The 72,089-nt window shown below is 46.5% G+C and overlaps 1 protein-coding gene across 1 annotated transcript; it reads left to right on the top strand.

Annotated features, from left to right (window-relative positions):
* The first annotated feature begins 27,419 nt into the window (after positions 1 to 27,419).
* On the top strand, positions 27,420 to 69,037 carry LOC118793194 (kelch-like protein 5). The gene is made up of 11 exons (XM_036551250.1): positions 27,420 to 27,962; positions 38,811 to 38,993; positions 46,694 to 46,830; positions 50,361 to 50,557; positions 54,848 to 55,060; positions 59,234 to 59,420; positions 61,378 to 61,602; positions 62,944 to 63,106; positions 65,077 to 65,289; positions 65,941 to 66,112; positions 67,842 to 69,037. Exons 1-11 carry the CDS (start codon positions 27,445 to 27,447, stop codon positions 67,896 to 67,898), a joined length of 2,265 nt encoding a protein of 754 aa, XP_036407143.1. The 5' UTR covers positions 27,420 to 27,444; the 3' UTR covers positions 67,899 to 69,037.
* Positions 69,038 to 72,089: the final 3,052 nt, after the last annotated feature.

The following is a 72,089-nucleotide window of genomic DNA, read 5'->3' as shown; positions in this document are numbered from 1 at the left end:
AAATGAGTTGCATGTAAAGTGTGAGCTATGTACACCACTCCAGATGAGAGCATCTGCTAAGCGAATCATGTAATAATGACTATGCTGATGGTGATTAGGGTTCTGACGGTCACAATCATTATTAGTATTTTTATTGTTGCTATTTTTGATGATGGGTGACAATGAGAATAATGGTGATGGTGGTGGTTATGGTTATGGTTGTTGTTATGATGATGATGATGATGATGATTATTGTTACTGGTGTCGTTGTTATGAATATGAGTTTCTGCAAAGCCTCATCTCTCATTACTCCCTCTCATCTCTTATTATGAACACTAGAGAAGGCTCTGCCTCACCTGAGAGACCCAGAGGAGCTCATTATTGTTTCCTGCCTGGCCTAGTTGAAGGATTTTTTGTCTGTGCACATGCATCATTCAAACTGCCCTATTCTGCAAAATCAGGCTTTACTCACATTGCCCACATGCCCTCTAACCATCACAATAACAGGAGGTCGCGCAGTGTAAATACGAGTCCTTACAGCCACAAAATGGAGATCAGAATATAAGCACGCCTTATAGACCTTTGTTGTACGGTGGTTAAATGAACCACAGCTCCGTTATGTTCAGGTCTTCTGCCTTTCTGCTTTGCCAGTGTGTCCGCGGAGGGGGTGCAGATTTTTTGGGGTTCTGAGATGGGCGCCGTGTTTGTGCGTCTCCTCCTCCGAGGGCCCTCGCCAGGTCTCCCCTGCAGATCGACGCTGGACCCTCCAGGTGGCATGTCGCCCCGTACACGCCCCCTAGCGCACTCTGATCTCTCACGCCGCGTCCGGGGAGGGCCGGGATATCGCTCCTGCGAGGCGCCCATCTGTGAGGCGTGAGAGAGATAGAGAGAGAGAGAGGGAGATGGGAAGGGTTACAGCAAGAGAACAAGAGGGAACAAGGGAGGGAGGGGGGAAAGGGAGAGGAGAGGAGAGAGAGGGGGATATCTATTTGTTTGTTTGTTTGGCGCACACTCTCATCTGGGGTGACTTACAGAGCATCAGAAGACACTGCACAGAATGCGAATAGCAAACAGGCAAGTGCAGTACACACAGCTGCTGAAAGCTACGAGAAAGGAAACACGGAGGCACCCTATTCAGTCAAAACAGGAAATCCCTCAGCGTAACAGCTCCATTGTTAATGCTAACCACAGCAGCTACCTATTGGCTGTTACAGTTTAGATGTGCCCCGGGTCACAGCCAAAATGAATTTCAGTTGGGCAAGCTCTGGTCTGACGGGTGTTCAGAAATTGACTGCAGGTGGGAACGACCCTGGCCTTCTGATTGGGGTGGGGGGGCTCATTGTACCATTGAGGGGGTCAAGGCGTAGAATAAGCCAGCTCTCGCTTCCGAAACCAGGTCACTAATGGTGCAACATAGCGTGGTATGAACAGGGCCCACAGATGAGAGACTACGACGATAGTGTGGTGGAGGACCCGGTATGTCAGAATTTGGGTGCGTATGAATGACAACCGTATGCTATAGATAGCTATAAAACTAGCTCACTTAAATACACAGATAGATAGAAAGATGGGTAGATAACCCATAGTGGCCTTGTTCAGCCTTTTTGATGAACAAAACTCTACGCTCTTATGCTTTGGTATAAAGGTGAACTCTGCTTCCTCTTTTTCAGACTCTCTTATCGAGCTACTTAAAAAGCTATCATGACAAAATACATAAAGTGGTTGTCACAGGAACAAAAAGAGGAAGGGAACGGGTGCAGAATAATAAAGCGCAGGAGCACTCCAGTGATAAAGCATCAAGCCAAAGAGGTGTGCAGGGATGCAAGCATACATTACTCAGATATACTGTAAGCATGCGATGATAGCCATGTTTAGCATACATATATAGAGCTTCAAAATGATCAACAAAATGATCAACAAAAGCAACATTATCATGTATCATGTATAGACGGTGCCTTTACAGTGATTTACTGGAGCTGGGGCGATCAAATGTGGAAACATTCAAAATTATAATACCCAGTTCATTCATTATGTCGAGCGCCGTCGTTTTTTCACGTTCATCATCCACGTTCTCTTTTGTATTTGAAATCTATTACTTGTCATGTGACAGAGGTGATAGACCACCTGGAAAGGCCCGTGCTCGACTTGTTGCAGCGTGTACGACTTGCTACAACATGCTCCATGTGTTGGCTGACTCTGTGCAGCCCTGTCAAACTACAGGTTGCATTGTGGGATGTACCAGGGGTGAACTGAAGTGTATCACACAATCAAGGTGAAGTCTGGCCAGGTGGGTTTTGAGCTACCACTGGAAGAGGACGAGAGACTCTGCAGTTGTGACAGCTGCAGGTAGCTCATTCCATAGCTGGCCAGCTTGCAGGCCAAAGGGGAAAAGGGGCAGATTGGAATGTGCACACACCTAGAGAGGAGGGACTCCACATGACGGGGGGGGCAGGGCAGGACTTGATAATGGACCAAAGGTAGACAGGAGCCATGTCTTTGAGTGTGCATAAAGCCAGCAACAGGGCCTTGAGTTTGAATTAAACGGTGACAAAATAGTCAGTAGAGGACAAGGAGAAGGGAGACTTGAGCATATTTAGTGATACGGAACACCAGCAAGGCCATCAAGTTCTTAATGAAACCCGATACCGCTGGCAGGAGAGTCATCCTGCAGGTGTGGGCCCCAGTATCCACCGGACCGTTTCAGCAGGTAGGATTTCAGCTGGGGCACTTTTACCTGTGTCTCTTATTGAGGAATACGCTGCACTGGGAGAGGACAGCAAGGTCCCACCTGCCGTATCCCAGCATCCTCTGGGGGGTGTTATTGTTTTGCACGCTCACCTTGCCTTACCATTTTGGGAGCGCAAGTTTTGGGAACACAAAAGAACACCGGTTTTAATTTGATTTGCACAGTTGTCTGAGGGCAGATTAAATAACAAATCGATAAGGCCTAAAAATATTACCTTGTGGCGTTTGCCTCCCGCTCAGCTTTGGAAATGGCGGGACATATGGCTCGGTGACACATAATTATTCACAACACCTTGTACAGCACAGCTTGCGGAATGGATGGTAAATGGATTTGTTGTTTGGGCCGCATAATGAGAACAAATCCAACGCAGGGGGAAAAAAAAAAAATCGCCATTAAAATTCACATCTGCTGTGATGAATAGATGCTGTAATGCACTGAAAGATTGGACAGATATTATTATCATGCATTATTTAATTCATAGCATTTTTTTATCCGCTGAATGGCTTCTGATAAACAACAAATTTATTTGTGGGGGAAATGGGACAAGTTCAAAGGATGTGCTCGGTTCTTTGAAAACTTGTCATTGGTTCATCTTCTAGCTACCATTTATCATGCACACTCGCAGTTAATGGTAACTTGGGAAAAAAACAACAACAATGCATGTACTGTATATATGCAGTTGTTCTCCCCTAAATGGTGGTTCAAATTAAATAAAGGCTTTGGCTGCTCAGCAGATATGACAGGCATGTCTCAGACAATGCTTGCTCTAATCCGTCTCCTCCCTTTAAATGAATGTGACCAGTTAAGTGGATTTCTTTTTTAGCTGTCCCCCCTCTCCCTGGCAGCACTAATGACAGGATACCTATGCAGATGGTTTTCCTGGGCAGTGTAGCAACAGGCCAGTGCGTATGTACTTTAATCCCCTCCCTTCCACCCTCCCTCCCATTTCTCTGCATTAAGAAGTTTTAGGATTAAATCGGCCATAAATAAGTGATGTGGTGTGGGGCCTAAATATTGAATGAGAGCACAATTACTCTTGGATGGCAGATCCCGAGGATGAAACGACCTTGTTTGGGCTTGGAGGGGACTCAAGCAGCTGCTCTGTGGTGTGAGGCAATGTTATGGGCGCCCAGAGCCGTGAACTGGAGGCCTGTCACAGCGACAATGTGGTCGGTCTGCCTCGTCTAATCGACTGTCCAGACAGTATTTGGCACCGACCAATGTTCCAATCAGCGTTTGTGTTGTATGCAGTTTTGGCACTGAGACAAAACTATTTGTTTGTGGTTTTTTAGTGTTTGTTTGAGTGCAGATGTTATTGTTGGATGAATTTAATACGCTTAGCAAAAACAGTAAGAAAACGCGGGTTTGCTTTCTGGGTCTGGGACCAGTTTTGATTTCCTTTGGACGTTGGATAAGGCATTGTTTTCTGGCTGTGCTGTCTAAAAGCACATTCGCTCGTTACCGTTCACATGGAAATGCTAACACAAGCAGATCGCTTCATTAGAACAGCGTGCGCCGAGACATTAATCTCCTTCTTTCTTACTTTCTCTCTCATTCTGTCACTCTTTGTTCCTCTCTGTTTTGCACCCCCTTTTCCTCTGTTTTGATCCCTCTCTCTCTCTCTCTCTCTCTCTCTCCCTCTCTCTCCCTCTCTCTCTCTCTCTCTGTCTCTCTCTCGTTTGCTCTCTGTCTGCACATTCTGGGCAGCAGTACATGTTCAACAGCCATCAACTGACCCACTTAAGACGACACAATGGAGCAGGAAGGAGTAGGAAGGGTGGTAGCCAGGCTCTTGTGTGGCTGTCAATACAATAGCCGACACAGGCACTGTTTGATTGGTACTGTCCACTGTGCCCGTGGTTTCCTTTCTAGTATTCTGCTGCATGACTTAAAACATGTTTAAAAAAAAAAACGTCTATCCCTGATCAGCAGGGTGGCCCGCATTTTAATCGCATGTCAAAACCTTGACCAAATGAAACTCAATTCCCCTTTGAAATAAAAATTTGCACCGCCAAATAGTACTTTTTTCTTTGTTCTTAATTATCCAATGGCTTGATTGGTAGAGGCTTGTTTTTGACCAGGAGACACATAAGGGTTCAGCAGAGGTTGTAACACGATTGCATTGTCACGACCATACAGTTTGTCTCCCTAAGTGTTGCCACCCACCAGGAAATAAAGGTCTCAACTTTCTTCCTGACGGGAAGAAACAGCAGCATATTGACGCATTATATCTGTACTGTAATGTGCGGTATGAGGAGTATTACCCTGGAGATAGCAGCAGGGCCCACTCCTCCCGAACGCCAGCTGGAACCGTTGCCGAGGAGGTCGAGCGCGGCCGGAGAGTGCGGGGCAGGAATTACACCCTGGCCTGTGTGATTTACGAACCTCCCCCCACCGGTCGCGGTGCCTCTCGCGGCAGACGCCCCGGCAGGGACTCCCGATTCCTGACAGCCCACTCATTCAGGCCAAAGAGGGGCCGCATGGGGCTGCGTAAATCAGGGATCCAGCTATCTGAGGCCCTGCTGGTGCAGAGAGCCCCTCCCTCTCCCTGACTGCTGCTGCTGCTACTGAGCTGAGCTGATAGCGCAGCGTGGCATTATCAGTGCAGGTACACGCCATTAGCACACTCGTGCAGAAATCTGCACTGTTGACGCCCAGAGCCCTTTTGGCAAGTGTTAGGGTTTTTTTTTTTTTTGTTTGTTTGTTTAGCAGAGAGGAAAAAATGGGCTGTAAGCTGAAATGCTCATTTCCGGCATGTTCTCCATGTGCCTGCCTGTGTAGTATATTAAAACGGACACCCTCTCTGAATGAACCTGCTGCAGCTGCCCTGCTCTGCGGTGCCCCCTGTAGATCGTACTGGGGAGCGCGAGGGGGTCGAGTGCGGTCACGCAGGTGGTGAGCTGTGTGGAAGGTCAAAGGTGAGAGGTCTGTGAGAGCACCTGATGCGTGCAGCCACTGCAGTGTGGAGCTAGCTGTGTGTCCAGGGAGCTGCAGGTTCGAGCCCAGGCTCACCCCGCAGAGCCGCTGCGTTGTAAGAACTCAAGAACTCAAGGCCGTTTGTGTGAAATCCTGAGTATCTCCATGGAAACTGTTAATCTTCTTTCAGCTACATCGGGTAAACACACAGAGATGGATTGCATTTAAACACATCCCCACCCTCTGATTGAAAGCTGCGGACCGCTTCTTGATGCCGGTTGTGACTTATTTGGAAAGCCATTCTTGATTCTTCGGTCCGCAGAAGCAGTTAGTGCAACGACACATTTCATTTTCGGACAACCGCACACCAGCACAAAGAGGGAATCAGACTGTAGAAAGTTCACCTCTTTCGAAATTGCTCTCCAGCATTCATTAGGTCCCCCTCATTACAGTGATGATCCTTCCCCAGTCTGTCATAGCATGCTATTTATCCTTGCTGTGCTGGTGCACATTGTGGCTGTGTGTGTGGCTGTGTGTGTGTCTCTGTATGTGTCTCGTGTGTGTCTAGTGTGTGTGTGTGTGTGTGTGTGTGTCTGTGTGTGTGTGTGTGTGTGTGTGTGTATGGCATTCACCTCATAGCACTGGCATGCAGACCTGAACAGAGCTCACCCACGTCAAGCACGGCTTAAAGAGGAGGAGGAACAGCAGAGAGGATCCATGGGAAGGATACTCATCACAGGAGGCGTGGCCTGTGCTCCGTCAGCATTGACACATCGACAGACAGCGGATACAATCAGCGCTGCACTGACCCATTGACTCATTGATTGTGCTTAACGGGACAGAGCGGGGAAAAATCTGCCTAATAATCCATTAACGACTTGGATCAGCTCTGCCATCTCCCCATCATCAATCAGGGGTTGGAGGTTGGAGTCATTGCACCTGTCCCACTCTGTCCTCTGTTCCCCTCGAATGGGCCCCGTGTGACGTTGGTGAGGGGGGGGCTGGCCGAAACATAGACCGAGTCAGCATCTGGGCAAACCATGGCCGAGAAAGCAAGGAGCAGGCGCCGGGAGGCCCAGCAATTGAACACCGTTGTCCCCCTCACCCGGACGAGCAGTATGATGGATACAGAGAAGGACAAACACCAGAAAACGGAGACTTCAGAGGCTTCACCCGTCTGCATCCAAAGCAGATTTCGCAGAGAGGGCCATTTCTCCAGACCAATGTAAACGAGCCCCACTGGTGTGTGATCCGCAGGGACTTTGTTATTTTTGTTTAATGCAGCAGTTATGCACTGTAACAAGACCACCTCTCTGCCTGTGTGCTTACACTACACCGAAAGTAAGTATTAAGCCACAGAGAAAGGACAACTGAAACCGGGATGAGCAAAGGCTAAACAGTTTAGGACATCTCACACTGAAATGAGAGAAATTCATAACATCAGATGTTAAGTGGAACTGATTGGTGTCACCCATTATGTAGTTCAAAGTAAAGTAATACTCCCCACCCAATAATAACAATGCAAACTCTCTATTTTTTTTTTGTCTATGTTCTAAGACAGTGTTTCTCAAACCTCTCCTGGAGTACCCCTTGTCCTGCATGTTTTAGATTTCTCCCTGCTCCAACACAGCTGATTCAAATGATCAGTTTGTTATTAAGCAGCTTCAGGAGTTCATAACGAGTTGATCATTTGAATCAGCTGTGTTGGAGCAGGGAGAGATCTAAAACATGCAGGACAAGGGGTACTCCAGGAGAGGTTTGAGAAACACTGTTCTAAGACATGAACTCGTTTGATTCAAACCGCTACCAGCGATGTAATGCTTGGACATTAATCTTGCTGAATTTTCTGTATCATATATATTCCAGTTGCAGAATAGCTTCGCAGTGTATCAGCCATATTTTCATCATTGCTGTGGCTTTAAAAGTTGTGCTCCCGAGCTCTGCCCGAGGCCCAGGTGAACAGTTTGTATTAATTGTTGAAGTCCTGGTTCAGGGCACAGACACCATTAGGGCTGTTAAAATTTCTGGCCGCACAGCCTGATGAATAATGGATGCCTCCGCAGTTTGGCAGCAAACACACACCAAGGTGTGGGGTCTTTCGTGCGCCCCTGTCGAAAGGAGGAGGGGGTCAGCCACTGAGGTGCTTCCTGAAACAATGGGAAGGGGCAGAACTCTGTTCTGGGGCAGAGAGGTTTCCTGAGTCAGAGATTAGATCGGAGTGACCACACCCAGTAAGAGCCAAAACAGTTCAGTGGCAGATTCTGTCAACAATACAGCCAAAAGGCTGGAAGGTGAAAAACCAGCTGCCAGGAAAATGTCTGACATTTGTGGCTTGTACGAGGATGGAGTATGTAGGTATATATATACTGTGTGTCTGTGTGTGTACGTGTGTGTACTGACTACACTGTCTTTATTATGCTGTCAGTTTATGTAAATTGCTACAGGAACCCTGTAGTTCTCTGTAATGATTAGTACCACAGATGTGGTCACAGCATGTGTTCACCTGCCACAGAGCTCTCAGAGAGCATGGCTGAACCTTTTCATTCATGCCTGCGTCTCCACTCCCACGAGCTTGGAGGCAAAGCGGTCGCTTAGCCGCAGCGAAGGCCGTGTGCCACGTGACTTCCCCTCCTGCCGAACGCCCGCGGATGTGAAGGACGCGGGGGGAATGTGGCGGCTGTTTGTCACGGTGCCTGTTGGGGGAAGCCGCAGTGCGCCCCTCCGGTGGGAGGGACAGCTGTGGGCTCCACGCTCCATTTGCCCATCCCACGGATACTGTCTGTTCTGCCGCTGTGAGGCACCTGCGCCGCTAGCTCAGGTGAGCGGCCTTCCCACAATCCCCTGCTCCGCTCTCCCTTCTCAGAACTCCCGGCGGATAGATGAATCCCTCACAGGAGGCTCCGCAGCCTTCCCAGAGTTCCTTGCTCTGTGCTCATGTACTTTCCCTCGCGAATAAGTATATTTTCTGATAGATTTCTGCCTTGGATCAGGCATCTTTAATCTCTCGTAGGACACTGGACAGCTTCCAAACCCCAGGCTCTTTTTCACTGCATCGGTGTCTTTGCTGTGAATGTGTTCAGCAGCGACGCCACCATGTCTGTTTGTTACAGCTTAGTCTCTATGAACTGTGTCAGCCAAAAAGGGCCGTTTCCTCCCAGTAGTGTTGCTCACGCAGAGTGACAGTCTTTTTGAAAAGGCATGGAGTGATGCTGACGTCTGCATTTCTGTTGTGGGTGCCGCTCATAGGTAAGATGGCATGTTTTTTTTTTAATTTAGAGTGATGCTTTTTCCCCCTTTCTTTCCCAATTTGGAATACCTAATTATGTCCTGAGCTGCTACTTTTATTGCTGCAACCCCTACTGTCAATATGGGAGGGCAAAGACAAACATGCTCCCGTCCAAAACACACATGCTTGCTCAGGCTTGAATAGGGAGGACACTTCATACATGGCATAATGGAGGGAGAACTTCCCAATTGACCAGCAGGGATCGCTGATGTGCAATATCGCAGATCCATGACTGACTTGTGCTTTCCTATGCCCCTTGGTGGGCCAGTTTGTTCCGCTGCTACGGGTTCCTGGTCATTGTCATTTACTGGTTGAGCCACTCGAGAGCCCCAGTATGGTGTGTTTAACACAGACAGATGGACAGGGGTGCGGGCACTAGAGGTCTACCTCTCTGTTTCTACAAGAGCCTTGTGGTCATGTTACGTTTGCCTAGCATGTAACATCGTAGCCAGAAAAACTTATGTAGATTACAATTTTTACATTATCCATCTCTATGGCCGGGTGTTGTACTGAGGCAAATGAGGATAAGCACCTTTCCTGGTGGTGCACCAGCAGTGCCTTGGCTGGGAATCAAACCGATGACCTTTGGTTTGTGAGGCCTACTCCTAATCGCCACCCCACCCATGTCCAGCTGGAAGTCATGACTGGTTTGCTGTGGAACTGTGAGCGTTTGTTCTTTGCAGCGCTCCTTGTTAGAGCTAGCGGCAGCGGCTCTGCTGTAGCTATGCTGCTTTCTGAAGCTGCTGCCTTCGACTTGTCTGCTGCTGCCTCCGACTTGTCTGCCTACCCGTCTACCTAACAGTCTCAGAGCAGTTCATCAAATTCAGGTCAGTGGAGCCATTTTTTCCCTCATCTCTGCCTTGTGGACAATGAGTCCAGCTGACAGCCTGAGCGCAGCATGACAATCCATCCAGGCTTCCTGGGGTTACACGTCCTGTTCTATGCATATATCCGAGTGCCTGGCATTTCTGCATTGGTGCAGTCAGAGGTGAGTGCAGCCATGGTGTTTGTGATGCTGCTAATAAGACTGACAGTGGCACATGGGTTCTGCTGAGCTTGACACTCCCCTGAGCAGGAAACTCTCCCTTCTTTGATGGGAAGGTGAGGAATGAGTTGTGTGAGAGGGAGTACGCTTGGAAGTCAGTTAGTGAATTCCTGTGTGAATCAGTGAGCGTCTTAGTGGATATATGAGTGAGTTAGTGGGTGTATAACTGAATGCAGTATGTATGTGAGTGATTGTGAGTGAGTGGGTGTATGAGTGAATGAGTTTGTGAGTGTATGAGTGAATGAGTGTGTGAATTAATGGGTGTGTGATTGAAAATGTACTTGAGTTGGTGTGTAGGTTTGTGAGTGTATGAATGAATTAATGTGTGAGTGAATATGTGCATTAGAGAGTAAATGGGCTTGTGAATGAGTGAATGAGTTTGTGGAGGTATGAGTGAATGAATGTATGAGTGAATATGTGCATGAGTGAATGATTGTGTTTGTGAATGTATGGGTGAATATGTGTATGATTGAATGAGTTTGTGAGTGCATGGGTGAATATGTGTATGAGTGAGTGAGTTTGTGAGTTTATGAGTGAATATGCGTATGAGTGAATGAGTTTGTGAGTGTATGGGTGAATACGTGTGAGAGTGAGTGTATGGATGGGAGTGAGAGAGGTGCTAGCTCCTGGGACCACTTTGCCGCAGGGCTATGCTGTCTGTCTGGCATACTCAACGAGACTTAGTCCAGTCCATTTAATTGGCCTGAGAAACGGGAGCACAGTCTCTCCTCCTGACCTTTCGGTTTGAATCTTTTGGAAGAACTTTGTCAAAACCCATCGGATGACTTCTTGCAGACTCTGTGAATCTTGCAGTGGGTCACTTTTTTTACTCTGAGGTCAAACTGTTGGAGCTGGATTCATACTGCACTTTGTTAACTAAAGCACAATTGTCATGCATATGTCTATGCATTATGGGTGCATATTAGAAGACAGTGGCTTCATGCAATTTTATGTACTATGCATTATAAACCTTGAGTAACAGTGGAATTGGAATCAAAGAATAACATCCTAGTGTCTCTTGGCTCTGCATAGTCATTTGTCATTCTGTGCCTGTAGGTCTATGTGTAGTCCTGTGTGTGTGTGTGTGTATGTGTGTGTGGGTGTGTGGGTGTGTGTGTGTGTATGTGTGTGTGTGGGTGTGTGCGCGCGCACAAGTGTATTGCACTGCGTGAGCCAGGACTCTTTCTCAACACAGAACCTTCAGTTCTGTATTGCTGCTGGAGCCTGGTCATGTGACGGGGGACTCTGGGGAACTGGTGGACAGGCTTCAGCAGAGTGGGCTAATTCAGCAGAATCTGTCTGATATCGTAGGCAAGCCTTCACAGAGCCATAATGAGAAACCCACCCTGTCACTTAGCACTCAGACAGAGGGAGAGGAGGGAACAAAACCCTCAGCAAGCTCTTACCGCACATCATGGTGCTGTCATCCCATCCGAGCTCCGAAAAGTAATCCCTAGAGCCGTGTTTCCCAACCCTGCTCCTGGAGGCACACTGTCCTGCATATCTTCTATGTATCCTTCCTGCTTGACTAAATCAGGTGTGCTCAGCTAATCAAAAGTGCCACTGATGAGTTCAGTCAGGTAGGTAGAGCAGGGATAGATAGAAGATATGCAGGACGGTGTGCCTTCAGGAGCAGGGTTGGGAAACGCTGCCCTAGAGACACTGCAGTCATGTTCGTATTCGTAAGTGCTATTTTGTTACGCGTGATATTTTGGACTTATACACAGCTCATAATCTCATATGTGAGCTTGCCAGGGTGAAGTGCGTTTTTGAGTGTAAAATGATATCGGTATTCATAATTCAGCATCTTGCATGCAGTCATTGCAAGTTTATTATTCAGCTGGTTGTCAGACTGGAAATCCCACTGACAGGCTAAAGTATACATTACAGAGAATGCAATATTAGCATACATGCTTGTTTGGGATATTGAGAGAATAGCTGTTACACTCACAGTCTCCCTTGTTGCTGTTAATATTGAAATATTGCAGCGCTTGTTGGGAGGCTAGAGCTAAGAAGGGAACCAACATTAGCACAGTCTATTGTTTAAAAGTGTAATCTCGCCGAAAGCAGGTCAACAATGGAATTTGATTTGCAGTGTTCTTAAAATTAATCCATTTTGAGCTCTGAAAACAGCACGATTGACAAAATAAATAAATCGACTGAGGCAAATGGAGCTCCATTTCATTCATTTCTTAATGTATTCTCTCACCGTTGGGAGCTCTCATACTCTAGAGACGGTTAAAAGACAAAAGCTTTAAAATGAACAAGCTTGGCAGGTTGGGTGGGGAGGGGGGAGGTGGGGTGCTATTTTTAGGAAGAGAAGAAAGCCTGCACTTTAAATATTAGATTTCTTAATTTGTCTGCTGCTGACGTTTCGGCACCGTTCCTCCCCGCGACGAGGCGGGGATGGGTCTTTCGGGCATTATGAGGGTCCGGAATGGGTGGCCACGGAGAGCCGAATTAATGAACCTCGCCTCCGAAGCACTCCCACATTCTGAGCATGTTCAAGAAAACAACAAAAAGGAAAAGAGCTGCCACCATGGTTACCTCAGGTGATAAGAGAGTTTAAAGTGTGATGTGTTGGGGGGGGGGGGGGAGTTGGGGGGGTTGGTTATTATTGTTGAGTGGTGGCCCTGTTGGGATGTCATGCTCTGTGGTGACCTCAGTGGGGGCTGGGAGAGGTATTAATGAAACGCCACCATTTTTATTTCCCACCGTGGCTGAAGGTGCTCTGTCTGCGTCGGTGCCGTGTGCCACGGGCCTGCCTTTGATCCTGAGTGCTCCTCCACATGAGCCCGGCAGCAGCGACGTGGACATTGTGTACCCTGTAAACCCACAGGAGAGGGCTCTGCATCATCAAATAAAACGCGCTCTGACAGTCACTGAATGATCTCTAACAACACAATAGGAAGCTGCTGTCCTACCGTGGAAACAAACTGTGAGTCATAACGCCTGAACTGATACTAATATGACCACTGCAATGAACAGTGCCATATGAATTCTCAACTTGAATGTAAAATTCCTTTGCCTCTAAAGTGTGTGCTCTTATCATATTAATACATGTAGGAAATATGGCTCATTGTTGAAACTGTCATAAGCCTAGTGCGTGTGTGTGTGCACAGCAAGAGGGCCTGGCCAAGGGACACAATGGAGGAGGTAGCGCTGCAGACTGGAGACCCGGAGTGCAGACCTCCACTGTTGCAGGAAGAGGAAGGACACAATATTACAGGGTGCTGTGCTCAGGGCCCGGAGAAGCGCATGTGTGTACTAGTGTTTGCTTCCTACATAAGCCTGAGTTGTTAGCGGACATTTCAGTCTCACAAATGCTAAATCACAGATGAAGACTGCATGTAAGCCATACTTGTGAATTGTAGTGAATATTAAACCACGGTGCATATCAGGAAATGAAAAGGTGCCAGCGTATATGCCTGATTAACAGATTAGACCAATTAAGTCAGGCGATCTGGCTTGAGCGAAAATAAAAACAATACAAATAGACCACAGGTGATTGGGTTTGCTTCTGCAAATGCCTTCACAAACACACAAATGAACACCAATCCACAAACACAGTCGTGGTGTCCCTCTCCCTCTCTCCTTCCCTCTTTCACAGAGCTCTCAGAAAAGATGAAACGCACACTCAGCAGCTTTCGGTCTTTTTTTCCCAGCTCCTCTTGACCTCTTAAACCCTGCAACGTGAGCTCAGGCACGCGCTTAACACCAGCGAAGAGGAAGGGACGAGGCCGTTTTTGGTTTTTGCTTTTCATTTAGCGTTCTCTCTTTTTTTTTCCTCCCCGCCTCTCCATAAGCAATTACGAGTTAGCGCATCCGCGGTGAGCGTCGAGCATCTGCACACACCACTTCAGAGGAACGTTGACCTTTTATTTATAATTAACAGGGAGCCAGGGGATGCGCGCCTCGCTGTGAAACGGCCCCCCTGAGCGCCGAAATGCCGGCACATATCGACGCCACACTCGTCCACCTGTCAAGGCCCAATATGCAATGAAGGGGAGGTCGAAGGAGGCATTGTGTGGCACCAAAGAGCAGGAGGTCTAACATGCTGCAATATTCAAACAAAAAAAAAAATTCTTAATGCACAAAAGCTCTCCTCTGACAAACCTGACAGGTGGGTGGTTCTGCTGAGGTCTCTTGTTGTGCAATTACTAAACTCGTTTTGCGCGAGCTGGAACAGAAGTGAGAGCACAATGTACTTGGGGAGGTATGGAGGGAGACCGGTCGGGTTATAGGGTTAGGACTCTGGTGTGGTGCTGTTTACACCTCTCTACTTCCAAGCAGAGCGCTTTGACCCTCGCTGGTAGTAATCAAAAGGGCTCTAACGGAGCATACAGATAGCTCCACTGATATCAAGTGTGCTCAGTTACCTTTCTGTAGCCTTGCAGATCACCCTGCTAGACTCTCGCGCACACGCTATCTCACATGACTTTTCTTTCATTCACTGCGCAGCAGACTAATGCACCTCACAGCTATCGCAGCCGTTGGTTTGCAGGGGAGCCACTGTAGAGTGGGCTCTGTGTGAAGTGGCTTCTGGACCAGGCCTGAGTATTTCATCTCCACAGTGAGCAGGGAAAAAAAAAACAATGAGAAAGTTTCTCAGGAGTAGGCAGAAAGGGGAATGTTTTGTGAGGCTATCAGGACAGCGCCTCTGGCTTCTCGCTCCTTGTTGGCGCGTTCCCGCAGTGCAGGCCGGAGGTGTTCCACAGAGGCCTCTTTGGCAGGGCTCATAGCCATGGTGCCGCCACAAGGTGTTTTATTGCACTTCCACGTTGGGAGGCGCCACACCGGTTCCACTGCCCGGTGTGACGGATCGGTCCCGTCGTGTTATTCATCTGGGCCCCGAGTTCGCACTAGGACACCTCAGTGACGCCGGCTCCAGCTTTACCTCCAAAGGTCACGGGGTAAGACTGGAGCGAGAGGGAGAGAGGGGCGTCTCCAGAGGCTCATGCATTTCCTTCTCTTTAAAGGCACTCGGAAAAAAAAGCCATATATTACCTAAAAGAGAGGAAGTGCTTCTCTCCTTTTCAGCAGTGGAGGAATGCATCACAGAGGCTTGGCAGAATGGCTCACAGCTGGTTAGTCATAACAGCGTGTGCATGCGTGATTGTGTGTATTTCAGACAGGCGGGAAGAGGTCTCCATCACCGTTGCCGCGTCGACGTCCCGCTCCCCTCTGCTGGCTGCCATGGTGATGGATATGATGGGATGGGAAATCGATGTAGAGGTGTTGCAGAACTCACCAGGGCAGGGAGGTTAATACAGGCCGGGGATGAGGGACCGGCAGTGGTGTGAGCGTTTGCAGGGGATACGAGGGGGGGCGTAATGGGAGGCCACCCTGGGGGTGTTGGGGAGGGGGGGTTGGAGGTGGCATAAGCATCAGAGAAGGGCGATTGCGGGGATTGATCAGAGGGCATTGAATATTCTGGGAAAGCATATGAGCCCACCTCTCAAACACGATTTCTCCAGATGGAAGCTAATGGAAGGCAAAAATAATTACTTTCGATCATCAGGAAGCATCATGCCTGGAAGTGTGTCATTCAATAAATCTCTTGGGTGGTGATGATGGGGGGCACAGGGGTGGGGGGGATTTACATTTACATTATTGTACATTATTGACTTACATAGGTTACAATTTTTACATGTTATCCTTTTATACAGCTGGATATCTACTGAGGCAATTGTGGGTTAAGTACCTTGCCCAAGGGTACAGTAGCAGTGCCCCAGGGGGGAATTGAACCAGCAACCTTTCGGTTACAAGCCTTACTCCTTACCACTATGCTGCACTGCTGCCCAATCAAAGGTTAAACTGTCTGTCTTATGCCGTAAAAACCAAAAATTACAAGTGATCCGGTAAATATATGACTGCGCTGCTCTCTGCGGCCCTGTGCTCTTAATCTTCCATCATAACGCCGTGAGAAGCTGGAGAAGTCACTTGGAGAGGAGCCTGAGAAGTAGCGGACAGATGACAGCAGGGACTGGGGACAAATTTACCGGCCGCTGCTGTACAGGGGGGTAATCTGGCCGGGCCCCGTTTATCACCGGGGCCGACAGCGCCTGCACCCCTGAGAACACTCAGGCCCCTAAATCTGCAGGAGAGCCGCCCAAGAAGAAGCCTGTAACTTTTACACCCCTCCCCGGCTGCTGTGTGTCTCCGAGCCTGCTGTGAGTAATGCTCTCATTTTAAGACTGCATGCCTAAAAAGGGCTGGGTGGGTTGTATTCTTGTGGTGTTTCACTCAAAACACACTTAATGTTTGGTTAGAAAAACATGACCCTTGACCCCCCACCCCCCTTATTTATGCTTTTTGACTGCTGGAATGAATGGAGGTCTACTGAGGGAATGGAGTGAAAGGTAGATATGGACAGATATGAACTGCAGGGTTAAAAGGGGGCCAGACTGCCCCTTCATAGGGCTAGGGAGGGGAATGGGATTCTGGGGATTCTTTGTGCTTGTTTATATTTGTTTATATATTTGTACACGGTCAGAAGTGTGCTCGTACGAGTGTCTCTGTTGCGTGTTTGTGTGTCATTTGTGTGCACGCATGAGTCTGTGTGCATGTATCTGCACGCATAGTGTCTATGTGTCTGTGTCTTGATTGTGTGTTTCCATGTGTCAGAATGGCATAAGAATAAGAATAAGGAATACTTTATTAATCTCGTGGGAAATTTGAGTGTCACAACTGCACCGTCCAGCACACATCAAAAACAATAGAATAAAATAGAATAAAATAAATCGAGAGGTATAAAATACAACAAATAGAAAGGTGTTTGTGCAATTATGCATTGTGCAGTAATTATATAACATATAATAAATAAAATGAGAATAGTGAGATAGAGAAGTTATTGTCCATTGTGCTATGATTATATATATATATATAGTATAAATGAAATATGCAACAAGAATAAACAAAAGTAAAGTTATTACTATTTTACAGTGTGAAATGTGCAATAGAAAAACAGTTACTGTTGTACATCGTGCATAACAATGGTAACTGTCTAGTGCAATTCTTGACCCGATAGCTAGAAAACAGTCATTGTCCAATGTGCAAAGATTATGTGTAGGGGGGGGGGGACAGCACAGGGCATCAGGTGTCAGTCAATCCCATGTTGCAGCAGAGAGGGAAAGAGTTGTATAGTTTGATGGTTGCAGGCAGAAACGACCTTCTGTGTCTCTCGATGGAGCATTTGGGGGAGATCAGCCTGCCACTGAATGTGCTCTTCAGTTTCACAAGCCCGTCATGGAGGGTATGGGAGGCGTTGTTCAGAATGCTCACGAGCTTGTTAAGCATCCTCTTCTCCGTCATCGGCCCTAGTAGATCCAGCTCAATTCCACCTCCTATGGCAGAGCTGGCTTTCCTGACGAGCTTGTTCAGCCTTGTGTGTACATGTCCTGTGTGCGTGTATGTGTGTGTGTGTATGTGTGTGTGTGCATAAACCTGTATGTGTGTGATTCCGTGCGATTCTGCCAATGTTGTGTGACTAATTGTGATTTTTTATCACTGCACCGCATCTCCCAGGCTTACACCCCTCCCCCCCCCATCGCCGCCCCCTGCCGTCACACACACCAGCCTCCGCGTCTGAGCTCTTACATAAGAGCCACCGTCTGGGCGGTGTGACACGGTGCACCGCCGCACGCCAAGCCCCCCTGACGTCACCCTGCTCAGACTGGGGCGGTGTGACTTAATCTCCACACGGGGACTGATCTTTTTATATCTTTTTATAACTCGTTTTCTCTCTTTTGGAACACCCCGAGGGTGGATTTACCCAGGGAACCCTTGGTCTGAGGGCACTGTAGGCCGTCGAGTACACCCTCTTCACAACATTACATCTCCATCTCAGCTCACAGGTAGAAAATGGTGTCTGTCACGTACATTCAAGAGCACAAATTTTTATGTCAGCGTTTGCTTTCTGTTGTTTGAACCCAGGATGACGTAAGGGCTGAATTCTCTGTTTTCTTGTTTGTTTTTAATCCTTTTTCTCTTTTTGCATGCGGTATAATTTTCCGGTTGCTCTAAGGCCCATGCATTTTTTACCCATACTTCATTCTGCATATCCTTTTTCTTTCACTGCGAGAGCTCCTGCCCACGTAAATACCGTTCTGCCAATTAAAAATAGAAACAACGAAAATGCTTGTCCCAGGCATTTTATTTTGGCTTCGCATCTAACGCGATTAATGCTCGGCTTCAAACCCTCGTCTGAGCAGACGCTTCAGAAAGCGGGAGGCTGGGATCTCTGCTGCGGCGTGGTGCAGCGCACGCGCTCGGCCCGGGGGCCCCCGCGCCGGCCGCTGCGGGGGCGGAGCGTCGGTCATTATTTCTAATGCGCTGGCCTCTCTCTATGAGGTCACACCTGCGGCGCGGTGTTCTCTGGCTTCTGCAGGTTTTTTCCCTTCCCCAGTCCTCGGCCTTGAGAGAGTGCTGCTTAGGCCGATGTTTATTTGGCCGTGACCACGCTCGACTCGATCAGCAAGCTTCATAGACACTTGAGAGAAAACACCTGTGTGTTTGCAAAAATGTGCTCCTCAAACGGAAAGCAGGTTAAAAGTATAACATTAACAATTTTAGAACAATTTTAGAAATAGTTGAGGCAAAACACATTCCAAGTCGCTCTGGATGAGGGGGTCTGCTAAATAACAAAATATAAATGTGAGTGTAAATGTGTATTTTAGAACATTCCATATTTAGAACACTCCACGTTTTAGGAAACACTTGAGTGGGTATCACTCAGCTTAACTTGGAGTGCAGCAAGGTGGTGTTGAAGGTTACGTTGACCTGTAGGCTAATGTCACTGAGTTGGGTTGATTAACAGTGGGGTGTAAGCGTGTGCTCTCAGGGTTGCCTGAAAAGGTCAGTGCTGTGCAGACAGCACAGGGGTAGTCGGCCTCTTAATATTCCGCATTGGTCGCGGTGTGGTCCAAATATGTGCTCTAAGCTACAGCCCTTCCATGTTGTTGTACATTCAAACCTGTCTTGCTTGGCTGATGGATGGAATGGCAGTCACCTCATGTTGTTTGGAATAATGAATGCACATGAACCCAAATGCCATTATTATAACAATGCATGCAAAGCGCTCTGATATTAGGCCGAGATTATGCCTGCGTCGCGTGCAGTGTTAATTAGCAGCATACGAGCCAATTCTGTCCCCCTCACAAGTGCTTTGAGATCCTTGAAACAGGATGAATGGGTGCTATATAAATTAAACTCATTATTGTTATCATCAATCAAGACTCGCAAAGTCTTCAAGAAAGCCTGGTTTGGCGCAAAATGGCGAAAGAAAACTACTTCAGTTAATTCGACTTTAATTAAGAACTTAATTAAGGTACAAATGGGGAATGGCCCCACGATTACCTCAACAGCAGAAATGTAGAAATGTATGTGCCAAGGATCAGATGAATGGAGGAATCTGTGAGTTCCACGCGTAGGTCGCATTTCAGATGGAGCAGCCCTTAAAATGGCTCTTGCAGGGGACAGATCTACCTTGTCATTTGAACAGCGCGCCCTCATTTGTACCTGTTCTTCCTGAGCAAAGCACTCCCATCGTCCTCTGCAGAGCCTCCCAGCGTGAGACTGCAGTGCTATGAAGGATTTGTCCATACTTCCATCTCTGACAGCCGCGAGGGAAAACGGTTTGCGACGCATTAATATTTGTACTTTGCATAAAACAATTTGGAACGCTCTTTCCTGCATGTTCCCTTTCTCCCTCTCACCCCCCCCCCCCCCCCCCCCCACCGCCCGCCTCCCTCTCCCTGCAGTAACAATGGTAGTGTTTATAGTATAACGGTAATGTGATTTGGTGATAGAGAGTGCCAGCGACAATCACGAAATGTAGTCAAAAAGCTGAAGTATGAACAGTGGCGTCGATTTCACACACAATTACATATTCTCGTGCACAGCCAAGAGCGACTGTTTCCGCGGGGAGTTACACAGTAAGAAGCTGAATTATGGATGTGCTGTATTATTTTTTCTGTAGTTTGTTGAATATAAAATGGGTCTTTGCTACAGCGGTAATCAGAGCAGCATTTCCTATGGGTTGTGCATGCTTGTGTCCTGCTCTGAGTTAATATTTTTAAAACATAATCAAAGATTACTTCACTGGTATTTATGAGTTTATTAGGAATATCCATATAAGTGTAGTTTATAATTAATATCTTCAATGAGTATGATGAATAAGCATGATTTCTTTTTTACAGTAAAGACTTGAAAACTGTTCTCACTAGAGAACAACAGATTGAACCACAGATCAGTACACTTTCAAGTATTTTATTATCAGAAGGAGCAAGTTGATACATCTACCTGGACATCTACTGTAGAAAAATATAGTGAAAATATTAATGGAAAATCTACCAATACACACACTGACTGCACAAATACTGTTCTGCACACTGCAAAAAAATAGCCCTTCAAAAATAAGAAATAAAATAATGAATACAAGGTGTTTTTTGCTAGTAATAAGTGAAAAAATCTGCCAATGGAACTAGTGGAAATACACAGATATTCAAGATGCACCGTCTAAAAACAATTCCTTGTAGCTCAAGGAAATTTTGCTTGTTTGGTGACTGTGTCTTATATTAAGTGTAAAGAGATATTTTGACTTGAAAAGAGACAAATATGCTTGGTGAGATTTGGATTTTTTGCAGTGCAGCCATAGACTCCCAACTCCATGAGCCACTCCATGAGCAAAACCAGGGACATGTTATACCGTTTTTTTTATTATCACTGTTGCAAGGAATTATTTTCTACATTTAATTGTCTGCTTTATATGGGAGACGCTTAGCTTTTCTTTCTTCATCTAGGAGTGTACAGAATCCTCCTGTAGCTGGGACTCGGTCTGATCTGTCTGAATTTCAAAGCGCCACGGAACATTAAAAAAAGATGTGAAATCGGTGACAGTCCTAACTGTCATGTTTGGTGTCATCCAGATTGGGAGACTGTCTCCGGCTCTGTGATCAAAAGGCTGGAGCGGCTTTCTTCTTCTTCCCTTTTTTTCTTTTCATTTGGGGATTATTTGTGCTGCTAAGACTGGGTATTAATTAGAAATGGAAGAAAGCAAAAAAAAACAAAAAACAAAAAAAACAAAAGTGTGCGTCCTTGTGACTGTACGTACAGGGACGCGTGCACGTCCAAGCGAACAAAGTCAGCTGAATGCAGCCTGGCGTGTCATTTTCCCCGTATCCCTGTTCAGAGCCGTTGTTCACTTTCATTGGTCTGTGGAACATTGAGGTCAAAATGTCGAGCAATGGGGAGAAAACGCACAGAATCTGAGGGCCATTTTGTGGACGTGCTTCTCCAAGCCGCAGCGCATCCCTTGATGTTGGCTTTTCCGTCTGGTTTCCTGTCTTGCCGTCATTGCTCTGCACTTCACAGTTACTGCGCGCTGAAGCCTTTTTTCAGTCCAGCGCTCAGAAATTAATTCCATAGCCCAAATATTGTACTGCCAGATCGTTCAATTATCGCTGCCCTTTACATGTTTCTCGGGGATAATAATAAAAAAAAAGAACAGGAAGGGGGTGGGAAAAAAAAAAGAAATCAGAGAAGCAATTATTTGGTTGGCTAGTCAAATCCTATGACTGCCCGTCAAGGCAGAGTTGGCTTTCGCCAGGCGGAGTTAATGGTGGTGTGAATATCAGGAGAGGGACTTGGCAGGAGACAAAGACATGCGTTTGGGTGTGGCGGGTGTGACTGACACATTTGCGTTTTGATTTGATTAACTGAGCTTCCATTTCCTAGTGGTGATTTTACTCCTTTCTTCACAAATAATGGCAGCGATAAAGAGATAGAAAGAGGTAGCTCTTGTTTTTGTGCCATTCTCTGACTGTCAGTCCTTGCGAGTGGCTCATGGTCCGTGACAGTTGTCGTGGCTGGAATTCTGAAGGGCTTTCTGTATGCATATAGGCACATTAACCCATTCTTGTGCTTCCCACGAACCTTGTCTGTGTGAATGTTGCATCTGTTCTAATCTCTTTCTACTGTTGCTTTTTGGAGCGCAGTTCTTCTCTGCTCATAAGGTATTTCTGCTCTTGATTCTGCTCCTCTCTGTCCTCCTATCTCTCCACTCCTCCCTGTGCTCCCCCTGCTTCTCTTTCTGCTTGTGTTTCCGCTTCTCACTCTCTGCTGTTTCTGCTCCTCTAGTGCTACTCTCTGCTGCTATTTCTTTGCACCTTTTTCCGTTCCTCTCTGCTGTTTCTGCTCCTGTTTCTGTTCCTCTGTCTGCTCCTGTCTGCGCTCCTCTCTGCTCCCGTTTCTGCTCCTCTTGTGCCCCTCCCCGCTAATTTCTGCTCCTCTCCGCTCCTTTGAGCTCCCCTCTGCGGTCCCGCTTGCCTCGCGTCCCCTCCGCATGAGCCGGGAAAACTGGAGCAGAGGGCGCTGAGAATGAGTGATCACAGGAGCTGCGCGCCTCTCACTCGGCCCTCACGGCTCTCTGGAGCGCCGGCTCATTGAAATGCAGAGCCAGCCCCGGGGCCTCTCCCATCTCATTACCGGACCTCGGTGATGGGGTCCATCAGAACCCCGCTGGGCGGGGCGCTGCGGCACCAAGAGACCGAATCCCGCGCCGCCTGCCGCCGCCCCTCCCGGTTCGTCCGGCCACAGCAAGGCAACTGATCCCAAGTCAGCCATGGGGCAGACGCAATTTAGAACTTTTGCATACAAAGCGGAGACGAGATAAAGCCGAGAAAGTGCCTCATTTTTGATGGATGACCTCTTGTATATCAGGGTTCTCCGATCTCATCGTCTCCGTGCAGCAGCTCTTATTTGTGACCGATATAAGGCTGCCAGATGCCTGTCATTCAGAGAGAAGGGGTATTCTCTCTGTAATGATGATTTATCGAACTTGTAATGGGAAGGCTAAGAGACTGCAGTCTTCCAATTTAGCAACAGATCTCGGAGGCCCACAGTCCCAATAATGCACGCCTCCTCAAAAACTGTCCGGAGGACGAGAGCGATTAGTCTCAGTTCAGGCCTGAATAGTTTGCGAATGAAGTGGTGCATTCCACCACTGTGTGAAATATAGCTCCCTATCATTCACAGGGCCCATTGTTGATAAGATGGACACTGTGGGACTTTGGGTAGGACGTCTGTTTTTGGGCAGGGCAGACTGAACAAGAATCATGCTTAAGGGAGGGGGGCGCAGGCAGCGAGTGCAGCCAATTTCCAGTTCACAGGTAGGCGTAGCTGTTGTGCTCCCATTAGCCATTTTGTGATCTTTCTGCTGTATACACACGCAGTTCAACGATTAGCGGAACCATCCACTAATGTGTATCTGTGAATTGACTCCAGCTGGAATAACAAGAGGAAGGACTGGTGCTGTCACAACAACACGCCGAATTAAAACCAACGCGCAAAATGTGTCTCCTCCCCCCCCCCTCAAGTGACATCCTGGATCAGCACTCGTTTCTTCAGGAAATGAAAGACAAGTGCAGGCTTGAGTCCCGCCAGCCTCTGAGAGCGTGTAAATCGCCCCAGAGCCGCCGGGGTTACGTGACCGTGCCGCGCTCCCAGGAGTCCCAATGGAGGCAGGGAGTGTGGGAAACATTTGGGGGGGTTGCCTGGAAAAATATGAACCCGCTCATAAAAATAAGTAAATAAATAAAAACCTACTCCATCATCTTTGCTGAAAAGTTAATGTTTTTTAGAGCCCTGCTCATAAAGCCTTTATGACAGCTCTACAAATATTAAAACACTGCTTTTTTTATTTGTGTCTGGGGTGCCTCTAAGCACTTCTGCTTTATGACGACCTGTTTAAAATGATGCTTTACAAGACATCCAGGGATGGTCAATGAGAGCATAAAACACAGGGAAAGTTTGTTTGGACTCACCGAATGTTTGTGAATCGACCTAAGTTTATTTTACCTGGTGTGAGTTTTGTATGTCCAACTAGACCCCTTTCCCGGGATTCATTTTCAAATACCTTTTGACATTTTGCATAAAAACCTAATAACATTTTCTTTCTACAATTAGATTTCCTTTCTTAAATTAGATATATTAGATATATTAGATATACCTATTCAATTTTTATTCATTTAAAACGGCATATTATTTTTCAGAGAGGAGTCCAAGGTGCCCTTCAAGAGACTCTTTAAACCCATTTTATTTTGTGATTCACATTGTAAAGAGCCACGAAGGTCTTCTCTTTACTCTCTCAACCTAGAGCTTCCCCCTGTCAGTCCACTTTTGGGAGGGGCAAACTCATTCACCAATCAGATTGAAGCACAGACATTCTAGGCGTGGCTGTCTGAGAGAAGGCATCGTATGCTTGTACAGCACCTGAAATGTTTATGTTGTCATGTTGTGGGGGTGTGAATGTTTGGGTAACAGGGGAGAGGGGGAGCGTTGTCACCCAGAGAGCACAGCGACCCCTGTCTAGTCCTTCCAGTGGGGCTCCATGTCCCCTGTAGCAAAGATTCGCCATGCTGCTGGTGTGATGGCTCTGTGCCTTCAGGCAGACACGCTCAGCATGAATGACAACTGCGCATTGAAGCTTTGACAGTTATTAACACACAAGCCAATTACCACAGGGTCTGTTAATGACTACCTTTTCCTTTTCTCTCTCTCTCTCTCTCTCTCTCTCTCTCTCTCTCTCTCTCTCCCTCTCTCTCTCCATCCCTGCTTCCCCCTTTCTCTCTCTGTCTCGGTCACAGTCTCTGCTTCTCAGTGGTTTCCCCTCTCAATTGTTATCTATGTGAACTATTGATTGTCGAGCACTGAGAATGCCAGCATCTGTGTGTGACCATGGCTCTCTCTGGAATTGTTAGTCTGTGTGTGTGTGTGTGTGGTCAGTGTTACAGTGTTGTTAATTATGGCCCTTTTAACGTGATGTGCCCCCCACCCCACCCCACCCTGAATGAGAAGAGACGAAACCCTTGCAGACTGTGGCCTACCAGTGCAGTATATCTCTCATCACTGAAGTGTGCCTTACTTGTATATGGTAGGTCTGTTTTGTTTGTTCCCTATTGTGAAAATTAAGCAAAACAACACCACAATTTTTAACTATGCTGACCATGAGGTGCACTCACTCCCAGCTCTGCTTACAGGATCTGCTTACTCTACCAGCGCTGATGATTAATTTCAAAGACCTGCTTCTCTATATCTCTGACAAGAAACAGCTGATAGATTACTAATTAGTCCTGCTTACTAAAAAAGTGCATATGTAGTCTCATTAAATTAGCTTCCCTACCCATCTCAGCTCTCATGCTGTCGCTGGTTAGGACCCCAGGCTTCGCATGGGTGAGACTTGATCCTGTACTGTCATGGAGCAGCTGGTTGGAGCACGGAAGTGCTTCCTCGGGGGAGGCATTGCACAACATGTGATGATCATCACTGTAATGGGATTGGTGAAACAGGGTGGTGGGAGAGAAGAGACCATGTGTTCACGATCAGGAGATCATAATTTAAAATTCACTACTGTTTTCCAGAGCAATTCGGCAAGATATATCACATGCATATTACAGGATCAAAAAGAACAGTAGGTTTTCACCGTTATTTATCAGAGTAATTAGGCTTTGAGGTGAAAAATAGTGCTAAAATCTAAGAATACAATTGCAATTGTATTATTTAGTGCACACAATGCATAACAGCTGTCCCTGAGAGCAACATGCGTACATCATACTAATGTGCACATGGACTAATAACAACCTATAGGAGCAACACCATTTTCTATCACAGTGTCTGCCTGTTTCCAAATAATGCTCCATAACAGCAATACTGTCCTGTGAAATATTGAAATAGTCTGTAATAGCAGCACAGCACTACAGTCAGATATCCTCAAAGGTTTGAAGTGATAAGATACTCTGTGCGGGGGGTGGGGCATGTCCAGGTTATCAAGGTGAAGTCTGAACAGGTAGGGCTTCGGCCGGTGCCAGAAGGTGATGAGCGATGAAACAGCAGTCAGACAGAGGCCTCCAGCGGTTGCAGCGCAGAGAACTCACGCAGAGATGTGAGGTCTGATGATGGATCGGAAATCGGAAAGAGTCGTGCCCTTGACTTGACTGGTTGGCTCTTACCCAATTCCTGAATTTGACAAGACAGGGGTAAGGCATGAGCATATTTAGGGAGGGCGAAGAACAGCTGAGCAGCTTTCTGAATGAGTCTGAAGTGGTTTGGTGGCATGGGCAGGGTGGCTTGCCAAAAGTGAATTGCAGTAATGCAGATGGGCTAATACACTTACATTTACGTTTATTCATTTGGCAGACGCTTTTATCCAAAGCGACTTACAAGTGAGACAGAGTACAACACAAGCAAGTAGCCATATAAGGAGTCAACAATATTTGAAGCGCTGCAGGACCAAGCGTCAATAGTTGGCCAGATGAAGTACATACTAGCTAGTAGAAATAATACAAGTAGAGGCTTGGATGAGCAAAGTGTTGATGGCTGAGAAATGGATTTCTTGTGTGCGACAGCTCAAAATCATCGGACAGGGTCACCAGAAGAAATGCACTGTACTCTGTAAAGGAGAGCTTGTCGTAAATAGCAGCACAGATGGATGCTGTCTGGACGTGGTACCGTGTAGAAGCGTGGTGGAACTCAAACAGTTAAGTATCCTTACCCACTGCTGCTTTGTCCTTTCACTGAACTTTTCAGATAAATTTTGCTGATGCTCTCTTTCCCTTCCTACTGTCTTCTGTATTATTATTTATACCAAGCATTCAGTAATGGTGAGTCAGTGTCCTGAATGTATATATATATATATATATATAGTGAAAGAGAGAGAGAGAGAGAGAGCGAGAGAGAGAGATGGTTTGTGGTGTGTTCTTTAAATTGTTTTAAATGATTACTTTAAGAACATAAACGCCATAAAAATGTTAGTTTCTCAGCAAACCTAGATGTCAATAGCGTGTTTTGTGAGGTGAGCTCAACTGAATTCAAGGGGTTAAACTGCGACGGGAAAGATCGCGTGCGGATGCCGCACACATCAGGCATGCCTCACAGCCAGTATCACTTTCCGTACACTGTTTTTCGATAAGGTGCGCGCTAATGCGTGGCTAACCGTGTGGACGATGCGGTCACTGGGATTGTGGGCGAGGTGGGATATTATGAGGGAGCGACAGGAAAGCATTTACATACAATAGCCAAATTCCATTTCCAAATGTTCCTCCCAGCACAGCGTTTACGCTGCCCTTGTAGAATGTCATTTTAGCACGCGCGTTGGGGTGGCTGTTTGGTTTCCAGAATTAATTATTTATTTGAAGTTGTTACTATTTCTAGAGGTCTTCTGCTTGTGCGGGGCGCCGTGAGAGTGTGTGCGAGTGTCGATGCGTGGGGATTGAGGCGTACTTCCAGAGAGCGAGTTGGAGGAGAAGCGGGCAGGGGAGTGCGTGCCGTGTTCACGAGGCTGTAGAAAGGAGCCCCTCTCTCCTGTTTTCCTCTCATTCTCTCCCTCTGCGTGCGCGGCGCCGGGCGCAGTTGGTGTGTCGTTGCCAAGGCGATCGCGGGCCTCTCGGCTGTTCGTTGCTGGAGCGGAGAAAGGGAATGTCTGGTTCCAGGAAGGAGTTTGACGTGAAGCAGATTTTGCGGATCCGATGGAGGTGGTTCGGTCACCCGACGTCCCCGCCGCCGCACAGCCAGCCGCTGGGGGACTTCTTTAGCGGCAGGAGCACGGGGAGTTCATCGGAAAACCCCTCCGTGAGCGGAGGTGCCACTGGCGCCAGCAACATCAGTAGCAGCAGCAGCAGCACCAGCAGCAGTAACAGTAACGGTTCCTGTAGTAACACCAACAATAACAGAAAGTTTTTGGACTCACCTGGCAATTCCGTGGCCTTATCTGCGAGTGCTTCTGTTTGTCCGCGCTCGTTTAGCCAACAGGACTGTCGGAACCCACCGCCCCTGCCCTGGGTCGCCTCTCCACCCCCAGAGATTCCCGTCCTGGAGTTGGCAAAGGAAGGTTGCGCGGGGTCCCAACAACATCACCCAGAGGGCGCAGAGACGGAGGAAATCGGTGCAAGCGAAGAGGAGAACATCAATGTCGATTCCGATTCCAGCTCCTGCAGGTATTCACGCCACACGGGGAAAAAAGAGCGTGCGAAGAAACAAAAGTGGTCGTTTAAAATGTTAGCGTTTATACTGTACCTTTATGTTTCTGGAGCGGGGGAAAGGGTGGGGGCGGAGAAAAAGCCGGAGCGTCGAGGTGTTCAAACTTTTTGGTGTGAATGAAGGTAGCGAAAATATTAATTAATATTTTAGGCGAAATGAAACATGAACTAATGTGTTCTCTCGTTGCGATGTAATCAGTTAAAGTTACAAACATTGCATTGTTTGGTCATTTGTAGTTGCAACGTTGTTTAGTTAATTACAGCTGAGTCAGCGGAACTGGCGTTTCGTTTTTTGCCATTTGTATTAGTTCAGAGCTGCTATTTGGGTCGCACTGTACGACGTGCATGGTGTACAAGAGCGCTAACGATGGTCCAATGTACAACGCGGAACAGTGGAGTCGTCCCCTGTGTACAAGCCAACCTGAGACGCAAGTGTCACGTTTTAGGGAGATTCTCTGTAATTTAGGTACACCTGCTTGGAAACACCTCAGCATGGTCTGACAGTTTCCTTTAAATAGGTTGCGTTATTTTGGCGTGTGATTCTGAAACGCTTTACACACAGAACAATTAGTAACAGCGGCATTTTGAATGAGGTTCGCAGTTGTCTAAACCACATTCAATTTCGTTTATTCGTATATAGGGCGTTTCAATTAAAACATTGTCTTTGTTGTCATGGTTGTAAAAAATTAATGACATCTAAAACCTGTACGTACCCTGGACCCTACATCTTAATCAAAACTATTGCATACAAAATTTGGCTCAGCGGGTGCGTCCTCCTACTCTGGACTTTGTTGGCGAGGTATTTGAGTCAACGCGTGTCTTTTCCTTAGAGCTTTTGCGAAGCCTGCATACGTAATGAGTTTTTTATTATTGCCGACCCAGAATCACCCGAGATGGTTGTGTACTGTACAGCGTCCGTGTCCCATTAGGGGCGTTAGTAGAAACGCTTTGCATACGGAATTCAGAATACGGAATAGCTGTTTTTAGGCAGCTGGCGAGGCTTGCATCATTATTTACTGAGGTAGCGAGTTGGAGATTGCTTCTGTGAAAATATTCCCCTCGATGTGTGGGCTGTGATGTTGGTGTAACGAGGACCTGTATTTTCAAAGCATTGATAAGAGCATAAAGAACATAAAATTTATGTTACATGCAGTCTAACTGTGTGCACGTGGGCGTGCGAGCGAACTCTGTTTCGCTCATTCACATGTTTCGATGTAAGTATCGCATTTTCATAATCAGTACGATGAAGCGCTAAGATTAGAGTGTGCGACGAACAGGAGTGTAATATGGAGACAGTATAGAACCTTGGTGAGTTAAGATTGTGCCGTCGCCGTTGTGCTGTTGATAGATTCGAATCTGATGAAGGTTTGCGGTTTGAATGAAGAAACCAAGTGCCAGTTATATGGTTATAACCTTTCATCAGTAGTTCGTGCAGACGTTCGGCTGTGTGAGTGAATTTAATATAGTGTGCCGCCAGATTCGTCAGAGGAGTGGGAGGGTGGACTGGTGGAGCTAGCCGCGGCGCTCCAGACTTCTCCCCTCCGAGCGTGCTCCGCTGGTAACCGTCCTGTGTTTTCCACTCCATTAATATTTCTGTTTGTAGCGAAGCAACTTCGTGCTAACAAGAGCATCACAGTGCATTCAAAGTATTGCTTCCTGTCCAGAAGCAAGTTTCATAGCAAAGCCTACGCCTGGACAAATATACAGGGCCTGTTTTTACATTATTCTAATGACTCTTGCAAAACAAGAAATCCTGACCAATAGGAAGGGAATGAAGTATCTACTATTCTATGATCTATGGGGAGGTTGTAAAGTTTTATATTTGATGACTACCCTTAAGGAATCGTAACCACTTCATTGTGGTAAACCAGCTCTTGATTAACAAAGATCTTCAATGGGCCCCTGAGCCTGTTCAGAGGGTCTTTTATTTTTCGCTGCATTGTGCAAGACTGGAGCTGCCTCATTCTACCTCAAGTGTAGGCTAGTCAAGATTCCAATGTAATTTTAATTATATTTCTGTTATGATTAATTTGTTTAGTAGATGGTTGTAACAGGCACAATGCACTGTATCTAGAGATTACCTATTACTCATTTTCACTCTGCACAACTAAATATTTACAGAAGAAATTTAGACTGAAGTAGCAACCCCCAGGCAGCAGAGTTCCTGCCAAGATTTGAACTGGCAATGCTCTGGTTTCTTCTGTAGTGGAGAAGCCCCTCACCCAATCCTGCTACTGTGAGCCACACTCTGTGATGGCATGGCCCACCCTGGTCTCTATCACCTCTTGTCCTTAGTCCCAGCATCATGATTTCTAGGCCTTTCCAAGGCAGAGGCACATGGTCATACTGTTGTGTTTGCCTTGTGGCATGATTTGGTGATTTTAAATGGACAATATCTTTGGGCAACCTCATGTCTGCTTGGGAATTTGTTCTCAGAGAAGGGTTTTTTTCTGGGACTGCATCATTTTGTTTTCCTAAACAGCGTCAATCGTTTCTTGTCCACAGACTTTGCAACCAGGTAGCTGTACAGTACTTCCACCGATCCTTGACATGGACCAGACAGTCAGCCGCCTTTGCTTCTCATTGGAAATACTCTCACTTGAAACTATTTGTGTTCTGACTTGCTGGCTCATTATGAACATCCTTGAAGGGTCGTGGTCTCAAACAGAACATCAGTAGTCAGCACTGGCACACAGACATATTGGACACCACACTCATTGACTCTGGCAGTGAGTGTGTCACTGTATTATTTAATAAGTAAATAATGTGCAATTGTATATTTATTTACTTATTATTTAGTCTATATGTAGTTATATACAATTTTTCAGAATAATTTTTCTGTTTTGTTAAATTTATTTCTTTTCATGTCATCAACCTGTCCTCTCTCCCATGCAGTTGCTCTGCCAGTCCAGCTGTGAGGTCATAACAGGGGTCAAAGTCACGCCCCTGCTCCTAACAGGAGACGCGATTGGTTTGCTGAGCTACAGATTCCACAGCGAGCCAATCACACTCATGCCCTGACCATAGGGGGTGGAGTCACCCTCTGTAGGAGACTCGCTTTACACTTTACCCTGCCCCTAAAATGCCTGCAGTAGCCTCTGCTATCAGATGGGATGCAGGATTTGAGTCAAAGCGCTGACGCAACGTGAGTAATCTGGTCAGGGGTCAGCCCCATGGCCCTGGCAACCGCACACACTGTGCGGTCCAGATGAGAGAGGCAACTGGCTCGCTTAGATGTACGTGGAATCACAGCAGTGTCAGTCTCGCCATAACCTCAGACACTCTGAGCACCCCTCGGTGTGGAGCCGCACACCTGGTAGCATGCGCACGCAATCTCTGCAGCCGCTCTGCTCATAAGCACAATCAATATATATCTGATCATCTGCAGTCGGGAGGTTTTGAGTATAACTGCAGAGAATTATAAAGACTTGCAGTGTTCCGCAGTGCAAGCAGCAATCGACTGCGCCTGCTGCTGTCAGCACGGGTGGCAACAGGGTGAAACCGGCCAGAGAGCTTTGTGACGTGGGGTTGTGGAGGGATGTACCTGCAATCATTAAAATGCACCACAATGATCACGCGAGGCTTCATATGCAAAGGTCGGTCTGTTATGTAGTCTAACACAAAGCACCAGTCAACAGTTTGGATACACCTGATTAAGATAATCTGAAACATGCATTCAAAGATATTTTGATCTAAAGACTTACGCTTAAATGCTTGAATTTTGTTTCTTATACAAATATAAATTGTGAAGTTGTTACCTATATGTGATTTTTTTTTTTCAAAAAAAAAAGGCAACTTTGAAGAATCTAAAATAGAAGAAGAGGTTATTTAACCATTTTTGTTTACTGCATAATTCCATTTGTGTTATTTCATAGTTCTGATGTCTAAGATGTGGAAAATAGTAAATATAAAGAAAAACCCTTCTATGAGTACGTGTGTCGAAACTTTTGACTGGTACTGTAGTCTCGGACCCACACCAAAGCAGCTGGTGGTCAGCGTTGGGCTTGGTGAGTTGGTGGTGGGAGAAGCAGGGCTGACAAGCTAGTCCCAGCCTCGCGCTCATAAACGTGGGCCGGGTGTAGGAAAGCCGCAGCACCGAGGCACCGAAGCACAGTCTCACAGAGCGGGAGGTCATTACCATTCACACGCGGGATGTGACTGAAATCCGTCCTCCGCGCAATGCCCTCTCTCTCTTCGCCGGCTGGAAGAGAAGGCGCTGATGAGTTCTCACACGCAGGCAGATGCATGCACCCCCCCCCCCCCCCCCGGCCATCTGCATCACCGCTGTAATTCCGGCGGAGACGCTGTAGCAGGACACCGTTCCAATAGAGCATCTGTCACCCCGCTGTGCTCCTCCCCGGCCCAGATGCCGAGTCCTGGACGCTGTGGCCAAATGTGCTAAACCTGACGAGCCCCATTGATGGAACTTTCAGTTTAGAGGGACAGAAGCGAAGCTTCAGGGACAGACGTTTCAGTGTGAGATGTAGGGAGCTTACCGTTTTGGTTACTACTGGTCCAGTATCTTTGCATGTAGCAGCTGTGATGTCGATTTCTTATGTAGATTTTTTAATGGAAACATGTAGTACTGTAGCAACTGTCTGTCCAGTAAAAAAATCTGTAAATATTGCCATTACCTCATAGAAGCTACAGCTTCATTATATTAAACCCATCTCTTTTTTTCAATATTGTTTCAGTATTGTCCACTAAATAATTTGATGCAAGGATGCTGGCAGAGTGTGATTAAAGCTTGATTTCTGCTGACTAGCTATAGGTCAGCTATACTTGAGGTGAGCCAGAGTATGTTGGCCAAGCCTAGATGCAATAGTAGGGCTGGCACAAAGCTCAGGCGAGACAAGTTTAAGTAGGCGTGTTTGTCCTTTGTAAAACAACGCGACCAGAAAGACTCACTCAAAGCTTTCTCATAGCTAAGGCTGCGGAGTTGTTTACATATCACAGAGAAAGATAAACAGACCTTTTTACCTCCCAGGCATTACACCAGATCTGTGTATAATCCGCATCATTCACTGCAGTCTTTTTTTTGCAGTCTTCAAAGCATAAATGACAGAAATGGTGGCTGTTAGGATTTCTTCCTCCTTCATAAACGTCTGAGCAGCTGCACCAATGTAATGAGGGACCTCTCTTGTTTGTTTACAGGCAAATGTTGATTCTGCTCGGGGTGGTCAGTATCGCCACACATTAAACTGTAAAGATGTTCGGTTTCAGTTGAATGCAAACTGCTGCACCGAGGTACAGTACATTTGAGTGGCACACATACAGATGAGATGGTTTCTGTGTTAAATCTCTGAAAAATGCATTTCAAAAACACCAGTGCGGTGAATGTTCATGTGGGGCATGTAGCAAAAGAACATTTGCACACATCCATACGTATAAATCAAAAGAGTGTGTATTGTAATGTTATGTGGAGAGAGCCCGTAGTCCTGAGCTCTCATTGAGAGACTAATGGATGTTATTACATCCTCACGAAAGATTTCATTTTCACATGGAGCAGGGAGGAAATGGACTGTCGCGAAGGTGGCCTTCAGACAGAACGCGTCAAATGGAGATGATTTTCCATGAAGAGGAGAGTGTAGAAATGAAAGGCAGCACAGCCGTGTGCCTCACATCACACAGGCCACAGGGACGAGTTCAAATTGTGCTTATCCCTTCAGTCAATCACCGCTTTAATGAGAGGCATGCATTTGTGTGGAAAAAAGGTGGACTGCCAACTAGTACAATAATTAGAAAGAGAAGAAGATTTGGTTTTGGAGAAGCATCTCTTCTAATTATGAAGCACAGTATTGATCAGTATGGTCTTCATAACACAGTGAAAATGCAAAGAAATGTCAATGTAAAGTGGTATATGCAATGTTTGTCAGTTCAATTCACTGTTCCATCCCTGAGAAAGAAAAGTGAGGTCATTGCTCAAGTTTCTAAAATGCAAAAGACTACTTATTGTTACTCACTATTGTACTTGCATCCCCTACGGGCAGATAAGAGTATGACTTTCAGAATGGTGTCTTTGCTTGGTGACTGAGGTATGCAGATGCCCAATTTACCTACAATAACCCCATTCTGTTTCTGTGATCATGCATCACATGTTTGCTTTCTGCTTTATTTTTTCCTGAGATAGTGGCTTGCTTGTTTTTGTATCATGGCATTTAATGGTGTGAACATGGATGCTAACTGCTATAACTCCCAAGTGAACCATGAATTTGTGAAGTTTACCTGGTTTTGGAAAGTCAGTGACAGTATTTAGATATATTACATCTCCTAGCAACGCCCCATGCAAACATATTTAGAATGGTCTCCCGTATGTAAACAACCACACTTAGCCTCATAAAAAGTGCATTATCATTGTTTTGAGTGTTGTCATATTTCAAAAATTTTGCATGTCTTGCATGCCTGAGTCTTTTCATGCAATTTGAAGTTGTATATCACTAAATGTTATTGTGAATCATACTTGTTTGCCATTTTTATGTTTTGCACCTGTGCCAATCACACCAGGATGTTAGTTCTGTTTTTGGACTGCAGTAGGTTCAGCTGTCAATCAAAAAACACATGGACACTTTTGTAGAGATCTCTGGTCCCTTATGTCATGGAAATCTGACAGTTACAAGAGGGTGTTTTTTTCTTGCATTCCTCCATCTTGCTGGCATTTTTTATCCTGATTGAAGGACACATGCTGGATGTAATATCTGATATACTTCTCAGAGTGGCTAGGTCAAATCACTGGAGTTTATACAAGCTTTAGCCCCTAGAAAACACAATTTTTATAGCTTTGAGCCCTTACAGGCCTTGAACTGAAGGACCTACAGTATTTGAAATTGAAATTCAGCATGCTTGTGTGCAATGTGGCAATATCAAAACTACTAAAAACAAAATTTGTGAAATACCTTTTTCTCAAGGGGTGTCAGTGTGACGCTTTTTATGGTCCTGCTGAGTGTGGAAAGTATCGTTGATTCAAAAATGCCACATGAAATGTCATTACAGTGGTCCAAAAAGAGGTGTCCAAAATGTTGACCTTTGAACCCATTGTGGTGATTCTGGGACAGCAGGGGGCCTGAGATTTAGCTTGTGGTTCTGTATTTGGGCCTCCAACAGTACACCATTAAGAACTGACTAAAAATCAATGACGAACGAGGACTGCATGAGGATGTGCCGTAACATATTCTTGTCCACTTGCCCCATTATTTTCCCTGTCTGAAAAAGGCATGTGATCATTTTCGGCAAAATTATGTTCTGAAAGCCCTGTTTGTGAACCCAAAATCTGTAACAATTGGACAGTCTAAGCCATTTTTCCCTGTTTTTTTTCCCCTTCACTTAAAAAGCAGCCTGGGGAAATTGAACTGACAAAAGTGTTAAACGGAGCAGGTTTTGAGAGAATTTATCCTGAGATCAATTCAAACACGCTCAGAGCTTTTCTGAATGATAAAACGGATCCGCTAATGCTTCAGCTATCTCTGCGGCTTCCTGTAACGGAAGGAGCGGAAGGCTGGCCACTGTCAGGTGGCCCCCCTTATGAGTGGCATCTTACTCTGCGCTTTTCCCAGGGGCGCTTTTTGCCATCCCCTTATGGAGTGTGCCTGCACGCGGGCTGGCACCCGTTTGAAACCAGTTTATGCGGCCACGATGAATTGATTCCCTAGCACGGGGGGGGGGGGGGGGGCGTGTGTGTGCGTGTGCGTGTGTTCACGTGTGGGTGTGTTACGAGCGCGCTGTTACCAGATCGCCCTCCCTCCTCCCGTCGTGGCGATACGTCTGCTCCCCATTCACACGGCACCCTGTCTTTCTGCACAGGCGCCGAGCAAGACCGTCACATTTTACCCAAGATACATAAATAAACCAGCCCTACGAAATGTGAGGAATTAATTTTTTCTGTCTGGGATGGCTGCTCGGCGGTGATGTTTTGGCGCCCACACAGAGATAATGAGAGCGCGCGATGCCCGCAGGCGGCCGGGACCCCGCGGCTCGCTGCTCCCCCTGGAGACGCTGGCAGCCCCAATTAGCCGGGACGGGCGCACGGGCCCCCACTTCAAAGAGAGGCTCCTCCTGCAGCATTTAGCAGCTCCACGTGCTCTCCCCCGGCCCCACTCTCAGCGCATCAGAGGGAGGTGGTGGTGGGGGCGAGAGAACAAATACATCCACATGGTCTACATCGAGAGGATCCCTCTGCGTCGCTCACGAGAACCCGAAAATACCCGAAGCGTCCCGTCGAGTGTCGGTATCAGTGCGGTGGAGGCAGGAGTAGTCCAGTCACTAGGCAATCATCGCCCAATTAAGATGTGAACGAAACAGATGGGAAAAGCAGAGCTCTGAATGAGCTGGCTGAAACAGGAATGCCGAACTGGCGCAGAATCCGGCACGCGTGTTTGCACAGAGAAAACACATTTGCATTCAGGGGAGGGAGGGCTGCTTGTTATGAGACGGAATATATGCAGGCAGAGGGAAAAAAAGTATAATTCTCTGATGAAAATGTAAGGCAGCAAGCCAGTAAGATAACAAGTTAATAAGGGATGTCAGAGGTCACGTGCAGAGTGTATTAATGTGATTTTAAAGGGGGAGTGTACTCTTTGCAGGTAGGAGGCTGTGAAACCTCTTATACCTATTGGAGATGGGGAACAGTGGCCCTGCAGAGAGTTTTGTATATTATAATGTAGATGCTTCTGATTCTGATATTCATTGTGGGGTCCTTGTTTTCCTGCCTTCCTTCATTCTTTGTTTCTTGTAGGAGCAACTTCTTAATAAAATATCACCTGATTGCTTTAAATTTTCCCAATAGATCACTTTAATCGTGATAAAACTGGATGTTGGCAACCCTTGAATTACCTTTTGGGTGAGAAAGCAATGGTTGTCAACATTGTGAGTGTTAATTATTGTACCAGGGAGTCTCTTTGGTTTAAACCCAGAGGTGTGAATGGTTACTTGTGAGTACACTTAATTAACGGCAGCAAAGGGGGCGGGGGGGACCATGCAACTTCTAATCGTTATTATTTTCTCAGAGGAGTTTAATCTCACATAAACCACTGAATCGCTTTACATTCCCACGATTGTTCAAACAAGCTTCCGGATGCTTCGTGTACGCTATGACCTATTGACGGTAGCATGCTCTTTCATTATATATTTATTTAGCGTCTCATCGAATACCTGTCCTACTCTCCAGAGGGAGAACAAAACCCCCCCATTACCATTCAGCGCATGCATGCATTGCTGTGATGCAGTGTGGGGGTAGTGCTCAGAACACAGTGTCCCAAATGGAGTCATGGCCTCCCCCGGTGTGGCCGAAAGCGGAGGTGTGCAATGCTGTGGACAGCGTCCATCTTGGATCTATTCAGGTCCGCATGTGCAGGAAGCACATATATAGAGTGCAATTAAATGCATTTGTAGGTGGTATCTCATTAGCACAGAGGGGTATGAAAAGGCTCCTCCCAACCCACGACTCAGCAGTTCCCCCGTGGAGCCGCGGCTAGAGGCAAGGCTTTGCAGTGGTGCTCAACCTGTAAATGCTTGATCCGCAACAGTAGCTGGCCTGATTTATGTTCAGTTTGTATCCTTTAGCACCACATTGGGTTTAAGTGTATTGGAGTTAGTGTTCAATAAAAGCGCAAGGTTAACGCCTGCTTTTCCCCAGCCCTGGCTCTGGATCTTTGTGAACGGTGCACATACCGGGCATGGCCCTAAAATGTTACCTGCCTGGCCCTGCCACAGATGCATAAAATGAAAGATTTTGGAAAGTGCTGCGTGGAAAATTACAGTGCAAATTAAATGCCAACCCTGGGACATGATTTGATTGTCAGGAGTGAGGGAGGCAATGTTCTGAGAGCTCTTCAGTGTTTTCGCGCCAGCAGACGAATCTTTTTCCCCTGAAGTGTTTGAGACAGAACAGCGATCTGCGTAGCCGAAGGGGGTCACCCTTAATCAGAGTTCTTAAGTGTTTAAGATGGTGCTTTGCTCCCAAGTGCCCAATAGCGTGCAGTCAGATATTCTGTCTGATTCCTCGCCGCCTTTAGCTTGTTTTCAAAAGGCGTTTTAGCTGTGATCCAGCGAACCTTTGCCTGGATTGATCAGTGTGTCTGGTGCTAACTGCTCACTCTTTTACATAAGCATAGTCAAACATCATCTCCCCTTTGAAAAGCTGGCTAAATGTCTAAAAATAAATTGATGGTAAGAACATATATCACATATATCACATGATGCTGTTTCCCATGTTAGTGTAGTGTGTAGTGTGCATTATTTTGCTGGATGATCTTAATTTCTTTGCATTTACTCTTTTTCTTCTTTTTTCCCCTCCTCTTTGTCTTCTTTTCTTTATATTGTCTTTATTACAAAAACTCCATCCTAAAATATCTTTGAATTTGACCTGTGTCAACAATCTCTCTGACAGCAAGGATACCATCTGCACACTCTCAGCAAGAGTTACACTCATGTTTGTCTTAACATGAGTTAAGCATGTGAGCTGGCCACAGTGGTACCTATTCATTAGAGTCAAATCATTCCTTTTCCTTTCCTTTTGTGTTTCTTTAGGGCATTAGTGCACCTGTTGTTTTTGTTATTGTAGTACTTCTGTTGTCAGTTTGACAGTGGGTATTATAGCACTGATTGATACGGGTTCAGATGTGATATGTATTTTTGTATGTTCTGTCGTTCACCTGACATAATTACATGCACTTCTGCACCTTTTCTTTGGAAGCTGCTCTGAAAAAGAGTGTATTACAGATGACTAAATGTGTGTGCGTGTGTGTGTGTGTGTGTGTGTGTGTGTCTGTGTGTGTACATGCGTGTGTCTGTGTGTGTTCTCCCTGGCCACAGGACCTCCAACAGCACACAGACCATCTCCTCATGCCACACCATGGAGCCGTGCGGCCCGGAGGAGCTGTTCCAGGCCCTGAGCCACGCTGAGCACACCTTCCACAAGATGGAGAGCTACCTGAGGCACAAGCAGCTGTGCGACGTGGTGCTGCTGGCCGGCGAGCGCAGGATCCCAGCACACAGGTGAGACGCGCGTGCCAACTCACAAGCGCACACACACACACACACACACACACACACAAGCACACACACACACACACAAGCACACACACACACACACACACTTTCACAAACAAATTCACATACACACAATACGTACATTCATGTACTCACCTACAAACAAATGTTTCAGGCACACACTCACACACACCCAGACACACACATACACACGCATGCGCACACACACAAATACACACAGTAGTGAAGCTGGTAAACTACAAAGAGTGGAGACAGAGAACGTATACTGACTTACCTTTTATTTGACAAATATGCAGAACCTTTTGGTTTTATTGATTTACGCAATTAACAAGAAAAGAGCTGCTCGCTTGCTTTATCTGTGATAGTTCTGCCTTTGAGGACTTCACATTAAATCATTTCTGTTATAGTTGAAAATAAAAAAAAACCTTTTGGCATTAAAAGCAATCTCTTGTCTTGTTAATGTAATGAAAACAATTACTGAATATCAGTGCATGTTATTGTTAAAAGTATTTAATGTGAAGAGCACAAAGGGAATGCTACCACATTAGACAGAATTAAGATATCAGGAATTAACTACTGTTGGGTGACCATTATAAAAATTGAAGAGCTTTTTAATCATTGAAAAAACAGTGGAGGACCAGTCTGAAGGTAATTTGTCTGCCTGCCCTCTTTGTAATCCACTGGCCCCCAATAACATGCAGAAATTCATGTAGACAAGAGAGAGGCAGGATCTACACACATGTACACACTTGCAGAGAAGCTCAATCCAGGCAGTAACATGAGATTGTTTCATTATTTCCAAACAAGCTTCATTAATCTCTCACTTAATTAATTGGTGCACTAATGAGGCTCTGAGATCAACTGGAGCTCAGACTGTTGGCTCGGGGCTATCCGTCTTCATCACTGTCATACGCAGGAAATGAGATCTGATTTAGTCCGCTTTGTCGATTAAGAGATGGTCCAGCAGTCCATAAAATGCATCCACCGGACTGACCAAGGTTCATTCGGGTATGATAGGTCAAATGTTGACATGTCATTGGGAAGGGAAGAGAGATTGCATCCCCATGCAAGTAAAAGCCCGCTTCTGATCCAGAGTCTATTCTCTAACATAGAGAATGAAGCTCCACATGCAGAAAACCTTTACTGTAGCTTGTGTTGTTTTGTTGGATTGTGTCACTTTTTTTTTGTCGTCACGGTTAGCTTTCCCTTGTGAATTATTATTAAGATGAATTATTTTGTCTTTTTGTTTAATGCTGTTAATCTCGTTTTAAAGATGGTAAATCAGTGAACTTTTGTTGAGAGAACAGCAACAGGGTTTAGCATTTCCGCCAGTATGTAGTTCGTTGTTGAGATGTTGAAATTCAGAAGGACGGTGTCAGGAGAGCAGGTGTGGGAATAAGGCCTCACTTCTTAACATTGATGATCTGTCTGTGAGTCATTCATTTATTTTAATCTCAAGAAATTACATTTAAATAAATTATTTATTGTAATATGATGAAATAGACATGCTTTTTCTTTATATTTTAATGATTTTGTGCTCTTGGTGCCAAGTAAGTGCATGTTACATTAACCTTAACTTAAAGTATGATTAAATTAAATTATGCAGATTCACAGTATTAATTATTAACAATAATATAATAGTAATTATTGTTATTATTAATAAGTTCACCTCATTCATTTATCAAAATTCGCAGGATTTGTCAAACATTCACAGCTGAATGAACAACTGTCTATATGGTATTCATGGAAAAATATCTCATGAATTAATATTTCATGAACAAGAATGATTTATCGCAAAATTACAAACAAAGTAATTCATCAAACTTTCCCACCGGCTAGAAGTATTCAGTGCACCATGTTACTGATAATGTATTTACTTACTGAATTGAGCCGTCAGTTTGTTAAACGGAAAACAAGACATGAAAATGAAACCTGCACAGGCTTCTAGACAACAAAAGGAACACCAGCGCCAAGCAGCAGGAAGTGGGCATGTCTCCGTCTGCTAGGGAGAGGAAGAGGCATGCCAGCACTGGGTCAGAGGATCACAAGAGTGTGCTTTTTCCCCCTAACCCCCCGATGTGTGCTACCTTTTGAGATTGGTCCCTTTTTTTCACTGACTTCTGTAAAGCTGGCATGCACCATTGTTCCAAGCAGATTTGAGGTACTGACTGTCCTGTTTGTGGTCACGGTTAAGAGGGCCCCCGAATAGAGTTTAGAATTTGTGTAATAAGATTCGATAATGCTGATTTGGCTGGCAGTGGTGATATTGAGCCGTAGCCTGGCTTTACAAAATGAGGATTGAGATCACAGGTACGAAGAATGGTGGTGTTTGACTGAAGATCTGTTCAGTTTACTCAGACTTAGATTTCCCAGTAGAACTCAGAACTAAGCAAATAGATTAGGGAGAATGTATGCGCTCCAATTTTTTTCCCGAAAGAGCAACGGCCGAATAATTTTGTTAATGGTTCCGTGCTATCGCATGCAACGTTTCCATGGCGTCGCCATTAGTTGGAAAATGCGTGGCCCTGCATGGAGAGAGCGTAGATATAATGTGCTGGGAAAGTAGGTCAGGGCGGTCCCCCCCCCCCCCGCTATACTTGAGTTGGCTCACCGCCTGTTCTGACATCCATACATCTTCCAGTGTGCCGAGGCCCGGCCCCTGCCTTTTGACATTCCCAGCCAAAGCTGCAGCGGCAGTGTAGCATAGTGGTTAAGGGACAGGACTCATAACCGAAAGGTTGCCGGTTCGATTCCCCACGGGGGCGCTGCTGCTGGACACTTGGGCAAGGTACTTAACCCGCAATTGCCTCAGTAAACATCCAGCTGTATAACATTGCAAATTGATGTAAGTCGCTCTGGATAAGCGCGTCTGCTAAATGCCAATACTGTAATGTAACTTAAAGCCGAGGCTGCACTGGGAGGGCGTTCGCTGCATTTCAATCTCGTGTTGGCCCTGCTGAAAGGACGTCTGCGGGGTTTGCGCGGAGGCCACCCGCAAAAACCCTGCAAGGGCCATCAGAGGGCGGCCCCGCTCGGGGGGGGGGGGGTCGCGTCCCAGTTTTGGCACCGCGAGCGCTTGGCTTTCGGAACTGGCTTCGGCTTGTGGCATTAACGCGATCCTTCTGTCTTCCCCCGTCTTTTTTCCTCCTTCGCTTTGTGGATGATCTTTAGACGTGTCCCCTGGTGTAGCTTCGAGGAAGCCCGCGAACTTGATCTCCGAATGACACATTTGACTAAATTTTGCTGCTTTGCCATTCGTTCGTTTCCCAGTTTTTTTTCCCGTATGAAACTGAATTTGAATGCAGCCGGCTGGTTTTGCCATTCAGGGTTCAGCCAGGGTAAGGTCAAGGCTGTTTCTGTTGTTAGTAGGCATGACAAGGTGAGTCGGTGAATGACAAATGCAAAGCCAGTCTGTTTCACTTTGAAGTATGACTCCAATAAATGTACACAAAAGCTTCTTATGCTGTAAGTGCACACAGAGAATCTGAAAAGGAAAGCACTGTTTGATGTTGCGTTCTGCAGTTTCGTGCTGGTCCAGAGGTGCCTCAGCATGAAAAAACCTTACCCCCAACCCCACCCTGTCTGTCTGGCTTTTTCTCACTCTCCTTTTTCTTCCCTCTCCCATGCAATAACAGTCTGCCTTATTTCTAATCTAAAATGATAGATTTTTAGACATCCCCACTGGTGTGTCCACTTCGCTGTACGTCTCATTTATACCATGGAATAACATTTGGGAAAAGACTCTCTTCCCTTCCTTTCTGTGTCTATCTGTCCCCCTCTCTGTGTGTTTCCCCTTCTCTCGGTACACACTCCAGGAAGGGGAAGTGATATTACAAGGCTGAGCGCATCTGTCAGATTGGCGTGTCTCTCGCTGAATCACTGTGCCAGCCCCCTGGGATTCAGACCTGCCCCCATGGTGTGCTCCTGACCCATCACCCAGAAACGGACTGGCGCACATTCGCAGTGCTCTGACACAAGACCTTATTGGGCCAAACTGTGGAGCTTTGTGCTAAAGCTTAGTACAGAGTGACCTGCAGGAACTCGTTAAGACTGGTTAGCTGTTGAAAAAACACGTACCATTTGTGAAACCAATTGTGCTAGTACAGGCTTTGCTAGGTCAACCGGGGTGGGGGATTGGTGGTGTGAAATTTTTTGAAATGTGACAGGGGTCTGCAAAACTGCTGGTGGTCAGGGAAGTGATCTTGATTTGGCCAGAGTGTACTCTAACACTCTCGATTTATGCTTCAGTTACGCTCTTGTCTATTGATCTTCTTTCAACAAAACCACAGGTTACTGAGAAATGACTGTGGTTAAAACAAGAAGAGATCAGTTTACTGCGTGACGGACCGAAAGCATTGCTTAACAGTTAGGATGAGAATTACTCTTCCTCTGGGACCTAATAATTCTCAATGAGTGTCACCGGGCATTAATTCTAGAAGATCATAAGCAACGCGTGAGTGTTAATCAGATCAGCTCGGACCAATCCAACTTCGGCAATCAATGTCACCGTTCATTACCGCTAAAGGTAAACGTGTTTGTTTCACTGAATGCACGTGTGAATTTGAGCGGCGGCCGGCGTGACACCGCTCTATCACTCCCTGGCGTCATCTTTTTCAGTCTCCCTGGTTCTAATCCCAGCGCGAGGCACGAAACAATGAGGAGCGCGGTTTCGGTGGGCAGATCGGGGGAAGGAGGGCCGTTATTTGCGCAACACGTGTATCCCGAAGCGGCTCTGTGCGGGGGTGCCGCGCGCGAGAGGGGAGCCCACGTCGGTTCGGATTCGCCTGCGAGTCGGCGGACGGCGGAGATGGAATCGGGGAGGACGGCAGCTGTGCGGTGGCAGCCGGGTAACTGATGGCTTTCAAAACCAGCTGTGATGTGCCAAAAAGGCAGACTGTTATATTTGCCTCCTCACTCGCTTTGACCAGCGCCTGTTACCCTGGACCGACAGGTTATGAAAAAGCACACAGGAAGTATTGTCGTGTCCTCAAAGGATAAGCACCCTAAGGAAGTGTAGAAGTGTGTGGAGCTGAGGATATGGGAACCCCTTGCTTCTCTTTGGTCTTCCTCTTGGTAGTTGCAAACCCTCTGATGTCTAATTGGGTACATAATCAGAGGAGGGCTGTGGTTATGAGTGTTCTTTTTCCTGCCACTCGGCTTCTCTCCTGTTTCTTCTCCTTCTTGCACCTCCCTTTCCTTCTTTCTCTGTCCCTCTCCTCAATCTCTTACCATCCCTCTCCCCCTTCTCATTCCCTCTTTCTTTTTCCTCCCTCATTCTCTACCTCTCTCTCTCTATCCCTCTCTCTCTCTCTCACTGTCCATTTCCTTCCTTCCCATTCCCTCTTTCTTTTTTCCTCCCTCATTCTCTACCTCTCTCTCTCTCTCTCTCTGCACTTCTAGCTGAGCTGAAAATAGCTCCTGTCACTCTGTAGCAGACGGCTCATGCCTGTGCCCGCCCCCCTCCCCCTCCTCCTCCCTCTCCCCCTCCCCCATGAGGAGTTACAGGAGCCCTCCCTTCGTTTTCTGATTTCTGCAGCCGATGCAGCTCGGGGGAAGTTTGTTAGGCAAAGCGCACTCCTCTCCCGGCCTGATTTGGGAATGGGGAGGCAGGTTGTGTGAGGCGTGCTGATGGGGTCCTCGCGGAGCTCATGGGGTGACCCTCCGCACCCCCTCACACATCACCTGACCCACCCGCGGAGCGACGCCAGTCTCGAGTCCTGAGCATGCCGGAGAGGAAAGGCTGGGGGTACATCCATAATTTAGCGGACAAAGTTCTCCTCTGTTTACCACCTCCCCCTCCCTCCCCCACCCCCATCCCACGTCGACCTGCTGTTGTGCAGAGACAGTGTTTAATTAGCGATGTGCAGACGGAGAAGTTATGCTGGTTTGTAACCAGTGAGCACGGTTGTAGGAGTGAAGAGGTTCCCAGGGTGAGGTGTTAGTTTGGAGGAAGGGGCCGTCCGTAAGGTTGGAGGCCTCCTGCACACGGCCTGCAACATGATGCATACTGCTGGTTCAGGGCAGCCTCTCCGCCCACTGCCAGGGACACAAGGACACAGAACACCTGCCACACACTCACACACACACACACGCACACGCGCATACACACACCTGCACTCACACATACATTCCCTCTCACAGAGACATACACACATACAGGCTCACTCACATGCACATACACAGATTCACCTGTACACGCACGCGTGCGCACACACACACACACACGCGTGCGCACACACACACACACACACACACACACACGCACGTGCACACACACACACACACACACACAGACACACAAAGACACACAGAGTCACACACACCCACACTCACACATACAATCACAAAGACATACACAGATACAGGCACATGCACCCATTCTCACACGCACATACACACATATGCCTGCACACAGACTCACCTGCTCACACACACACACACAGACACACAAGCACAGACACTAACAGACACCCATAATCACGCGCGTACACCCACATGCACACACTTTGAAGAGATCTGCCGTATGTGTTGCGGAGTGTAATTCCTTCCCCCTTCTCCTCTTGCACAAGGCTTTACAGAGCAGTGGTTTGGTCCCCAGGGACTCTGGCTGTTGCTGTGGAGGAATGCGAAGTGAAGATGTCACGCAGGACCAAAGGGGGGTTGCGTATCGGGGACACACAATCTGTGTCAATATTTAAGCAGCAATATTCTTCACAGCGATTCACTGGAGGATGGCCCAGTAGACTGCAGGACTGGGGGTGGTGGTGGAGGGGCGGTGGGGGTGCATAGAGGAGATTTTATCTGCGCGCTTCTCTAAATTCACCACTCATTCCTTTGCACAGTTCAGCGCTTTGGTGTGAAATTTTTACAAATTGCGCTCACCAGAGACGTCAGAGCGGGAGACTGCAGGGAAACGGGGAGAATAACAATGTGGGGGTTCAGACGTGTGGCAGCGGAGAGAAAAAAATGATTTTATTGTACTCCGTTCTTTCGGCTAACGTCCTTATCCAGTGTTGCTAAGCAATAGCCGTTGATTTTTTTCGACAGTCGAGAGCGTTAGGTTTCACTTGCCAGACGTAGCAAAATATAACAACACTGCCCCTCTTCAACCCGACACACACCCTAATTAAAAAAAAAAATGTTTAGAAGACCAAGAATTGCTGAAGTGCTGCTTGTACCATATAATCATAGTTGGCCGTACTGATAACCATGTGATTATACAGAAGCAGGTTAACAGATGCCTCAATCACCGTGAGATGGGAAAAGAACTATTTCTCCAAATGACACGAAACAATTCCTAATGACATAATTAGTCATGTAGAGGCTCCAGCTTACCGTCTCCACGGCAACACTTTACGTTTCGAGTTATTAATGAGGAGTTTAACGAAATCTCAGTTTGACGGATTAATTGACTCTCCGTAATGTTAAACGTCTCCGAAGACGTGATCTGGCGGGATGAGTCATTTGGCGGGCGATTTCTGTCATTCCACAGAGTGGGCCTTTGCTCTTCAGTTCATTTTAGAGGCCTGTATTTCTGCCACTATAAGTATCATATCAGTCGGGGTAATGGAAATATGAAGCCGTTTTCCAGTAATCGGTTGGGTCCATAATATTTTCTTTTCTCCTCTTTCATTCTTTTCATCCCGTCCTCCCTCACTCCTTTTGCTCCCTTGTCGCCTCCCCAGACTCGTCCTCTCCTCGGTGTCCGATTACTTCGCCGCCATGTTCACCAGTGACGTCATGGAGGCCAAGCAGGAGGAAGTGAAGATGGAAGGTGTGGACCCAGATGCATTGTGGGCCTTGGTGCAGTATGCCTACTCAGGTATGTTAACACACCTCTCTCAATCTGCGGGCGTGGTGCTCGCGACCCTCCTGCAGTCTGAGTCACGTACAGAGCCTTCTCGGGGGGCATCACAAATGGCTGCCAAAAACCAGCCTTCTTCCATGATCTCTGAGTACCGCTCTGCATGCAGCTCAGAGAGGTCACCTGCCCATCGCTGACCTGAGATCAGCAGGGAAGAGAAGAGGCAGCTTGGGATACAGTGTCAGCCCTTTAAATCTGTCCCCATCTTGGCATGCTGTCACATGACTGTGACATGATTAGATTGCTTTTGAAAAGTTTGGACAAAAGCTGTTGTCAAGTATACCGTGACAGTCAATTTCCTGGTCCACTTTCTCAGTTCGTTTACTTCAGAAATATAATTGATCGTGTACATCTGGATAGAGTTTGAAGTAAAAGTTTAGGTTGTCTGGGAAAAAAGAGCTTTTTTGAAGAGAATCTGAGTTGTGTTAGTTGAACATACCGAACACACTAGTAGATGGCCCTTAGAATAACTCATATGCACTTGGTATGTTCTCATAGCTTCATTTGTGGACAGAAAAACACTTGTGAACTCTAATTTCAGGTATGAATGCGCTTTGCTGTGTCTTTCAATGCCTGTGGCCAGTACTCTTGTCTACTGCTCAGACTTGGATGACAAGGTCATTTTCATTTTCTCAAAAATATTAGCTTTTAATGGGCTTTCCTTTTACACTGTGCTCAGTTTTTCTTTATATTCAAGATTTATATGTGTTGATTTTGGCCAGTGGGGAGCTGACATTTTTAAAAATCCCACCATGGTGAAATCAAATCAAAGTAGTGGGTGTGCAGTGGTCAACCACACGTGTAAATTTTGCAGACAGAGAAGCAAGAACCAAAACACAATTAGGATGAGGAGAGTGTAAGCACAATGTGTTTAGCCCCTGTTTTCACTTGTGCTGGTCAATTAACCCACAAGCCACCTTGGGGTGCCTAAGTATAAGATAAGGAAAGGACATGTTATTACTTCCGCTAAAGAAGTTGATTGTAACAACGAAGACTGGGTTATTTATTACCATCTCATGTTGCGCCCGAATGCTACCCACCAGAGGAAAGAAAGGACTCAGATCTCCCTGAAACTGAAGCGAAATAACACAGAGCCCTCTCTCTTTGCTTGGATGGTGCAGCTACCTCCGGGTGTGCTCGCTTCTCATGCAGTGTAGTGCACACACAGGAAATGTATCTGTTGTAGTATAGCTGTAGTGTTGTTCACTATCTAATGACAGATGTAGTTCTTTTCTCATCGGTTCCATTAGTGGGACATGCAGTTGGCTAGGTGCTGTTATTAGCTGTTCATTGTCAGCCGTAATTGCAAGTTGCGAAGGGACAATTGAGAAAGACTGTTATAACTACAGTAGATGATAGAAAGGCCATGTCTGTTTTCATTACTTAAAAGGAATTGATCCATAGGGACATTTTGAGACAGAAGGCCATTTAAAAACAATGTTGGTGGTAAAAATACACATGAAAGGATTGGTCAGCAATGGAGTGGATCAGGTTTTTTAACTAGCTGGATGAAGACGTATTGGTTTACATCATTTTTTTAAGTAACATGATTACAATGCTACTGAAATTGCAGAATCACATTCAAAAATGTGAGTATTAGTTGCATATTTTTTGTTTCAAACTGCATGTTCTGTTACAGCAGCTTTAAAGCTATCTAAACAAAGTTGTGTTGTGGACCATAGTTCCCAGTCTTTTTAAGTAACTGCCTCTGGTTGTCTGTCTAACTTCCTCCTATAATACACAGCAAAGGCATAGACTGTTGTTTTCTGTCTGCTTAGCCATTCTCCCTGTTAACCCTGAGATCACTTCCTTTTCAGATAAAAACAGCTGGGTAGCGAGGGATAGTAGTTTTACTCGGGAGTAAAACTATTCATGAAGACATGCTTTGCACAAAATACATCCAGTTTGCTGCTTAGCTAGAATTCACAATCGCTGTTTTCTCCTTCTCTCTGACATTCACCAAAACACAGTAATAATCCTGTCAAACGTCCAGTCTCTGTCCAGGAAGCAGGTCTCACCTACCTACTGATTGTGAGTTGTCGTTTCCAGCAGAATCATGTCATCTGGTTCCGATGATATTGCCATTTGTGCTACAGAATATGCTTTTGATCGCAGACTACTTTTGGCTCATGTATAAATTGCACTCCAATGTCCAAAGAAACCAGACACAGAGAATCACTTTTTCCAGGGCGAAAAAAGTGTGGCCCAGTAGTCTATGTAGCTAAGTGTAGCCAGCACTGTCTTTTCCAAATGTGGGTCAACTTCTAAAGAAATTCTGGACAAAGTCCACATACTGTAGTCCACAAACTTGCTAGATGTATTATTTTGATGTGTTATTTTGATAATGACAATAAACTGAAATCCTTTCAAACCAACACTCTTGGCACAGGTACATTTATTATTCAGTCCTTTTTCCAGATATTAATTTTGTGTTTATATGTTGAAAGTCTATACAAATTCATGTCTTACCTCTCAATGTCTGCCTGTTTAAATTTTATGTGAAGGCATTTCATTTAATCTACCTTATTGGCTGTTTCTTCTATAGATTAATGGAGTTTCTTTGAACGATTTGATGTCATCATTCCAGGGTGCTTTGGAGCTCCTCATTGGCTGACAATGCTGCAGTAGCGAGTGGTTCCTTTAAACCGAGTGAAAGATTTTTTTGTCTTCTTTAGGACCATTACTGGGGAATGTTACCCATGGGGATTGCAAAATTATGCCTCTCTCTCAGCCATATAGCATGTTACAGGGCAAAGCTAGGACTCACAGATCAGCTTACGCTACAAATTTACAGTGCTCTCGACAGCCCAGGCCTGGCTTGAAAGATTTTCTGCAAACCCTGGTGGATCAATACCCCTGTCACGATCAGCCCGATGAAGGACGCACCAAGGGGTGTGTTTAATGGATGTCCTCCCTTTCCTGTGGAGCAACAAAACAAAACTCTCACTGTGCATGTAATCCCGCTGTGTCTTGTCTCAGCCAGATGCCTTGGCCACGCTACATTTTCAAGGGCCTGTTTCATGTCAGGACACAATCCACGAAGACATTGCTGCTTGTAAAATTGGGGTTATTTTAAAATGGAAGGATTCATAAACCCATAGAAGACAGGATGTTATTAAGTGCCAGTGTAATGGCTTTTAATTAATTAAAATGAATTTTTAAAAAATATGGCCTGATTTGTCATTATGAGTTCATGTTAAGCTTCGACATCAGCATTTATGGTTTGTTTGTGTGACATATTGGTCCAGTCCTGTCTGAACTGTTACAGACAAAATAGGAAATCTTGGAAAAATTACAGATTTATTCAATGGTTATCGTCAGTCTACTAACTGCTTTTGAGAAAGTAATAGGCGCAAAGTCTGCATTTATTCGTGAGCTCCTCTAGCGGAGCAAGCCAGCCCTTATAATGTGACGTGACCAGAGCGTGCTCACTTGTTGGGGCGTGACTGATGTTGCGGGTGCTTTCGCTGTCTCGTTGCGGCCGCCAGGTCGTCTGGAGCTGCGGGAGGAGACGATCGAGAGCCTGCTGTCGGCCTCCTGCCTGCTGCAGCTGCCCGCCGTGGTGCAGGCCTGCTGCTCCTTCCTCGCCAAGCAGCTGCACCCCTCCAACTGCCTGGGCATCCGCTCCTTCGCCGACGCCCAGGGCTGCCTGGACCTGCAGGCGCTGGCGCACGACTACACCATGGTGAGCCCTGCCACATCCATCCCCAAAAACAAACACAAGTACTGTACGTGTTACCCACAATGCACCGCACCACAGGAACTATGGTCTACGCACGATTTGGGTTTTGCCCCATAGCCCATGGAGGCAATGTGTGGTTACAGTAGGGGCTGCTTGTCATTGAATGCAGGCATTCTGATCTGGTTAAAGAGTTCTGGCCTCTATTTGAGTTGAATCCAGCAGCCATTTGAAATCATAGAACCAAATGAGTTCTGGTGATTGAACCTCAGATTCTGTGATTCAGGAAGAACGCTTCCCGGTGAAGTGTTTGCTTTCTGCAAATGACATCATCATGCCATGGCAGGCTTGTGTATTAATAAAATGGTGCGAGTTTCCCCATTGATGGCCATATAGAAATGCCCCGAATTTGGAAAAATAATGAGGCCTTTGGTTTAAAATGAGCTCTGAAGTGGTCGCGGACAGCTTCATTAAGTCAGCTGTCTTCAAAGTGAACATTTTTGTAGGCGCATAGACATTACATCAGTAATTGTACAAAAGCTGAAATGAAACGCTACTGCTGCGGTTACATGAAGAAAAACGGATCTTTTGAAATGGAAATTTTCTCTTTTATGACTATACTGTAAACTAGATAACCACAATGAGCTAACAAATATAACAGAAGAAAACAATGTTTTGTTGTGTGCGGTCATAGCTATATTAACTCGCCAGTGAACTCTGAGTTAATTCAAGTGAATTTCCAAAGATGCCTGGCTGAAGAAAGCTATGCGGCTATTTTTGCTTCGTGGGTGTAGGTGGTACATGTGCGTATTTCGCTGCGCTTTTCAGAGACCGTTTTCAGTTACTTGTCAACGTGTCTCTGATTACCCCATTCGCTTTTGAATAACTAGCTCCCAGCTAGCACTAGAGGTACTTCGGTAGATTTGCTAATGCTTATGAACAACAAAACAAATGACAAAACAACCGTACTTCTTATGTTCGTAACCCAATGGTTAGGTAGCGTAATGAGTGAAATGAAACACGAATTGAAAACATCAGGTCACAACAGCTAAGTTTGCAGCTGCCGGTTTTGCACGGCATCAGGTTGTTAAACTGTATCTCGTTTTATGCAGTAGCTTTCATAGCTGATGCCAGCTTGGTGTAGCTGTGTGGGGGTTTCCTGGGTCTGTGTGTTTGTGCGGAGCGTATTATCGTCGCGCAGTTTTGGGAGCCCCCCGCTCCTCGTCCCCGCTCTGCAATTAATTTGTCTCGCCGCACGAACTGGATGCGCGGTCACGGCTCGTTAGGCTGCGTTTGATGTCGCCCGGCTCCAGAAGGAGAGCTGAGCCCCGTTGATAATGGATAGCTCGCTGCCCGCTAGCCCCACTCTTCGTCCCCCGTTGTCCATAGAAACGTCTCGTAAAAGCCTGTCTCTATCTCTCTCTCTCCCCGTCGCTCTCTTCTTCCAGCGGGATTATTAATAAACTGTAATCCTGAAATAATTAACTTGTTTAGGGGGCCGTAACGGATAATGGCTGTGCGATTCCCTTGAACGATCCCATTGTGCGGTGAACGGGATTTGCACAATGGTGGCGGTTTTGATGGATTTATGCCCTCTTTGAGGCTTACGGGGCCTTTAGAATTGAATCGTTTGTGTTTTTGACCTCATTGTGGAGACAGTGAAAGTCTCTTGGAATACAGCAGTATGACATTTAATTATTGACAGCATATAGTATATCATTTACATTTTACATCCTATGATTTGCAGGTATATCTCAGTTAACAAATCCTCTCAAAAGAAAGTTGTTTAGGATGATAATTTAAATAATGATACTGTTAAAAAATTACACAAATCAGAAGCAATTAAAAGCAGTGAAAGTGCACATAAACCAATGTTGTTTTCTGACATTACATGAAAAACCACTGGGTAAAACAGTTTGCACGTTTCTCTTTTAAACAAAGGGCACTGTCTGACTTTTGCCTTTATCATTCCCTGCCAATGGCAGTGATTAAATAACTATGGCATCCAAAAGGTTATCTCATCTAACCATGAGTGGCCTTCCTGGGTAAAAAATGAAAGGTAAATCAATTTTTCTCAATACTGAAATGTAAATCATAAGGTTGAAAGAACTGAGAGAAATGATGCGTGCGTTTGTGTGTGTGTGTGTCCGTGTGTGTGCCTCGGTTCGCCATACTGCTTCCCAAAGACAGACACCTCTGTCTGATGGCCGTGGGACGAGAGGAGCTTCATTTTCTGTGCCATTATCAATAGGAACCGGAGGCTCCTATCAGGCAGGCATTTTACCCCCCTTCAATTATGCCCTCCCCATCTGACTAATCTCCACAATCACGGCTGCTGTAATAGCCTGCATGTATCACCGCGGAGTCCATTAGAGGGGCCTCTCGCTGAGCCCAGCCGCTGCAGGGCGAAGCTGGCCGCTGAACTTTGCATTCTGGGAAAGGGCTCGAGACAGATGTGCGCCACGGCCTCCACCGTGCCCCTCCGTCCTGCAGAGAAGTGGCTAACATGCAGAGAAAAAGAGAGGGGGAAGGAAAGAAAGAGAGGCTTTATGCAGCTCATCCGCTTTGGATTACTTTCGTTTAAAAAAAAAAAAAAAACGGAAAAGGCCATCCTCGATTACTCTTTAAAGGCAGAGCCAAATTCCATCACACCACTGCCACCCCCTCCGCCTCCTCCCGTCGTCAGACACAAAGCCTCCAGCGTCGCAAGGTTATTCCTCCCTGTCGCCGCCTCTTTTCTTCCGCCGGTAACAGGAAATTAAATCGAACGCCCTTTGATAATTACAGCAGCAGCGGCAGGCGCTCGCAGGGCGGGCGGCGCTGCGCGGCGAATTATGGATGCACCGCGGGGAGAAGGCCACCTTTGCATGACAATGGCGGAGCGGAGGCGAGGACGGGCGTTTTTTTTTTTTCAGCCGTGTCTCTGCTGTCACCACCCTGCACCCGTGGCGGGGTCCAGTTTGAATTGAATGGGCCGTGATCTGTCCCACGCTGACTCTTTGTCCCCTGAGGGTGTCATTCCCCCTCTGGCCCGAAGGAGCCTGGGTTCCCTCAGAAAAAGATGTGAGGTAGACGGTATCCTTCAGGTCAAACAAACGTCACAGGAGAATGTGGGGTGCTCCTCTTAAGTGTCAACCATGCCAAGAAGCGTACCTGCCCTAAACTGGGACGCAGCACGGTCTGACTCCCTTCCTGGCTCCACGTCGTTGGCAAACGCACGCCCGATCAAAGAGGGACCGGCCTTGCTTTTTGTACATCAGAAACGCTTGGTTTCCTTTTGATTGCCAAAAACAAACAATGGCGCACACCAGAAAAAAGAAATGTTCTTGGCTTTCTTTCACTCTCTTCTTTAGTCCCCATGAAGCCACGCCATGTAATATGCTCTGTTCGCGAATCTGTTCCCAATCATTTTCGGTTTAGCCACGCTCTACCACTGGCTCTGGTGTTGGTGTTTATATCAAAAGCAGCAGCCCCCAATGGGATATGTGAACACACAGACAGGTCTGGAAAGTCCCTGCCAGCTGTGGACGGATGGGTGTATTTCAGCGGGCCCAAATTTATTTTGTGTCTCCATGTGTCCACCACCACTGCAGTAGATGTGTGGCTACACAGTGGAGCTTCTCAGATGCCAGTCCGCCTAGGTTTGTTCCAGGCAGAAGCTCAGCCCTTTAACTCGCCTCTCTGGATTGATTGGAATGGACAGGGTGGAGAGTTATTGCGGCTCCTTCCGGGGTAATTAATGAACGGGGCTGATTAATAAATTGGTGTGTGGCCGTGTTCACCTCATCTCTCTCCCTCTCTCTCTCCTCCTGTCACGCCTCTTTCTTCCTCTCCCTCTCTCACTCACTGGCTCGCTCTCTCTGTTGCTCCTCTCCCCCTCAATCACTGTCTGGCCCGTTTCTCAATAATTTAGACCAAAACCCAAACAGAGAAGGCACTGCTGGCGAGAGTGTGGTCACTGTTTTAGGTATTCAGTGCAGCAATTCTCACTCTGTCTCTCTCTGCCTCCCTCTCTGTCTCTCTCTGTCTTTCTCTGTCTCTCTCTGTCTCTCTCTGTCTCTCTCTCTGTGTGCCAGATTACTCCCGCTTTCTACTTCCCTTTCTCCCTGTCTCTCATCCTCACCCCGTTTCACCCTCTCTCTTTCTGTCCTGTGTCTCAATTGTGTATTCAAATAATACGCCAGCTTTGTTGGCCTGGCCCTGTGCTGCCGCTCTACACCTGACGTGTTGTTGGCTCTGATGCCTTGTGCCTGCAGAAGCAGTTTAAGGAAACAGCATCCCCTCTCTGATCCTCAGGAACACTTCTTGGAGGTGATGAAGAACCAGGAGTTCCTGCTGCTGCCGCCCGCCGAGATGGAGAAGCTGCTGTCGTCGGACGACATGAATGTGCCGGACGAGGAGACGGTGCTGGGCTCCCTGCTGAGCTGGGTGCGGCACGACCCCGCCGAGCGTCAGCAGCACCTGCCCGCCCTCCTGGCGCACATCCGGCTCCCCCTGCTGGCCCCACAGGTGAGGCGCGACGCAGACCGGCAGGAGTGGGGACGGACCACGGTGTCCACTCCTGGCCCTGGGGGCCCTAGAGAGGCCCCTCAACCAGTATCTGAGTTACACCTCATCCAGCTGGTTATTTATGTTCTCATCCATTCCAGTGAGGTAATTAACACCTGAACAGGACCTGAATTCAGAGTGTGTCCAGTGTCCACCACTGCTTTCAGTCAATCAGTCAGTCAATCGGCCAATCAAACATTACATCGGTGAATACATCAACTATCTGCTGCAGGTATGATGGCCACATAAATGAAGAAACTGTTTCTTATTACACCTGTTGCAGAGATGCATTGGAAACATGATTCATTTACATAATTCAATTATGTCCATAATTTCTCAAATCGGCATATAAAATCTCTCACTTTCATGTCACTTTCGGTTCTCAGTGCTGGTCTGCAGGAATTTGGGACTACACAGAGCGTTAGTTTGTGCAAGCTGTATTGTAAAGTCTGGTGCTCCATTAGGCAGCGTTAACCACGGGCGGCATTCAGACGGCCTCCTGCTGGATTTAGAAGTGCCTTTCATGTAACCCATTAGGAGGGAACGCAATCCAGACACGAACAGGTGATACGTCTCCCAGCCGTCCTGATTGCTTCGGCAAAGTCATTAAGACTCTACGCTCGGAGAGGAAATCAGAAGTCCCTGCGGCGCTTCCCCAGGCAGGGCGTGGGGCCCTCGTTAGTGCGAGGCTCATTTGCATGATAAATCCCTCCGAGTCGAACCCGGGCGTGGAAGAGTGTTTAAGGCGGACAGGTGGCTGTAAAGAGCGGCGAGGAGCTGGATTTGCGAAGGCGTTGCAGGGCTTGCCGCTGGGGGTGTCCTTCAAACGGGGGCGGGTCCGGCTCGGGATAAAAAAACGAAGTAACTCTTAAAGATTAGTCATTAACGAGCTGCAACAATGCCAGACCCCGCTGCGAGTGATTGGATTATTTTGGTGGGGGGGGGGGTTGGCTTATTGGTGTTATCTGCGTGCTGAGAGCTTGACGTGCGGGATGTTGTAAAGGCCGTTCAGTGGACCCCTCCGCCCCCTCACGGCCTCCAGTCTGGGAGAGAGCTCCCTCTTACCCCTTACAGCATCGTGGCTTATCTGGTATTAAAAGAGAGCAGGAGCTGGCAAACGAATCCCTGTTGTAGCACTCCGTGCATGTCCACAGCACGGCCTAGGACTGACGACATGGGAGTATTCACTCAGCTAGCTTGTAAAATGATGACACAAAAAGGCCCCCTCCCACTTGCATCTGGCAGTTGTATGTAATGCCATTATGTCATAAGTGTGCCCTTTGTCAACTCTTTCCGTGTTTGTGGCCCCAGTGAAGTAGTACTTATTTGGTAGGCTACAGGAATAAAAATGCCGTGATACATTCCTGCTCAGCAGGACTCCTCAAGACTGGAGACACATGGAGAACCAAGACTTTTTTTCTGACTTTCTCTGTGACTCATCGGTAATAGGGTTTTTGTTTCTCCAGTCTGCTCCCTCACTGGGCTAAGACTGAGTAGGGTTTCACAAGTGTCCGCAGCAGTCCAGCTCAATTCCATGTGCGCGTGGATTGTGTACACCGGGACTAGCATGATACCTGAGCAAAATAGCTTGCTCTCCTCCTCTGAACAAGTGGATGTGCAATTAATTCTGTAAGGAGAGGCATTATGGGAAAGAGGTAGTCCACACTCCTTACAGCAGGTGGTGAGCTCTACTCTTATCTCTTTCTTTCTTAAAAGTAAAAGCTCTTCAATAAAAGAAGAGTGCTTTTGCTGTACGTCAATGATGTGGCAATTTGAACATGTCATTTGGCATCAAAAATAAACGAGTCGGGGGAACGTAGTCAAGTTTCTAAAATAGTTTGCTTTAAGCTTTTAAAGAAGAAATATATACTGTATATATATGCAGAGTGATTCTGGAAAAGCACAAAGCTCTGTGACATCCTGCTTAAATGCAAATGCTGGTGTGCCAGGTTCCCCTCCTTGTGATAGAGCTCATCCAACCGCGTGTCAGGGCTTTTTCCTGCATTCAGAGGGGATAGAGATTTACCGTACATTCACGCTCGTCAGTCTTACGGGAGAATTACGCCTGGCAGGTATCCAAATAGAAATGCAAATGAACATTCTGGTGCGATGGAAAGCGGCGATTCCCTTTGTTTTTCGAGCGGAAAAAGGGGGAAGCTGATGGATGAATTCAGGCGTCGCGTAACGACAGCTAATTGCCCTGTTGGTAGGCTTCACTCGCCCCAAAGGGCTGATCGGCCCGGTTAACCGAGGGAGATGGTGCACTCTCTCACGTGAAGAAAATGGGTGCGCCAGACAGATGAAAGATGGCAGCACATCAAAGTGACACAGCTTGATTGAGACCAGGTCAGAATCACATCAGAGCTGTCCCTTTTAAAACCTGCGGGTCCTTTATCAAAATAGAAAGGCCCCTGGCTGGTAATCGCCCTTAACTGCAGATACAAAACATAAAACACATTGGTTATGCATTTTCAGATATGGAAGTAAAAAAAAAAAGTTTGTCAGTGTTGTGCTTTTCAAGTGCTCCGGCTTCAATTGGGAAAAGGAGGAGGGGAACGAACCCAATCTTCTGTGAGAAACTCGTGCGGAATCGAGGCGGAACGGCAGAGGAGCTGGCGAAACGCTCAGAGGCGGGGGGGGTGGGGGGGGGGGGGGGGGGGGGGGGGGGAAGCGAGGCCTTGCCAATTCTGATACCGTTTTTTATTTATTTTCTTTTTTTTTTTTACTGGGGGGAAAAGCGATTGCCTGAAACGTCGGCAGGGAATCTGTCAGGTAATGAGCAGCGGAGAGTGTGTTTATGGAGCCAGAATTCATTAAAGCGCAATTAAGGCAAGCGGCCCAGCTTTGCGAGGCTCCGTGGCTCTAATTAAAAACATCCCGGAATGAGGGTACAAAGGGAAGCGTCGAGCCGTGAAGCGCCGGAGCGGAGAAATGAGAAGGCAGGAGCGCGCTGTGAAGGAGCAGCACTGGTAATGGGCTCTGAGGCCGGCCGGCTTCACGCCGTTTGGGTCCTTTTTCTCCCGAGCCTTGGATGTCGAGCGCTTCGGGAGAGCACACTGTGAGTTTATGTGCGGCTCCAGTCAGGGTGATGACTTTTTTTAGTCCGGGCGAAGCGGTAATTTGAGGTGGTTTTTTTTGCCTCGTCGTGCACTGCTGTCCTCTCCGCCTCCGCGTTCTGGTTTTGTAAAGGCGACGGCTTCCACAGATGCCCTCCTCCGTTCCTGCGATCCACATCCCGATGGTCGCCTCTGCTTTCGTGAAGGAGTGAAGGCAACATCTGACCCTTATCACACTGACAATCTGCTCCTCACATTTGTGTTGTGTAAGACTGCAGTGGGGGCTTCCACAAGAAAAGTAAAACTCGGCAAATATTTTTGGTTGGACATCAAGAATTATAAGCACCATTGACCTGGTACGTTTATGTTTCGATAATTTTCCATGCGGTTCAGTTTCCAGTGCTTAGGGGCTTTTTCCAGAAAGCTGTTGTAGCACTACTAAGGGTGGCTGGGAGCTGAGTGGACTGTTCCAGTGTGTAGGCCATGCCTTCTGCAGTGTGGTCAGCACCCCAGGTGCCTCCAGGCACCATGGACAGCACCAATCCTGCTCACAGGCACTGCGGCAACCACAGCTCACCATTAATCACTACACGTGCTGCTTCTCTTAAAGAAGAAGGAAAAAAAGTGTTAGACTCCCCTTCAGTTGTTATTAGAGTGGTGCACGGAATCAGTGGTGTGTTGTGTGGAGTATAAGACACTAATCATCAGACTGCATCTCAGTCCCTCTTTGATCCCCGCCCCCTAATACCTGCTACCTCTAGTATTTGATGTTTATTTTGTGTAATATTGTGATGTATTTTGATTCTGCGTTCTAGGGACTGTTGTATCATAGTGTACTTGGCTTTTGTCAGAGAGCACAAGTTAACTTGTTGTAGGGCTGGAATAATGTTATGGTCACACTCACTTGTCTGGGAGTGTTGTTAGGCTGGTCTGAGGCTCATTTAAATTGGATGGATACACTTATCTTCTGTTGCAGTGGAAGTCGCTCTGGACAAAAGCGCCTGCTAAATGCATGTAATGTAATGTAATGTAATCACTGTGCCTGCTGTGTCCCGCCCCTCTCTCTGACTCCGCCCAGTTCCTGGCGGACATGGAGTCGAACCCGCTGCTGCAGGACAGTGTGGAGTGCCAGCGGCTGGTGATGGAGGCCATGAGGTACCACCTGCTGCCTGAGCGCCGGCCCCTGCTGCAGAGCCCTCGCACCCGGCCCCGCAAGGCCACCGTGGGCGCCATGTTCGCCGTGGGGGGCATGGACGCCACCAAAGGTGGGCTTTATCTGCAGTCTGCCTGCTGTGGCCTTTCTCTGTCTCTCTTGCTTTCCTGTCTCTCTCTCTCTTTTCTGTCTATCTGTGTCCATGTTCCTCTTTGTCTGTCTTTATCTCTATATCTCTTTCTCTCTGTCTCTATCTGTCTCAATGCTCCTGTCTCTCTGTCTGCATATTCCTCTTTGTCTGCCTTTCTCTCATTCTTTCTCTTATATATCTCTCACTGTGTCTGTCTCTACCTGTCGCAGTGCTCCTGTCTCTCTCTCTCTCTGTCTGTTTTCTTTTTGCATGGACGACACCAGAAGTGGGCCCTTTCTACAGCCTGCCCTCACCTGTCTCTGTCTGTGTCTCTCTCTATGCCTGTCTGTGTATCTCTTTCTGTTACTCTGTCTTTGTCTGTCTGTCTTCCTTTCAGCTGGGACACCATCAAAGGTGGACCCTCTCAGCAGGCCGTCTCTCTGTCTGTCTGCTCGTCTCTTTCTCTGAATCACTTCTGTTTGTTCCCTCTCTGTCTTTCAGTATATTACAATGTGCTCGACAATATATTGCCGAAGCTCACAACTCTGTGGACTGAAGAGTATGAATAGTAACATGGCTCCCCTTCTCTCCCAGTCTTTCTCTCATTCTGCTTCCCTCCCTCTCGCCCTCTCCCTCTTCTTCTTTCTCTCCAAAGAAGAAGCGTGAGAAAGACATCGGGGTCGCAGATGCATTTACACTGATGTGTGCAGAAAGGATAAGCCTGAACTTTAGGTTTTGCAGTATGACTAATAACTCTGAGACTCTGCAAAAGAACTGGAAGTGTTCCAAATGCATTGCATGCCCTAGAGGGGGCCGGAGCAGTTCCTTATATGAAAATTAGTCTTATTTTTTGGCGTGGAGCTAAAACAGGGATTTAATGGTGGGAAATGTGTTACTGTGTCTGTATTGTTTGATGCAATATCCAGTGTTTCATGTTTGGAATGGTCTGAAATATATGGTTCATAAATGGTGTGAATAAATAGAGTAGAACTCTTGCTCTTTAAAGCAAAAACTCCCCCTCTCTAACTCTCACTCAATTCAGTATGCTGCATTGGCATGACATGCACTCTGTACATTCTGCTCCCTTTTCTGCCTTTGGTAGCACAGATTAAAAAAAAGTTTTCAGGCCCCAGTAAGACTCAAAAAGAGTTCAGTAAGACTTTTACAGTTTGAGTTGCTAAAACTCAGTAACTACATTATGAGGGATTTGGGGAATATGACTGTAGCAGCAGTTATTGGCCCACTCTATTCAATACCCCCACCAAACAAGGGAGCCGATTGAATTCCCTAACAGATGGACGTGACTGGTGATGCCAGTCGAAGCAGTGACAGTAATGTAATATTCCATCTCTCGCTTATTGCCTGTGTTTCTCTCTCTTTTTCACTCCCAGCCTCTCTTCTTTCTCCCTTTCTGTGTTTTCCTCTCTCTAGCTCTCTCTTTCTTTCTATCACCTTCTCTCTCACACTCTGTCTCTCTCTTTTCACTTTCACACTTTCTTCTCTTTCTCTCTCTTTCTTCCTCTCTCTTTCTTTCTTTCACCTTTCTCATCCCCTCACACACCTTCTCTCTCCCTCTCTCCCTCTGTCCATCTTTGTGGATGGATGTGACAGTGACCTGTCTTCCTGTCCTTCTCTCTCTCTCTGTCTCTCTCTCTCTCTCTCTCTCTCTCTCTCTCTCTCTCTCTCTAGTACCCTCTCTCTCTGCTTCTCTCTTGCATACCCTCTCTATCTCTCTCTCTCTCCCTTGCATACATTTCTCTCTGTGGATGGATGTGACAGTGACCTGTCTTCCTGTCCCTCTCTCTCTCTCTCTCTCTCATACCCTCTCTCTCTCCCTCTCTCTTGCATACCCTCTCTATCTCTCTCTCTCTCCCTTACATACCTTTCTCTCTGTGGATGGATGTGACAGTGACCTGTCTTCCTGTCCCTCTCTCTCTAGGTGCCACCAGCATCGAGCAGTACTGTCTGCGCAGGGACGCGTGGAAGCAGGTGGCGGTGATGAGCGGCCGGAGGCTGCAGTTCGGCGTGGCCGTGCTGGACGACCGGCTGTACGTGGTGGGGGGGCGCGACGGGCTCAAGACCCTCAACACCGTGGAGTGCTACAACCCCCGGAGCAAGAGCTGGAGCGTCATGCCCCCCATGTCCACTCACAGGCACGGCCTGGGTAAGTGGAGCCCCCCCGGGTCCCATCAACACAAACAGCTTGGGTAAGGCATACCCCCCTGTGTCCCCCCACACACATAGGCTGGGTAAGCGGTGCCCCCCTAGAGTCCCCCCACATGCATAGCCTGGGTAAGTGGTGTCCTGAGCAGGAGTTATTTTACATGTTCCCTCATGCCTCAGGCAAGGTGGTTGTAGATTGTGTATGCACTGCTACAATCAATTAAAGCAACAGCATAGCATTTCCATTTGCAGCACACTGTGTAACGGTGACACGCAGACAGTCGCACAAACACTTGCAGATACAGGCACACGCACATACACATACATGCACATACATACACACATGCAAATGCAAAAACAAGCATACACACACACACACACACGCAAATGCACAAACACACCCACTCACAGACACACTTACACACTCACACACATCACAGGCGCAGTCTGGGTGAGAGAGGAGAAATGCATCAGCATCAGTGCCTGGGTATCCACTCTGTTGACCCTCTCAGTGATGCGTAGTGCAGCAGACAGTATGCTGTGCAGATGTTATCGGTATGGCAGCTGGGGCTATGACAGATGTGGACTGTAATAAGTTCCCCAGATTGCAGTTCACACATGGTTTAGAGGTGAGGAGTAGTGACAGGGTTGCCACTGCTGTATATTAGCGTTACTGTGCTGACAGTGAAGCAGGTAAGACCTTTCCGCTGCGGCCCCTCACAAGTTCCACAGCCTGGCTATTAATCACTGATCGACTGCATCTGTGTGTGTGTGTGTGTGTGTGCATACATGAGTGGACATGTGTGTGTTCCTGTGTACTTGTATGCATGCTCATGTGTTTGTGTGTTGTTTACATATGTGTATGCCTACATATGTTTATTTGCTGTATGTGTGCGCATGTGTGTAACGCGTTTGTATGTGTTTGTGTATGCTATGCGTGTGAGTGTGTGTGTACAGATTTTAATGTGTGTTTTTTGTGTTACTGGATTGTGCCCGTTGTCATCCAGTCTGTGTGTGTGCATGTGTTAGTGTGTGTGTGTGTGTGTGTGTGTGTGTGTGTGTGTGTGTGTGTGTGTTTGAATGCGCAGCGCCTGTTATCACCCTGCCTCAGTGTGTGTGTGTGTGTGTGCATGTGTGTGTGCGTGTGTTGGTGTATATGAGAGTGTGTGTGCGTTTGAATGCGCAGCGCCTGTTATCACCCTGCCTCAGTGTGTGTGTGTGTGTGTGTGTGTGTGTGTGTGTGTGTGTGCATGTGTTAGTGTATGTGAGAGTGTGTGTGTGTTTGAATGCGCAGCGCCTGTTATCAGCCTGCCTCAGTGTGTGTGTGTGTGTGCGCGCGCAGGAGTGGCGGTGCTGGAGGGGCCCATGTACGCGGTGGGGGGGCACGACGGCTGGAGCTACCTGAGCACGGTGGAGCGCTGGGACCCGCAGGCGCGGCAGTGGAGCTTCGTGGCCAGCATGGCCACGCCTCGCAGCACCGTGGGCGTGGCCGTCCTCAACTCCAAGTGAGTCCCTCCCCCCAGAGGCTCCGCCTTCACTGCTGTGTCTGCATACGACCCTCACAGTGCATTACATGACATTATTGGCATTTAGCAGATGCTCTTGTACAGAGTGACTTATATGAGTTAACAGTTTTTTTTTACATTACCTATTTATACAGCTGGATATTTACTGAGGTAATTCTGGGTAAAGTACCTTGCCCAAGGGTACAGTGTAGAGGAGAGCTGAAGCCTGTGGTAAACTACAGTATTGGTAATATATTTTTATCATAGTCCACATTTACCATACCTACACAAGGCTTTCATAAAACATACAAAATGTCCTCATGAGTGCGACATCATCACTTTGGAAAGCATACATAAGCAATTACGGTGTGTCTTGACATAGAGTGTTCTAGCTTATTTTTCACACAATGTGATACAGTATGTTAACATTATGTTAGCATAATGTGATATGTTAACATATATTGCTAGTACTTAATAATACAATGATGTTGGCTTCATGGATATGTTATGCATGTTTTAAGAAGGCTTTATGAATGCATTACAAAATCTTGTTTGACATACAGTCTCTCTCGTATTGTGGGCAGACCCCGAGTCACACTGAGGTTTGTGCTGATGAGTGGGATTTAATTTTCACACAGTTTTCGATAATAACAACAGCAAGTACTCTGTCATAACCATCGATTTCATTAGACGCCATGGATGCAGGCCTCTGCAAAGGAAATCATAATGAGGTATCAGTAATTCAGAGTGGCAGATGGTGTCAGCAAGGGGATGGCACCGGGGGATGACTTGGTGCCGGTTGACATGAGGGGGGAGTGTGCCACTACAACCCCCTGCTCGGCGAACTGGTCATCCCTGCTCCCCCTATTGCGTAATTGGAACTGACCACTCGCTCTCCTACGCCTCCCCCGCCCCCTCCCCTACCCCATGTCTGGGGGTGTCCCTTCTCTCAGGGAACAGGGGGCCGAGGTTTTGGAGCCGAGCCCACGAGGGCCCAGCAAATTGAATCTGCTCTGTCTCCACCCCCCGTGCCCCCCCCCCCCCCCCCCCATCCCCAATCTCTGCACGCTCGCACACTCATCCGCGCAAGCAATTTCCCTCCCGTCCCCTCTTTGCCTCCCCTCTGTCTTTGAGGAAATTGAAATGGATTTCGGGAGCAGAGTCCCCCCTCTGCGAGAGTGGAGAGTGTGAAATGAGCAGCGGAGAGGGGTCCGGCACTGCCCCGGAAAACGGCCGACGTCTTTCTGATCTCTGCTGTTTCATCTGAGGCAGCTCTTTTTTTTTCCCCTTACAGCATGTTCCCCCAGTTCAGAGCTAATCTCTCTCTGCCTACCGCTACCATCACATATTATTACTATTATTATTAACTGATCGGTGGCTCCTGTTTAACAGTGCTCTCGTCCTATTTGAAGCCACTCTGCGTGTCGCTTGCATGTGGAGGGATTGAATTAGGCACCTACATGTGCTCTTATCGGAATCGCAATTTAAATTAGCTATGCAGTAGAGTGCATTTCTTTGATTTACCCTTCAGAGGAGGAGCACAGCACCTCCTGGAGATATCCCAAGTACCGACTGCGCTACCCATATCCCTCTCAGGGAAACCATTGGCCTAATGGCTGTAATGATTTCTGATCACAGTGTTGACTCTCTGTCCGTGTTCACTGCTCCATATCTCTTAGCAGGTTCAGGCCGAATAAACACTGTCAACCCACCCCGTATTTAAGCAAATTATAAGGTCACACACTACTGACCAGCGCAGCCAGTGGAGAGAGCTCTGTGTTGGAGTAACTGTAATACTTAATTCATAGTTATAAGATTGATCTTAATCCTCAATGCTGGACACAGAGCAGCTAAGATACACACACGATGTGTGAAATAATACTGACAGTGATTATACTGAGGATCCAGGTTAAGACGTGTTAAGCATACGAAGGGTTAAATTAAGGTGACAGGTTCCTTTGGTGACGCAGGCTCTACGCGGTGGGCGGGCGGGACGGCAGCTCTTGCCTGAAGTCCGTGGAGTGCTTCGACCCGCACACCAACAAGTGGAGCAACTGCGGCCAGATGGCCAACCGCCGGGGCGGAGTGGGCGTGGCCACCTGGAACGGCTTCCTGTACGCCATCGGGGGCCACGACGCGCCCGCCTCCAGCCTGGCCTCCCGCCTGTCGGACTGCGTGGAGAGGTGAGAGCGGGGGGGGGGGGGGGGGATTTTCCTGCCTCTGTGGGATTAAATGGCTGGCCTGTCTCTCCCCTTCACTGTAATCTGTAATGCGGGTGTCAGTAAACTCCCGCTGTTAGGTGGTGTCCTCATCTGTACTGAGATGAGTAATGGATGTTGGGGCAGGCAGTGTGCAGCAAGTCCTTTCTGTAACACCTGACAGGAATGGATATGACGGCTATGTACAGTGCCAGTCAAAAGGCTGAACACACCTGATTAAGACAATGGGAAACAAGCGTTCACTTATGCTTAAATGCTTGAAGTTGCTGCCTATTTGTGAATTAAAAAATTTTAAAATATTTTTTGGCTGCCTGAAGAATCTAAAATATACAATGGTTTAGGTTTGTTTAACACTTTTTTTGGTCACTGCATAATTCCATTTGTGTAATTTCATAGTTTTGATGTCTTTACTATTATTCTAAAATGTGGACAATAGTAAAAAATAAATAAAGACAAACTATTCTACAGGTATTTGTGTCCAAACTTTTGACTGGTACTGTGTGTGATTCTCTATGAGAAAAAGTGTTATTGTGTTACTAGAGGATTAGTTGCAGTCCTCCATGGGTATCACAGGTGTGCTTCTTCACATAGGTGTTTGTGCACTCCCGTCTACAGGTATGACCCCAAAACAGACACCTGGACCGCCGTGGCGCCCATGAGCATCAGCCGGGATGCGGTGGGGGTGTGCCTCCTTGGTGATCAGCTCTATGCCGTAGGGGGGTACGATGGACAGATCTATCTCAACACCGTCGAGGCCTACGACCCCCAGACCAACGAGTGGACTCAGGTGAGAGACTCTTTTTCTCTTCTGTGTCTTCGCCACTCTTCTCACTCTCTATTGACCTTCTCTAGCACCTTTCTCATTTTTTTCATCAGTTTTTTTTCTTTCTCTTTGTTCTCTGGGCTTCCTCCATGTCTCCACTACAGCTCTTTCTCAGTGTAATATCTCTATGTCCCCAGTACTTTTCTACCTCAGTGTAAAGCCTCTATGTCCCCGTAACAGCTCCTCCTCGGTGTAATGTCTCTATGTCCCCACTACCGCTCCTCCTCAGTGTAATGTCTCCTTGCTAGCACATCATCTCTATATCTCCACGGCAGCTAATCCCTTCCGTAGCCATTTTTCACCGGCCCGCTTTTACGCCATTCATCACCAGAAACAAACATTAGACACAGAAAGTACACCGCGTGGAACGGGGGGTCTCCGCAATTACAGTGCCGCCTCAGGTGTGAGAAATAGGACCATCATTGACGGTGTCATCCTGCTGACTCGCCTTCTCGGCTGCGGTAAACCCAATCTCAGAGCGGCGGAGAGAAATGTGTAAGCAACGCGAAAAGGAAAGGGGCCCTCGTCCATGAAGGATGGTTCTCTCCCAGACAGTTAGGGAAGAGTGAGGGGGTGAGCTCCATGAAGCTTTTCTTTATGGCCATACAAAAGCTTTATACGCTCACAGTTATAGGCACCACCCCGTGGACATGTGGCCACCATTTATGTCACAAATTGCCTTCGTAAAAATGCTGTCTTGACTGTGAGTGTGCCATTTGTTTTAATGCTGTCCACATATTGCTTTATTGGCCGTCCAGCTGGTGATATCACATTGGACGTGATGCAGATGGACATGTGTTTTCACTGTTACATTGGGCTTAGGCCCAAAGTGGTGTTTTGAAAGCTCAGTTGATATGAAATTATTCCCAAAGTGCAGCCATGAAAAACAGCAATATAATTCAGTGAGAAGGACATTTTGGTGAGTGTTTTGTATATTTTTGGCTGTGTCCTTTCCAAATGCATTTTTTTTCAGCATTAGAAATCTGAGGCTCAAAGATTCAAAGAGCATCAATACATTTCAAAGAAACTAATGTGTATCAGGATTTACTGTGGGATATTTTGTTTTGTGCAAGCATTGCAATATGGAAATAACTTCACTTACTATTGAATTAAATAAGTCAATTTTATATTTTTTATAATTTTATTTTTTGTGTGTCGATATTACAGAAGCACAGGATTGAACAACATAGATATTTAAACGCAGAATAAATTACATAATTGCATAAAATTGACATATTATAATGAACTAAATAAAGGATTATATAATTATTTGTGTTTCTGCATGTGAAAATCAAATATCAATTTAAACTGAAATGTGCTGTCTTATGTTGTATGCCTGTGTAATTATGTATCTTATATGTTCTTTGAGAAATACTTGAAGTGGTCCTTGTCAGTAATTTATAAATAGATTTTAGCTTGTCTTCCTAAAATAAGCTGGGTAGGTATGCTGTCATATATGTAAAATATTTATCTGAACAACATAAGAAAAATAGCAATGAGACTTTTTAATATTTTTTGTTTAGGTTTATTCTTGTCCTTGGTCTGACATTTTGATACATTTTCCTTCAGCAAAGAGCATCATTGTAGTGTTTCACGTCCGATAAGGTCCATCTTTTGTTGAAACAAATATTGGTGGCAAAAAATAACTCCAGCTGCTGTCTGACAGCCTGCTCTGTGTTGGTTTCTCCTGTAGGTGGCGCCTCTTTGTCTGGGAAGGGCGGGGGCCTGTGTAGTCACTGTGAAACTGTGACATCACACTGGACACCGGGCCAGGCTCTCTTGAATGGCTACTCCTATGTCATATTGCCGTTCTACCTATAAATCGTTTCATGTGGAAGACGGACTTTTCACAGACGGGAGGTTCTGGAGGATGCGGGGCACTACTCCTGTGGAGTTTAGTTCAGATCTGGGCTGACCGTAGTGGTTCCATATCCATCAGGAAGGCAGAGGAGGAATATGCTTGCTTGTAAAATGTCCATATCTCTGTTCTGTGGTGCTTTAATTAGCTGGGTTGAAACTTTGACGAGTGAAAAGCTACTCTTCCCCACCTGTACAGTAGATATCGTAAATATAATTAAATGTCCCTGCAATTAAGTTTCACAATGCCCAGTGTTGTAATAACTGGAATGACAACAGCCAGGCTAAAGATGTAACTTGAATAGTTTTCTGGAGTAGCTGTCCTTTCCTTCCAGGGCTCGTACCAGTGGCCTGCGGGACGAGGTGAAGCAGGGCTCCGTTTTGCTGACATGTTTTTAGTCGCTGTTAACAGAGCCAGGGCAGGTGCACTTTAAAAGTCTGTGCCTGGGAAATTTATTTTTATTCGTTCACCTATTGACAGAACAGAGTAAGAGAGACGGATCAAAACAAAAGAACAGAGAGAGAGGCCCATCCATCAGCTCCTGTCCTCGTGACAGGGTACAAATTGCATTCGGGGGATGAGGAAGGAAACTGCCTTTTTCGTCCGATGGACTTCAGCAAGAGCGTGATGGAACCTACCCTGCCCAGCGGGGCAGGGTAGGCGTCCAGGTGCAGTACACACCTTTTGCCAGCAGGTGTCCCAGCGACCAGAACTGTTGGCCTCTTTCCATCAGCCATGTTGAACAGTGTGTGGACAGCCCCCGTGGATGCAGGTTCATATATGAAAATCAGCTTCCTCATATTATCTAGAGGTGCAGTTAGATACAAAACGTCATCAGAATTCTACCCCTTTTCCACCCTTCACCTCTCATAGTGGTAAACAACTATTCAGTGGTGCTACTGCTAGCTAACTAACTAAAAATACCAGTACCTGTTCACATACTATCAGCTAGCTAACTATCCAGCCAGGTGGAAAGATGGTCAAATTTGTTGTGTATACCATCCTGCATTGTTTGGCCTGTAACTGTAGATAATCAGTAGCTCTCTTTTCCAGTATTTTGCCATTTTCATTCACTTGTAGCTACAATAGCAAGTAAGTGTGCAGAAAAGACCTGCGGTTGAATAAAATGGAAACCTTCTCTCATGCAGCAAACAATGTCTCCATCCAGATGGAAACATTCAGCATTTACTCTGAAAGCAGTACTTCTGTTTGTGATGATAGACGGATGGGGGCTGCACAGTTTACTTTCCATTGTGCAAGACTGCCTCATCTTTATTCAGTTTTATAAACAGGTCTGTTTCTGCTAAATACAGTATAACCACAACCTTTCCATACTGAGTACTGATTAGCAAACTACATCTGGAGTAATTCATTTTCACCTGTACCTCACCATGCTTACTGTCCAACTGTAGTTGAAGGAGGCTGATCGAAATGAGCCATGTGGTTCGGTGTTGCCAAGTTTTCTAACCAAATCTTGTTAGAGGGACCTGCGTAGAAAGAGCTAGGAAGGTTTACGTTATGACGCATATGTAATGATGTCACAACAATGATGTACATTATGATGTAACATTATGATGTAATTACATATTCGCCATGATTTGACAGTTCACCTCTCATCTTATCTGAAAAAAAAGTGCAAAATTTTCCTATAGACACATTATAAATGCCTGTTAAATTTTGTAACAAGTACCATCTTACCAGGGATGCTGTAGGTTTTATGTTGTTCTCTCATAGTTGTCTTATTTGGAGAGGAACTTTTGTGTAGACAGTGTTTTGTTGGTGGATTTCTGGTGGTCTGTGGGAGGTTTTTTAGTGGTTTATCTCTTCTTTAAAGTGCAGTTGTAGCCCTTTTGCTGAGGAGCTTACCGTATGTGTCACTGTATTTGTAAGGTTGTATGTGCATATATGGCAGGGATTGAATTTTGGGGTGGGGGAGGAGAGCACAGCTTTTTCTGTTCCCGCCTGGCTGCTGCAGTCCAGCTGAGCTCTGAACACACAGGAAAATGACTCCGCTTACCCCACAGAGAGAAGCACTAGGGGTTTTCACAAAAAAATGTATTGTAACATCACAGAGCAGGCACCGTGTCAAAGTGTTCTGACAACCCCGTCCTCACAGACTTACTGTACAAAGCCAGTTCGGTCTCAGGTACCTAAACTAGAGCCAGCTCAACTTCACTGTATCCTGTTTAAGACCATTTTTTAACAGTACGTACAATAGCACTTTCTCCATAATCTGTTTCAAAGGTCTGCACGACTGTGCCGAAACCGCTTTGTTCAATAGCTAACGCACAGCGAATGGGAGAAATGGCCTGGCAGCACTCTTTAGTGTGTAAGAAGGAATCCTTGCTCATCTGACATCACAGGCTTGCAGCTCATCCCACCCCATCTCGTTGTGGCTTTAAATGACTGCGGATTGAGGGGACCAAGTATTTGCCTTCTGTGGCTGTGTAGAACGGCTGAAAAGAAAGCTCAAGCAACCGTGTAGCATCGTCATGCTTTTTCAAACATTTATCGTGAAACATATTGTAAATTGATTTTATACAGGGGCTCCAAAAATGAACTGTTTATTTGTCTGCATAATAAAATATTATATGTACAGGATAAAGTGCGGAGTGCTGTGGTTATTTGTGCATTGTGAATACAGGTCTCATGGGGTCCCTGACCCGATCCCTAATGGTGTCCTTTAAATGTAGTTTTTCCATTTTAATGGAATAATTTGAATAATAACACTGATAACTTGAGAATTACATTTCCTTTGGTGTTTTAACATATTTTTCCTGTTTTCTATACAATTCTGCCTTTAGCATCGGTTGAAATCTTAGACTATTTGGTATATTGATACTATTTTTGAGGAGTTCCAGATTAAACAGTATGTAAAGAGCATCACAAATTCAGGAATAAGAATAACTAACTTAAATACAGTGTATTCCACTGATAAGAATCACATCTGTCCAGAATAATTAGATTCTTACGCTGAATTCCAAATGAAGGAGTAAAATTTACATTAATATCTTAAACAACATTTGTCTCTTAACTCATTGAGAAATGTCCTTAGCTCAGTACTTCGAACACAGAACAAAAGGTGAAGCGTTCAGTATTTGTATGTATTCATCAAATAAAACCAAAAGAACTTGATTTCCATTGGTTTAATATCACCGTGAAAATAGATCATTCTGAAGTACCCGCAATGCGATAGCCCAGTCAGGTGCTATTTAAATTAAACTATAAACTTTTAGTTTGGCTCTCGACAGTAATTATTTTTGAATGTCTCCTTGATAATTGGTGGTATGGTGCCTTGCCTGTTCACATTCTGTTTCATAACCTGATGCCTCCTCCTTATTCTTTGTAGGATAGGCTTTGACAGTGTAGGCTGTCGAATGCCAGACTTCTCAGCGTCTCTTTAATTGGAGACAATGAATTAGGGGACTCCTGAGTGGCTCTGTGGTTAAGGCTGGCGCTTTGAGTGCAGGCTCAAAACTATGGCCCACATTTAATCCCAGCTGTGTCAACCTGATGATGACTAGGAGCCCACAGTAGTGGAGAAGAGTACCCTCTTCTGTACCAAGTAAAACCAACACCCTAGTGCATATTAAGAGGTGCCATCTTTTGGATGAGATTTTAAACTAAGGTCTCATTGTGCTATTGCTATTGTGGACTGTTGATGATCCCATGGAACTTGGAAAGGTAGGGGTGTTAATTCATTGTCCTGGTGCAATTCATCATCTGACCCTCTTCCCCCGGCCACACCCACTGCCCTAAGGGTGATGATACTATAGTCAGGGGGAGGAGCTCGCTGCCAACTTTTGTCACGGCCGAAGAGCTGTAATAAAATTAGGGAACACAGCCCTCTACAGTATATATCATAAAAGCAACGCCAGGAAAGAAGTAATAGGCCATCATTTCATGCATGTCACTGCCTCTTACACAGGTCTCACCAAGGTCTCTGTTGTACTCTATGGGGTGAGACCGCCCCGCCTCTGTGTGAGCTAGCGAGTGATGACAGAAAGGCCATTAATGTTCAGCGATAACTGTCGACCCAGGGTCTCCTGCTTTATTTATGTATTCATTGCCTCGGCCGGCGTC

Source organism: Megalops cyprinoides, chromosome 18 (genome assembly GCF_013368585.1).
Source record: "Megalops cyprinoides isolate fMegCyp1 chromosome 18, fMegCyp1.pri, whole genome shotgun sequence".
NCBI lineage: Eukaryota > Metazoa > Chordata > Actinopteri > Elopiformes > Megalopidae > Megalops > Megalops cyprinoides.
This window is presented reverse-complemented; position numbering and strand designations above follow the sequence as displayed.

Bases quoted from the DNA above. Each gene is read 5' to 3' on its own strand.
- LOC118793194 (XM_036551250.1), top strand. From the start codon at position 27,445: ATGTCTGGTTCCAGGAAGGAGTTTGACGTGAAGCAGATTTTGCGGATC. The intron at 65,290-65,940 runs GTGAGAGCGGGG...TCCCGTCTACAG, and splicing joins CTGTCGGACTGCGTGGAGAG to GTATGACCCCAAAACAGACA. The intron at 66,113-67,841 runs GTGAGAGACTCT...TTTCTCCTGTAG, and splicing joins AGACCAACGAGTGGACTCAG to GTGGCGCCTCTTTGTCTGGG.